At 43.1% G+C, this 72,089-nt stretch overlaps 3 protein-coding genes and 1 pseudogene across 3 annotated transcripts; all 4 read right to left on the bottom strand.

Annotated features, from left to right (window-relative positions):
• Positions 1 to 5,561: 5,561 nt before the first annotated feature.
• Positions 5,562 to 7,882, bottom strand: LOC105899853 (olfactory receptor 6N2-like; the record flags this gene model as incomplete). Its single annotated transcript, XM_012827072.1, has 2 exons — positions 6,994 to 7,882; positions 5,562 to 5,581 (listed from the first exon to the last, which is right to left on the bottom strand). Coding segments are annotated over exons 1-2 (909 nt in total), but the record flags the coding sequence as incomplete, so codon positions are not given.
• Positions 7,883 to 24,622: 16,740 nt separating this feature from the next.
• LOC105899854 (olfactory receptor 6N2-like) lies at positions 24,623 to 25,624 on the bottom strand. Its single transcript, XM_031573285.1, has one exon. It carries the CDS (start codon positions 25,622 to 25,624, stop codon positions 24,683 to 24,685), a length of 942 nt encoding a protein of 313 aa, XP_031429145.1. The 3' UTR covers positions 24,623 to 24,682.
• Positions 25,625 to 45,354: 19,730 nt separating this feature from the next.
• Positions 45,355 to 47,712, bottom strand: LOC116221733 (annotated as a pseudogene).
• A 22,027-nt stretch (positions 47,713 to 69,739) lies between these two features.
• LOC105899834 (olfactory receptor 51I2-like) lies at positions 69,740 to 70,778 on the bottom strand. Its single transcript, XM_012827051.2, has one exon. It carries the CDS (start codon positions 70,673 to 70,675, stop codon positions 69,740 to 69,742), a length of 936 nt encoding a protein of 311 aa, XP_012682505.2. The 5' UTR covers positions 70,676 to 70,778.
• Between the last annotated feature and the right edge of the window lie 1,311 nt (positions 70,779 to 72,089).

The following is a 72,089-nucleotide window of genomic DNA, read 5'->3' as shown; positions in this document are numbered from 1 at the left end:
TGCCCAGTGCTTACTGTCTGCACTTCCTCCTCTTGTTCTCCGTGTCATGATGGCCCATGGCCCGAAGACATCAAGGCCCACGTTGGTGAACGGTCCTCTGGTCCTGCAGCCGTCCGCGCAGCTTGCGAAAGGTCACACACTTGTGGATGACAGACGACACCAGATGCTTACCTCCAATGATCCAGAAGACTGCTGCTCTGGCTGTTCCCTCTGTCATGTGTCGCCCATGTGTCACATGAATGTCCATCTTGTCTCTGATCAGCTCGTACATTTGGACAGCGAGCACGGCTGCGCAGAGTTCGAGGCGGGGGATGGTGTGAGCAGGCCGGGGGGCCAGCTTGGACTTCCTCATGATGAATCCCGTGTGCGCTTTGCCATCAGCGCAAACCTTTTGAGTGGGTGTGGCTTCCTGTGTATAGGACACTCACGATCTGGGACTCTTGTCCTCTCCTCCGCAGAGCTGGTGTCACTGTTGCTGTTTACAAACAGCTGCACAAACAGCTGAACATCAGCTCCCTCACCAAAAGAGCTCAGAGGATATACTTCCTGCGGCAGCTGAAGAAGTTCAACCTGCCAAAGGCAATGATGGTGCACTTCTACACCTGCATCATCCATCAGTCCATCCTCACCTCATCCATCACCGTCTGGTACGCTGCTGCCACTGCCAATGACAAAGGCAGACTGCAGCGTATCATCCGTTCTGCTGAGAAGGTGATTGGCTGCAATCTTCCATCTCTTCAGGACCTGTTCACCTCTAGGACCCTGAGGCGGGCAGGTAAGATTGTGGCCGATCCCTCCCACCCGGGCCACAAACTCTTTGAGGTTCTTCCCTCCGGCAGGAGGATGCGGTCCATCAGGACCAAAACCTCACACCACAAAACCAGCTTCTTCCCGGCTGCATTTGGCCTTATTAACAAGGCCCGGGACCCCAACCGGACCTGGACTCTTATCCCACACACCAAGTCTGTGTTACATTAACACACATTACATTGCTCATTCACATTGCACTCCTGTTTTGCATCTTGCACTCTATTTTCCACTTTACTTTTTTATATTCATTGTTTATATATTTGTATCGTATATATTGTGTTTTTTGGTTCTTATGTGTAGTAATTTTCTTATGTGTAGTACCTATTTGTGTTTTCATGTTTTATGTTATGTGTAGGACTTATTGTGTTTGTATGTTTTTATGTTTACTGTATGCACCTTCACACCAGAAAAAATTCCAAGTAGGTGTAAACCTACTTGGCAATAAATCCAATTCTGATTTTGATTCTGATTTGGGTGTGACCTCTGTCTTGTGCACACTTACTGGGGCTTTGTAGCTGTGTTTCACGGCCCTCTCTGCTTTCAGTGGCGTCTGGCTGTTGGAGGTGGTGAAGGCGAAGCTTGGGTCGTTCTGCACTTTAGCCTGTCGCTGGACAAACTTTGAGAAGATGGAGAATGGAGGGAAGGCAACACCGTGTTCCTCTTTGAACCTGGATCCGATCGATATGCATCTCTCTTGCAGGCTGTAGGATTGCTTCTCTGCGATCGGGTTCACCCCGCGAGCTGTATCCAAAAAGGTAAGGCCTGGTAGGTATCCTTCTTCCTTGGCACACTCCAGTTCCGGGAGGATATCACCGAGTTCTCTGAGTGGCATTGTCTTTGTTGGTTAGCTTTGAGAAATCTTCAATCTTTTTAAGCAGTGCATCTTCTATGGCTTCTGGTGTCCAGTGCAGCTTTTGACTTGGAACGTGCTGAAGGCTCTTCAAGGAGGAATTCAGCTTCATCTAAATCAGGGGTTTTCAACCGGGGGTCCGTGGCCCCCTGGTGGTCCGCGACGGCATTGCAGGGGGTCCGCGACATGAGACTATGTTGATCAGTTCACCACTGAATTTTTTTATTTTTATAAATTTGCTTTGATATTTCAACAAATGTCCAGATTACTCTTGAATATCGTGAAAATATTGTGTTATAGGCAGAATATCTGTGCAGGGGGAGGGGGCGTGGCGGTGGCTAGCGATGTACCCTGATAATTTCACATATTTAAGTGTTATAGGCAGAATATCTGTGCAGGGGGAGGGGGCGTGGTGGCGGCGGTTATAAACACCCACGCGCGTGCAGGCACATCAGTGGGCCGCAAATTACTTTCTAGTCAGAATGGTGGTCCCTGGTAGCCTGACGATGTCATACTCAAAATTCTAGTCAGAATATGAGTCTGATACCACTCCATTGGGCTGTGATTATGGGGCGTGTTTCAATCGAACCAGGAGAAAAAATGCCTCTTCGCTCAATTGGTTACCTACAACCAATCAGAACAACGTAGTATGTGACCAGGGCCAGCTGATAAATTAAACTTTTACCGGATCCCGTAGGAAGGAAGCAAAAACATCTTTTCGATTGACAAATGCCTTGATCGCGTTTCTCTGTTCCTCCATCAAAATGAATGCACTGTCAATGTCTAAATGGACTCGAATCTATACATTTCAGCTCTCCAGCGGCAGCCATGTTTGTTGAAAACGAATTCAACCCGTGTGTTTGTGACGTGGTTGATTACGTTACTGTTGATCATCTGTCCATCATCGTATAAAGCCCGCCTTGACAATTTGATTGGTCAGACCATTTCTGTTCGCAGATAATTTCTCCCTAATGGAGCGACGCCAGACCGAACTTCCCGACTTCAAATGTTGTGGGCGGGGCTAAGTTCGGTCTGGTATCCAGGCTAGGTCCCTGGGACAAAACCAGTTGAAAACCCCTGATCTAATTCAATGTGTTCTCCCGTGGTAGATCAACTCAACAATAAAAAGGAAACCAAACCTGTGCGTCTTCCATCGTGTGTACTGTCTGCTAGGTGGCAGTATTTATCCACCTACAGCTACTAAAGCTACTACATTTAAGTAGAGCATTTCGAAAGAAAGGTAAAACAGCAACTCTATTATCACATTGATTTGATAATGTGGTGTAACGATTGGATTTGAGATTTGAGAAACTGATCACATTTTTCTCTGCATCGTGGTCCCTAGAGGGTTAAATCGCTAATTTGACCCTCTGGACAGACATGTGGACATGTTTTCACAATGGGTTGAAGCAATCATGATGTAGCAGCAGTGGTCGATGTGTTAGTCAGAGAGATAATCCTGAGGTGGGGAATCCCTAAATCAATTAGCAGTGCATTGGGAAATATTTTGTTGATGAAGCAAGTTGAGGCATTCAAGGGGATATATGTCAGACAGTACTGTGCATATCACCCTGGAGGACCTGTGGAGAGAGGAAATGCCACACAATTGGCAAAGCAGAAACAGGACTAAATTGGGTGCAAGTCCTGCTATTTGTGCTAACACACATGAGAGGCAGAATTAGACCAAGTATGGGTTGGCCTTATGTGTGATTATTTTCAGCAGGCCCATGAACCTGGCATGGAACCACCGAGAGCATCCCTGCATGTGGCCCTGCTGTCAGTATTTGGACTCTGTCTCATCTGATTCTGTGTTTGACATGTCCTGTGTTTTTGTTGTGGTAGCCATGTGCCTGTGTTGTGGTAGCCATGTGCTACCATGTGCTCCGCCCCTTGCCCTGTCTTTGTTCTGTTTCCCGCCTGTTCTGCTCCTCACCTGTTCCCAATGATTACCCTGCCTATTTAAGCCGATCTTGCCTCATGTTCCCTGTCAGATTGTCGCAACTGTTGTACTGCCCTGTTCTGTGAGCTGTCCGTGTTTTCGAAAGTGGAACTTTACCTGCTTAAGTTTCTTTCAAAGATACTGGCCACAGCAGTAACATTGGAAGAACAACCCACTGCAAGAGAGACCTGGCCCCAGAGGATTTATTAAGCGCTGTCCACTGAAAACAATGTGTGTTCATTTCACAATTTCATTCATGTCACAAGAGTTAAGTACCCAAAAGTAGAATCTGCTGTATTTCGGTGAAATTCCCTGTTGCAATTGCCGAAGGCCCGTACTTGTTCAAGTTAGCTTTGTTCAGAGTAATAGACTTGTGGAAGACGGCTTAGCAAAATAATGTGTTTATTCAGACACTAGCCATGGTTCTCTCGACACAGCACAAGCATGCCACGAGACACGTCTGCTGTCAGGAAATGTCTCTGGTTACGAGGAGGTCTTTTCTATACAAACATTTATAGTGTAGAATTAACAAGACACAATGTTAGTGGGGTGTGTCTGCAGGTCAAAGGGGAGGTATAGCTTGAACGGGCCTATGGCCAGGTAGGGCCATATAGATGCTAATACCTTTGGCTTCAACCATCTTTTCGTGGCTGTAGACAAAGGCCAACAATTAGAGTCTAATGTCTCTGGCTCCAAGACACACAAAAGCCAGGAACCGTGTCTGATGGCTCTCAACATAGACAAAAGCCCAGGGGCCAAGCCTGATGGCTCTGGCCTTGTTCTATTCAATCTAAGAGTGGGGGTAAAACTGAGATACGGTGTGGTATGTGGAGGTGTCGAGGCATCCTTTGTTCTCACTGAATTCAGGGAGAGGGAAGGTAGTCCTTAAACCCCTTTTTTTCAAATATGGCAAAGGGAAGAAGCAGCTAGACAGTCCTGCTTGACTTATCAGCTGCGTTTGATACATTCAACCACCGCATCCTTCTGTCCATACTGTCAAGTATGGGCATTTCTGGCAAGGCACACTCCTGGTTTGAATCGTACCTCACTGGGCGCTCGTTCAACGTGTCATGGCAAGGTCAGCTGTCTGTACCTCACCGCCTCACCACTGAGGTGCCCCAAGGCTCGGTGATGGGACCACTTCTCTTTGCCATTTACACCACCTCGTTGGGCCCTATCATCCGCTCGCATGGTTTCTCCTATCACTGTTATGCCGATGATACTCAACTGTTTCTGTCTTTCCCTCCTGAGGACACCACTGTCTTGGCACGGATCTCGGACTGTCTTGCTGATATATCCGCATGGATGAAAAATCACTACCTCCAGCTGAACCTGGCCAAAACTAAACTGATGGTCTTCCCAGTCAAACAGGTCATCCACCACAACATCAATATCAATATTGACTCTTTATCTCTTGTTCCATCCAAAACAGCAAGAAACCTCGGGGTCATTATTGATGACCAACTGACCTTCACGGCCCACATCTCTGTCTCCAGGTCGTATAGCGCAAAGCGGCACAACATCCGCAAAATCAGGCCGTACCTAACCCAGTATGCCACCCAGCTGCTGGTGCAAACCTTGGTGAGTTCCCGTCTTGACTACCGCAACGTCCTCCTAACGGGCCTGCTTGCGTGGTGAAACCACTACAGATGATACAGAATGCGGCGGCGCATCTGGTGTGAAGAGGGCACACGTCACCCCACTACTCATTGAGCTCCACTGGCTGCCGGTAGCTGCTCGCATTAAGTTCAAGTCACTTATGCTTGCTGGTTCTGCGCCCACTTACCTAAATGCGCTTGTAAGGGCAAATGTTACACCCAGGATGCTGCGCTCGTCTTGTGAGCGTCGTTTGGCACTGCCGTCTGTGCAAGCACGGCAATCCAGACTATTCTCATTTGTAGTTCCAAGTTGGTGGAACGAACTGCCTAGTACTACCAGAGCAGGGGCGTCCCTCCCTACCTTCAAGAAGCTTTTGAAGACCCAACTCTTCAGAGAGCACACCCCTTCCTAACTGGCACCTTAACTAGTGCTTACCTTGCACTTCAGCAGTTACATTCCTGCACTTCTTTTTCTTTCTATGTCGTTTTTCTATTTCTTATGTAAAGTAGTATTTATTGTTAAACCAGGTTTTTATTGCCCTTAGCTTGACTGTTCTCTCCCTTGTACGTCGCTTTGGAAAAAAGTGTCTGCTAAATGACTAAATGTAAATGTAAATGTAATGGAAGAACTTACAGCTATGAAGTTTCATATGGAATAATGCAGTGGTCATAATAATAATAATAATAATAAAACTTTATTTGTATAGCACCTTTCATACAAAACAATGCAGCTCAAAGTGCTTAACAACAAATAAATTATGTGCACAGAGAAATTACATGCACAGTGATCCACATAAGAATAGACATAAAATACACATAAAAACATTAAATATAATCATACAAACTGGGATAAAGTACATAACAAAAAATTAAATAAAAAACATAAAATTAAATTTACATAAAAACAAAAACAGACAGGGATAGAGTGCAATAATAAAATACATAAATTGTATAACATAGGATAGAAAATAAATAAGCCAGTTGATCTATCCCCTTAATATCACATTATATCATGTCGTAGCTAGTTAAAAGGTAAGGTGAAGAGATACATTTTCAGCTTTCTTTTTCAAATGTTTAGCTTCCCTGATATCTGAAGGCAGTGTGTCCATAGCTTTGGCGCATAAATGGCTGCATCCCCAATTTTCTTACGGCTGTTGCTGGGAACCTTCAGTAAACCAGCATTAGATGATCGCAGTGTTCTTGAAGGCAAGTATTTGACAAGGGATTTTGCAATGTATCTTGGTCCTAGCCCATTGGGGGCTTTGTATATAAGAAGAAGGACCTTAAAATCAATTCTAAATGTTACTGAAAGCCAGTGCAGAGCGGTTAAAACTGGACTAATGTGCTCTCTCCTTGGTTGATTAGGACGTCATGGTCTATCATATCAAACGCTGCTTTTAGGTCTAGAGGACAAGGATTGAGACCTTATTTGTATCCAAATTTTGTCTGAGGACACTAATATAAGTATAACTGATACATTTCTTTATAATTATACAAAATGTATGGTATTCAAAATACAAATACAAGTAGTATTCACAGTGTAGTTTAACAGAATGACATCTATATTTTATGATAAAGATTTATGTAATGCAAGGAAACACAAACAAATTATTGGTGTTGAGTCAAATCTACTCTTAACACTGAAATGTATAATATTATCATCTGCAGTTTTCTTAAGCGTTACCAGTTTCATATTGATAAGATTAGTTTACACCATGGCATGTCTTTTGGTTAGAATTGTCAATGCAATTCCCTTACGGCGCTGATGACATTGTTGTGGTAAAATCGCATGAGTTGATTTCGAATCTTTGTCAGTTTCAGTCCATAAATAAGTGGATTTAGAATTGATGGTATGACAAGGAATTCCAAGGCTAGGAAATTCTGAAGATCTTGAGAGAAATTTTTGGTTCCGTACCTTGTAAACATACCATCAAACAGTAAAGCAACACTCACATTAAGCAGCGAAAGCAGATGTGGCATACATGTTTGCATAAACCTATTTCTTTCTTCTTTCGATTTGATGCTTGCTCCAACTAGTTTTATGTAAGAGCACATGATAAAGAGTGAATGAATGAAATAAACAATAATTACAATATACCCAAACACATTATTAACTGTGGTTGGATAACATGAAAGTTTCACTACAGACCAGTTATCACAATACAGCTTATCAATATTTGTGCCACACAAAGTTAAAGTTGAGCTTAACACAACAAGAACTAACATACATAAAAGTGGCGAAAACCATGAAAACACCATGCACTTGATAACTGTATTATTTGTCATAATACCATGATACTCTAACGGTCTACATATTGCCACATATCTGTCAACAGCCATTACAGTCAAAGTAGAAAATTCACAAAGGGCTGATGAATAAATGAGAAATGCTTGAACCAGGCATCCTAAATATGAAATGACATGATGATCAGACAGCAAATCATATAAAAACTTAGGATAGAATCCAACAGTTCCAAACAATGCATTGATACATAAATTACAAAGAAATATGTACATTGGTTCATGTAGATTTTCGTTCATTATAATAACACAGATCACAGTAATGTTTGTAAGTAAAATGAAAAGGTAACACAGTAAAGTCAGAGAAAACAGGATATATCTGTACTCCAATGTAAAGGTCAATCCGGCCAGTCTGAAAGCTGACACTCTTGACACATTCTTCATGGTAGTACAAGTGTCAGAAAATAAACTTCAGCATAGTGAGTGGCGCTGTATTAAAGATATATGTTTTTAACGTGACTATAATGTTAACTGAAGAGATCACACAATATGCTAAAGAACAGGTATATCAAACATTCTCTATATATTCTATATCTATATCATTCTCCCTCGAAAACATAGGCTTGCATTAATTATACATGTAAATGTACCAATACAATTGTTAAATTAATCTTAACTAAAATTTCTCTTAGGTTGGTACTATCTATTCATGGTTGTCAATACAGCTACCGTTGATAGAATTTGTATCTGTGGTGCTTCCACCCCTATTTATGTATTTTGATATGAGGGTTTGACTTCCCCAAAGTAAATAATCCCCAAAGATTTTTCCAAAGATGTTTGCAACATGAATATTGTGTTTGTGGTTATGCACTCACCAGTGATATTTTATAGTAGGCGACTTATGCATAGTCCTGCATAACTGCATTACACAGTTGTAGGGAGACAATACAGGGAGCCCCCCAATTTAATCATTTAATGTCTGACATGTCTGGGGGTCTTTGAGTGGTTTTCTTCTGTGTGGAAAAACATTTTTGTACACACTTGGCCTACAGGTAGTTTGTCAGCTGGTGCTGGGGTTTCCTTGGAAGAAGTGTTTGTGTTGTCATCCCTTTATTTGTGGTGCTGCACATAAGAGTGGAGTTCCCTGATGCTACAAGGCAGTACATCAGGTTCATAGATCTATCCTGTGAAGTGAGAAAACGTGAAAAAGTATTGTTCAAAATATCTTTTTTTGTGAAACTTACAAAATATTGGTTCTGTCTTTACTGGTTTGACGGTGAGGCCTGCCTTTCGGCTTTTGGAAAGAGAAGTTTGTACACAGGTTTCCCTTTATATGTTGTCATTTGTGGACAGTTGTGGCATTCTCGTTGAAGAGCATTGCTGCAAGGTACAACATAAACCACAAAACAAACAATACAGAAACTGTTCATATTGCCATTGTGAATAAGTCACATTTACACGCATTTACACCACAATAGAAAAGTAAGTAAATGGGCAAAAGGAAATTATAGTGATAATGTAAAGCTGTACCATATGCTGAGTAAACTGCTATAGCTCTCTTCTAAATACTTCATTACCTATGTTGTTATACAAGTGACTTTAAGATAGAACAGCCCATAAGTGATTAACATTTTGATGGTCAGCTATTCACCGTTAGACTTGATATCTTCTGGCCATTTTTCAGGATTTGACCCCTTCACAGGCCAAAACCAGCTTGAGGTTATTCATACTTTCATACTGAAGTTGATTCACGGTCACAAGATACAAAAATATTACCACATTAACATGATTATGACTATGACCTACTGACACAGGCTTACAGTTACACAAACAACACAACCAGTCAGTCCTTATAAAGCAACACATACATACTTGGAAGTAAGTAAGTAACATTATCTTTGCTTCAGTGAGGTGAGGTCTCAATGTGTTTTGAGTCGTTGTGTTCCCTGGGATGACTCACTAGGAGTATCAGTTTGGCAGCCTGCATCATTTGTTTGCGGGAGCTAACATGATGTACTCTGAAATACAAACATGCAAAGAAGTCATACTTCTTGTTCTCAAATTAAACAGATTTTATCGTTTCAACTTCACTGTGAGCTAGAAGGAGCAAGTTAGCAACCAAACTAGTTAGCCTCTGAGTCTTCTGGTAATAATATACCTGGCAAAGGGACTGACAAGCATGCACATTAAATTACATTTATATGACAACATGGGCTTTTTCTTTGAATGGCAGGAAAATAAAACGGATCTCTCTAAATAAGTTAGGTTGTCATACTGTTTAGTTAGCTATGCTAGTTACTTGGAGTTGGCTAATAGCTAGTAGGGTTTTACCACCCTCTTTTGCATATAAGGGATTTGCATTTGAAGTACAATAGAACAGTGTTTTAGATTCACGGTATGTCAGTTCCATGTACTGAACTCTCCTTATTTAAAAATGGTAATGTAAATTCAGTTCCCCTTCGTATGGCACCTTTAAAATGGCAAAGGTGAAGCTGGTCTGCTGACAGTCAGAATTTGGGTTCCCTGTGAGCATTTTATTTTGACTGGTGTTCGTTCTGGGTCTGTGATGGAGTTTGTTGTGTTTATTTACAATTTTGTGTTCGCCTTATATTCTGCCTCTAATTTTTCAGTTGGTCGTGGGGAGAAATAGGGGGATCAGGTTTTGGAGGGTTAGCTACAGCCAGTTAGCATCCAAATTGACCAACGACATCTCTAAACATTTCTGACTGGGCATGTTCACTTCCCATACCATTTCTACGAAAAGCCAATTAGGCACAACACAACATGTTGAAAACTGCCTGTAATGCGCATTCCAAAATGGCTTTGTGACTGTCATGTTGGCTTGAAGTGGAGCAAGTTTATATCCGTAGTTTGCTGGTAGGATTACATTTTTTCAGGGCAAAACACTATAAGTAATTGTAGTACGTGCAGAGAAAAGCCTACCTGTACTAATCCCCTAGAGGGAGCTAACGTTCTGGTGTTAAGCCACGTTGTTAGAGAACAATAGGCTGAGAAGAAGCCACAAGCTCTGACGTGTGTGTGCAGTGTGTGAATAAAGTAACGTTTACACACCTCATTGTGTGGTCGTGAGCAGGGGCGGTTTGTCCATAAGGGCGATTTGGGCAACGCACTGCCAAACGGGAAAAGGATAGTTATTTTTTCTGTCCGATTCTACCACTAGACCAGTGGTCACCAAACTTTTTTGGCCAAAGATCACAACCTCTGCCGTGGTGACAGGCAAGATCTACCTATTGAGGCGTTGAGAGAAAAAGACTGTCCAGACTGTACTTACAACTTTACTTTTTATTTAGCCTAATTGTAATTGAATGAAATTAAACACTTTGGTCCAGCTTTCAAATTGATGTGACCAAGGACACACTAAATCACTAAAACACATTTCAGTGCAACATAAAAAGGAAAATATTTGTTAACCGCACACAATATGAACAAGAAAAAACACATTTGCAATGAGCAGGCTGGATATGAACTGCTTTATTTATCAACTGAAGTTACAACACAACACTGACTAGCTTTGTTTTCAGATCATTTTACAGTTGTTTTGAGGCCACTCTTCAGAGGAGAATCAAGGAGAAGCACATCTTGCAATTGGCTACCTTAGAAAGTTTTTCTAATGATTGAATGCACCTTTCTATGGAATTGAAGGCTTAAAAAGCTAATCAGACTAATTATGTGTTGCAATTATTCAGTATTGAGTAGTTACAGGTATTCAAATCATGAAAATGATTAGGGTGCCTAAATATTTGCACAGCCTATTTTTCACATTTGATTTCATTTCACACAATTAAATACTGCTACACTAAATATCTTTGTCTGGAAAACACCCCAGTACTCAGTGTTAACTAGAAAATGAATAATATACCACTGTGATCTTTTTCTGGTGAAGACAGAGTAAATTATCATGCAGCCTCAGAGGCGTGCCAAAACTTTTAATACGACAGTATGCGTGCATATTAATATTTCGAAAACCAACGCAGTAATTGGAATGAAGTGGGAGTGGCCGATAACTAACATAAGCGCAAAAGTACTCATGTAAAGTGTCACCTTTAACATTTATATTAAGATTTAGAAACACGTTGCAGTGTTAAACGAGTCGTAGAAGTTAAAATAGACATATCTGCCTGGAAAACCGTTCGTTTGGGTAAGCTAATACATAACGTTAATCTATAAATAGACTTAGGATATTGTTTTTTTTTAACAAACTGGCCGATAACCAACATAACAACGACATCCAAGAGAGCTCGAGGATGTTATGCACGCAAGTTGAGCCTAGTTGCGAGCTGTCAGACGAGCTGTCAGAATGTTGGAAATCTCTCTACATTGGGCAGACATTCTGCAACTTTCCCCAATCCGACTGAACATGTTGAACTCTTCCGACAGTACCCGACAATGACCAACAAACACCAACTGCTGGCGCACGCTGACCCAACTGTTGGTGTTTGTTGACGTTTGTTGGAGAATGTTGCCGTTTGTCGGGGCAGTGTGCAAGCTGCTTAAGAAGGGGCATTTAGTGGGAAGGGCTAAATTTGTGAGAAATCGTTGGTGATTACGTTCACATCAACTCTACGGACATCCTCGGGTTGAAATAGCTGGCGTTCATGAATCAGGCGGAGATCTTTTCTGACGTTGGTCTTCCGAAGTCTGTAAGAAAACATTTCAGAAGTATAATATAAATATTTTTTATATATTTTTTTCTGTATTTAAAAAAAAAAAAAAATTGGAGATCGACAAGGAAAGTCTTCGAGATCGACACATCGATCGCGATCGACGGGTTGGCGACCTCTGCACTAGACCATCTGATCTGCCTCAAGTCATTGTCCAATCAGGTTGAAGTCGTGCTTCAAATGGTCCCGCGATTTTGGGGCGAAAAATAAAATCGCCCCACACCTCTCTCATAGACTCTCATGTTAAATCCATTTATTTTTTTTCACAAAACAGGGCGCTCAATGCAATCTCTGGCTTTCGGGAAGCCACATGCAATGTGGACCTGACGGTCGAAAGGGGCCTGAAGTTGTGTCAAGCTATAGAATCAACAGTGAACAGAAGACACAGCCAAAATGAACGTGGGACGAAATCTCAGGCAACTGTTCACAGGATGTTCTCAGACAATGTACAGCGTAAATTCCCCAGTTGTTACCACTGTAAAGTCTCGTCCTGTTCGATAGTTTAGATGTCTACTATGTTGTCATTATTTATGTTCTGTGTTGTGTTTGTTTACTCATCTCTCCTCTCGTTTCAGACACGTCATGCCCTACCCTTGTGTGTGCTCCGCCTTGTTGATTGTCTGCCACGCCTTGATTGTTTTCACCTGTCTCTCATCACCTGGTGTATATATAGTTTGCGTGTCCCTGTCTCTCGTTGCCAGTTCGTCTTAGTCTCTCCGTGCTTGATAGATCTCCTGTTGACGACATCTGCTTGTTTTACGGATTACGTCTCTGCCTTTTCCCTGTCTGTTTACCGTGCCCCATCATTGACTGCCTTCCTGTGTATCGACCCTGGACCGATCTGACTATGAACTCTGCCGCCGTCTTTCTTTACTTGGATTTGTATACTTGTGTATGGACTGCCAATACGTGTACCAAATCCAAAACAGTAAAGAGATTTAATTGCACATACCTCTGTCTCCTTGTCGTGCGTTTCGATCCACAGTCTCTGCTGCTCTGCTGCAGTCTATGCATTACATAAAGGACACAGACAGCGGATAATTGCACATTTGCTACAGAGCTCTACCACAACTGTGGTAAGAGGGGACATATTAGAAAGACCTGCAGATCCAAGGCGGCAGCTCCTAATGCACATAAAGCAACGCACAAGGGTCAGATAGGCAAAAGCAGAGGCTTTGGCAAAGAGCGGCGGACGCATATGCTAAGAGGGGAAGGAGAAAGTGACTGTGACTGTCCCAATGCGACCGCACATGACCGCAAATCTACCTGGATCCACAACCGCTTAAGCACATTGCACTTGCATACAGTCACGCATGAACACACACACACACATGGATCTACATATGCAACTATTCCTCCCATTCTCCAGGACCGCTAACACACGCACTTGCATACTCGCGCACACTCACAAACACACACACACGGATATATACATACGCAACTAGTGCTCCCATTTTCACTCTTTCTCGCACAAACACACATACATGGGGTGATGCATACAGAAAGGAAGGTAGGACACCAATTGTGGGTTCCAACATTTATTTTTTTAACCAAGAAACTTGTGGAATGCATTACCAGTTGTTTAGGGTGTTCGTGTCCTCATTGGTCTGGCGGTGCAACGGCTAAGAAGTGCCACCGGAACCAGTGGGCACTTTGAATAAGGTAGGAACCGTATATGAGTGGTGATTCCCTGTTGTGGCTATGGGGACGAGAAATGGTTTGGCCAACCACACTTGAGTAAAATGTCGTAGTTTATATGCCAGCGATTATGATGTTTTAGATAGCTATTATTCTAATGATATATTTAGCATATGGTTAATACTGTGTTGGTCTTTTAGGGTTTATATTGTGAACTGAACCACTGATTGATTATTGTGTATACCCCTCCCTTTTTATATGGTGCTGACCACCGTTGTATATATGTGGGTTTGTTCTGTCGGGATAGTTAGTCTTGGTAAGGTATGTGCATCTGTTGATGGCTGTCCTCTAGCCCTTTAGAGGCTTAACAAAATTATGTTCTGTGGGAAATTTGTGAATGCCTGATTGATGAGTTAGTGAAATGACTTTTGGATTCCTGAAATTTGAAAAATAATAAAACCAAAAAAAAACTGAAAACTTTACTCTGACTCTGAGCTTTTGGCCATACCCACGATTCGACGGTTACCCGAGGCTCGGTCCGTCACAGTGACACAAAGGAAAGTAGCACTCGCACCATCTACAGTGTGTCACAAGAATTAGCCAATGTTCCATCAGTTCCACAGTGAAAATCAATGGAATAAAGGTAATGTTTGAAATTGACACTGGCTGTGGAGTGACCATAGTAAGCAGCCATATCAGAAATTAAACCTTGCTCGCTAAAATTGAAAACCTATACTGGAGAGAGGCTCGGAGTGCTGGGCAAGGCACAAGTGCAGGTGCAGAACGAAAACAGAAAATAAATTGCCAGTGCGGATAGTTGAGGGTGATGAACCTACTGCAGCTGGAAGAGGTACTCAATAGACATGTTTAAGGAAGAGCTGGGACAACTTAAAGATGTCAAAGCAAAGATGAATGTGTCAGGAAGCTGGACGAGTCAATTCGAATATGTGGGGATTATAAACTCACATATAACACAAATTTATAAACTAAACCGAGCATCGCGGGTGGATCAGTATCCAATCCCGAGGGTTGAGGACCTGTTTGCACATCTGAATGGGGGGCAACACTTCACAAAATTAGACATGAGTCATGCCTATCAGCAGGTTGTTCTGGAGGAAGAATCCAGGAAGTATGTAACTGTTAACACACACAAAGGCCTGTTTACCTACACCTGCTTACCATTTGGGGTAGCGTCAAGTCCTGGAATTTTCCAAAGAACCATGGAGGGCATCCTGGGTGGCATCCCGAACGTTGCCATTTATTTAGATGACATTTTGATCTCAGGACCCAATGACCAAAAGCACCTGGAAAACCTGGAGGAAGTGCTCCATAGATTGGATAAGAGCAGACTTAAAAAGCGGAGTTTTATGGGTAAGTAGCGGAGTTCATGGGTAAAGATCCTAACAGGTAGCCGTCCAACTACATGCCCGCTGGACCCCATCCCATCCAACATCCTTCAAGCCATATCGCCTGCCGTCTTACCGGCAATAACACAGGTGATTAATGCTTCATTTAATTCTGGAACATTTCCTTCTCTTTTCAAAGTGGCTAGGGTAACGCCGCTGCTCAAGAAGCCGTCTCTCGATCCCACTCAGGTGGAAAACTATCGACCGGTCTCACTTCTCACGCTCCTATCTAAAACCATTGAGAGGGCAGCTTCCAAACAGGTCACCGGAGTTCCTGTCAAAGAACAATCTCCTCGATCCGAACCAGTCTGGATTCAAAAGCGGTCACTCCACCGAAACAGCCCTGTTGTCTGTAACGGAGGCCTTAAAAACAGCCAGAGCAGCAGCTCAATCCTCTGCTCTCGTCCTGCTTGACTTATCAGCTGCGTTTGATACAGTCAACCACCGCATCCTTCTGTCCATACTGTCAAGTATGGGCATTTCTGGCAATGCGCACTCCTGGTTTGAATCCTACCTCACTGGGCGCTCATTCAACGTGTCATGGCAAGGTCAGCTGTCTGTACCTCACCGCCTCACCACTGGGGTGCCCCAAGGCTCGGTGATGGGACCACTTCTCTTTGCCATTTACACCACCTCGTTGGGCCCTATCATCCGCTCGCATGGTTTTTCCCACCACTGTTATGCCGATGATACTCAACTGTTTCTGTCTCTCCCTCCTGAGGACACCACGGTCTCGGCGCGGATCTCGGACTGTCTCGCTGATATATCCACATGGATGAAAAATCACCACCTTCAGCTGAACCTGGCCAAAACGGAACTGATGGTCTTCCCGGCCAAACAGGTCATCCACCACAACATCAATATCAAAACTGACTCTTTATCTCTTGTTCCATCCAAAACAGCAAGAAACCTCGGGGTCATTATTGATGACCAACTGACCTTCACGGTCCACATGGCCTCTGTCTCCAGGTCGTGCCGCTTTGCGCTATACAACATCCGCAAAATCAGGCCGTACCTAACCCAGTATGCCACCCAGCTGCTGGTGCAAACCTTGGTGAGTTCCCGCCTTGACTACTGCAACGCCCTCCTAACGGGCCTGCCGGCTTGTGTGGTGAAACCACTACAGATGATCCAGAACGCGGCGGCGCGTCTGGTGTTCAACCAACCGAAAAGGGCACACGTCACCCCGCTAATCATTGAGCTCCACTGGCTGCCAGTAGCTGCTCGCATTAAGTTCAAGTCACTTATGCTTGCCTACAGAGTGCTTGCTGGTTCTGCTCCCACCTACCTAAATGCTCTTGTAAGGGCAAATGTTTCACCCAGGACGCTGCGCTCGTCTAGTGAGCGTCGTTTGGCACTGCCGTCTGTGCAAGCACGGCAATCCAGACTATTCTCATTTGTAGTTCCACGTTGGTGGAACAAACTGCCTAGTACTACCAGAGCAGGGGCGTCCCTCTCTACCTTCAAGAAGCTTTTGAAGACCCAACTCTTCAGAGAGCACCTCCCTTCCTAACTGGCACCTGACTAGCGCTTAACTTGCACTTCAGCAGTTACATTCCTGCACTTCTTTTTCCTTTTTTCTAGGTCGTTGTTTTCTAATTCTCATGTAAAGTAGTATTTATTGTTACACCATGCTTTTTATTGCTCTTAGCTTGACTGTTCTCTCCCTTGTACGTCGCTTTGGACAAAAGCGTCTGCTAAATGACTAAATGTAAATGTAAATGTAATGTAAATGTAAAGAGGTGGCGTTTCTAGGACACAAAAAAAAAGCCAGCGGTTTTCGTCCACAGACAGAAAAGATCGAGGCTATCGCCGGATCCCCTAAGCCACAAAATGTCAGTGAGTTGAAAGAATACCTGGCTCTGTCATGGCAAAAAGTGACCGGGTGCCAAAAAGAGCCCGGGTGATGTAATATTGGCTTTCGAACGACTCTTGAGTGACAGTTGCTATTCCAACGTTAGCATTACGTCACCCGGGCTCTTTTTGGAAGTCAGACTACCTCAATAACGTGATTTACCCCAGAGCATCTCGCATTATACTTCGCTACCTGAGAGGAGCTTGCCTGTATTTTACCTGCAATAAACCAAGCAAAACAACCATGTGCTTGATGTTTGACTGTGTTAGGAAAGTTGTTGACTCACAAGTTTGTTATAGTGTCAAAGTAAGTACATTTCAACCGGTTTCGCCGCTAGCATCTCGTTAGCGATTAGCAATTCCTCCTCTAGCTGGGGCACATTATTTTGCTTAGTGTATAGCTAGCAAGCTAGTATGAAGTCTCCCAAGTCTTTCTAAATAGGCCTATATCAACAAATAATGGTAGATCTTAAATTATTTAAGATGTTAGCAAATGAACTGGCTGGCTTACTAAAAAGGTAGATGAACAAGCACCGTATATTATTTAAGATGTTAGCAAATGAACTGGCTGGCTTGCTAAAAAGGTAGATGAACAAGCACCGTATAGTATTTAAGATGTTAGAAAATGAACTTGCTGGCTTGCTTAAAAGGTAAATGAACAAGCACCATATATTATTTAAGATGTTATTAAATTAACTGACTAGCTTGCTTAAAAGGTATATGAACAAGCACCGTACCGTATAGTATTTAAGATGTTAGCAAATTAACTGGCTGGCTTGCTAAAAAGGTAGATAAACAAGCACCGTATATCAGTATATTTTCTCCTTTTTATAAAAACGAATTTCTACTCTAAACAATTTCAATTGAAATGCAGATGATGATGTCAACGGCTAAAATGGAACACTTAATTTACCGGGTAAAAATTAGTTTAGCCACAATATATAGCGATTCAAAAAGTAGTATTGACTGCAAATGTTGATGTACAGGATACCGGCAGGTGTAGCTAAAACGGAATACTTAGTAGTTTTAGGCACAATATTAAGTGACTAACAAGTAGCTAATGGCTTTCGAACGACTCTTGAGACTGACCAAAAAGTGCCCGGGTTACGTAGTGTTAGTGGTATAGCAACTGTCACTCATGAGTCGTTCGAAAGCCAATATTACATCACCCGGGCTCTTTTTGGCACCCGGTCACTTTTTGCCATGACAGCTCCACTACACTCCCTGTTAAAGAAAGAGGAAAAATGGTAATGGGGTTTAGGGCAGCAGAAGGCATTGGAAGAATCAAAAGAGCTGCTGCAATCCTGTACTGTGTTAGTTCATTATGATGGAAACAAACCTCTCCTCTTGGCATGTGAGGCCTCGCCCTACGGGGTGGGGGCAGTACTTTCCCATCTAATGGCGGATGGCTCGTACAGACCAATAGGGTTCGTGTCAAGGACCCTCAATGCCGCTGAAAAAAAACTACTCCCAGATAGACAAGGAGGGGCTGGCAGTGGTTTTTGCAGTGAAGAAATTCGACAGATATCTGTATGGGAAACAATTTACTATCGTGACAGACTTAAGCCACTAATTTCACTATTCAGTGAAATGAGAGTCATACCTCAGATGTCATCTCCCCGGATACAGAGATGGGCAGTCACACTGGCAGCGTATGAGTACACCATTGTCTACAAGGTAGGCAGAGACCACGCGAACACTGATGCTCTGAGTACACTGCCACTGCAAAGGAAAGAGGAGAAAACGCCTGAGGAGTAGGAGAAAGTAATGCTGTTTGAAGACGTTAAAACACCTCCGGTTAATGCACAGCAGATAAAGAAATGGACTGACAAAGATCTGGTGCTGGCTAGAGTGTGGGAATACATCCTGCAATAGAAACAGTCCTCCAGTGGCCCAATTACATCCGTGGGAAGTTCCAGACAAGCCATGGTGAAGAATCCATATTGATTATGCTGGTCCATGGAAAGGGAAAATGTTCCTGATTCAGGTGGATGCACTCAAAGTGGATTGAAGCGCATGTGGTGAGTAGGTCCACATCTGCTGTCACGATTGAGTGCCTGAGACAGTTTTAGTTAATACGGCATACCTGAGGTTATGGTGTCGGATAATGGTAGTTGTTTTACCAGTGAAAAGCTCCAAGAATTACTAGAAAAGAATGGTATACGTCACATCACTACGGTACCATATCAACCCTCTTCTAATGGCTCAAACCTTTAAGTCACTTGTAGAGAACAGCACAGGAGATTCAATTGAAACCAAAATGGCCAGAGCACTGTTCAGCTACCGTATAACTCCTCAATCCACCACTGGTAAATCACCAGCTGAGTTATTGTGCGGTAGGAAGTTGAGGTCAACTCTAAACTTAATACACCCAGATTTCCAAAGCAGAGTGCGCGGGAAGCAGCAGAAACCAAAGCATTACCATGACATGCATGCGCGAACAAGGAAACTTAAGGAAGGAGACTTAGTCTTCACACGTAACTACGGCTCAGGACCAACATAGATACCTGGTGCAGTAACGGAGAAGACTGGTCATGTCTCATGCAAAGTCACACTTGGAAACGGACAAATTGTGAGACGACAGATTGGCCAAGTGCGTGGCAGAAGTGTCCTAACGCCAAGGACACCTGAGGCGTTACCTGAGACTTCATGAGCGGAGGACCAGGCACCACCAACCGTACCTGAGACACCTTTCTGCACTGTACAGATACCGGTGATGGCACTGCAGCAGAAACATCAGATAAACTGACAGAGGCATTTCCATCAGCGGAACAACCAGCAGTGAGAAGGTCTCAGCGAGCTAGAAAGGCTTCAGATTACTATAGGTGGTGGACCGAAGCCCCGTATCTGTTCAACTTTGCGAAAACCTTGATTTTTTCCAGTTGAGGTCATTATGTTATTTCTAACGATAAACCAGTTGTTGTCAGCTCAGATCGTTGCACATTTAGTCAAAACCATAGTATAAAAGTTTGTTAAACTCACCGGCAAACACAGTTGCCTACTAAATCATTGCAACCAATAACACAATGTAATACTGGCGTGAGAACAGTTTTTATTAACCAATCAGATGCAGCCACATTGACACCCGTTTCACCCATTACTCAGGTGTAGTTCGTTGTAAGTAATAATTTGATCAGTATGAGTTCGTTTTAAAACGTGTTTATTTTCTAAACCGTCTTTTTAATACGTGAGTGATGGTGTAAATAGTTTTAGTTCGCTAACGAGCCGTAGTTTGTACTATATAGGCTTGCCTACTGTTAGCTATGCTATGCTTTGTTGATACCTCATTACCGTTTCTCTGTCAAGTTTAATCAACGTTATTCACCTTGTATGGAGTCGATGGTAGACTCATAAACCACGCAACACAAAACGTTATAGTCTAAGAAATATTTAATCATCAAGGGGGAAAAGGAAAGGGGAATGGAAAATGTGAATAGGGATATCTCCTGAGCACTTGGACCAGAGCCACAAGGCAAAGGTCGGTTAGTACACAAATAGAATAAAGAAATCCTCCCTAGTCCTCTTCTACGGTCCTATTGTCACAGTTTATGCACTTGCAAAGGTTTGTACGTGGCACTTGGCATGTACATTTTCCCCTGACACAATTTGTTTTCTTATAGGAGCAGCAAACAAGCTCAAGGATTGCCTCTGGAGCTGGTGGAAGTGACATCCAGTCTACCTCATAGAGCTCCTCAGCTATCTTCCAGCCATGGTTGATTGGAGGAGGAATGTCTGGGTAACACTCCAGGCTCCTCCTGTGCACTGCAGCCTGGTAACTTGCCTGCGTTATATGTTTCTGCAGAGAGTCCTGGTTTGGAGGCAAGTCCCGCTCAGAACATCTGCCCGACTTAAACATTGTAGCCCTGGCCTTATTAATGTCCTGAGAGGTAATTCCATACAGGTCACAAGTGAATGCCTCCAGTGCCTGTTTGAGGTCTTCAGATGGTGTGAAACTCTCTCCTAATTGCCGAAATAGGTCAATGTATTCTTTTTTTTAATTTAGTTTTCTGTATGCTTTACTGACTCTATCACACCCGGAAAATGGATGGAGACCTACAAGGGCGTCACACTTCTCCTGTCCAAAATGGCTGTGCAGTTTCTATAGATCTGTTATTTGGGACTCTCTCCCCTTTGCAGTGTGGAAATACAGGTTCGCATTGATGTGGCTACAAAAAGACAGTGCCAGAACAAAAACATCTGGTTTTTTTTTAAAGCAGCACAACAGAGGAATTGCTAATCGCTAATGAGATGCTAGCGGCTAAACCTAGCGAAACCTGTTGAAATTTGCTTACTTTGACACTATGACAAACTAGTGAGTCAACAACTTCCTAACACAGTCAAACATCAGGCAAGTGCAACACAAAACAAAGCAAGACGGCAAATAAGCTACTTACTAGTTTGGCAGAGTGACAGTAGTAACCAGGCGGCTTCAGGCAAACTTACATGATGCAGTAATATTCCTACGGACCCTGGTAGCTAATGGCAATGGCACAGAGGCCATTCTCCATATTAAAAGTCATTGTAGCGCCCCAATTTTTTTAAGCTGTTAATGCTAACCCTAACCCTAAATTACAATTGCTACATACTGTTACTTTAAGTAGACTGTGTTGTTAACTATGCAGCAAATTGAATTGCCTTTATCTGGTTATATTTGCATTTTGTCTACTGTGATGACATTGTCTCTTTTGAGGCTTTAAAAAAAACAAAACAGAAAGCTCTGTTTATTTTTGGCTTGGGATAGCCTTCTGTTAATTTTGTACTATAGGCTTGACATAATCGGCAGAGGATAAAATAAAATCTGCCTCCAAATTAATTGCACTTTCATGGAGACCAAATCTAAGTATCGGTATCGGTATTCGATATTGGCAAGTACACAAATAAAAATACTCGTACTCGTATCGGTTTGTAAAAAAGCGGTATCGGTGCATCCATAGTTTTTGAGTTATATATATGTATAAAAAAAATATATACATGTTTACATGTGTTAATACGTCATGATAATTTCAATGAATTTGGAGGTAGTTGAGCTATATTGTGATTTTAAGGGACTTTTTGTGTAGCTTCTACTAGTTTTTCTCTGAGGGGAGGGAATGTAGTAAGTGCAGAGGAAAGCCTACCTGAACTAGTCCCCTACAGGGAGCTAACGTTCTGGTGTTAAGCCACGTTGTTAGAGAACAATAGGCTGAGAAGAAGCCACAAGCTCTGACGTGTGTGTGCAGTGTGTGAATAAAGTAACGTTAAAATGATCACCTACCTATATATTACATATGACACAATTTCATGTTTTTTTTATTGTTTCCTATATAGGAAATATATATTATATAATTATATATAATTTAGCTGTATATACTGTATATCCGCATCAGATACTTTAGTGGCCAGCTGTAATGTGGCACCTAAATAGTTTTTCATATAAATGGTGCCAGAAGTTAACACCCAGAAACTACCCAGTGACGAAAGATGTTGGCAGACAATTTGGTACTTCGTGGGCTGAAGTAACTAGAACAGTATCAGCTATTGTTTCTGTTCTACTGCCCACTCTATATCTAAATATCTGACTTGACTAAATATCTGACTTGATATTTTAGTAATATTGAATAAAATAACTTTTTTTTCCCTGAAACTCCTTTCCTTCCTCTCTAGGTCAGGTCTTGATCCACCCACTTGCATGTTGGGTGCTCCAGGGTAGCGTTGTCAGCTATATCAAACCTAATACCACTAGCATTGGCAAAGTGATGTGCAGAAACAGGACTAAATTAGGTGGAAGTCCTGCTATTTGTGCTAACAGACATGAGAGGCAGAGTTAGCCTAAGTATGGGTTGGCCCTATGTCTGATTACTTTCAGCAGGCCCATGAACACTGGCATGGAACCACTGAGAGCATCCCTGCACGTGGCCCTGCTAGAGGCTGATATGGTAAAAATATTGTGCCAAATTATCTATAAATCTCAGATCATTGCATTCCTACATTGGAAGCAGCCTTACAACTTGTGCAGATAACCGGGTGACTAGGTGGCGTTGCAGATAATGGCCACAGCAGTAAAAGTGGAAGAACAAGCCACTGCAAGAGAGACCTGGCCCCAGAGGATTTATTAGGCGCTGTCCACTGAAAACAGTGTGCGTTAATTTCACAATTTCATTCATGTCACAAGAGTTAAGTACAGCACTCAGGCAAGTACCCAAAAGTAGGTACTTGTTACGCCACTGGGTACGTAGTTACGACGGGCCCAGGTGCAGGCTATTTTGACGGGCCCTAATCAGTGGCGTAAGGCAGTGGTTCCCAAACATTTTACAGTCCCGTACCCCATGTTTGTAACCGTCGCCGCCGTCACTAACCGCCGCCGCCACGCCCCCTCCCCCTGCGCAGATATTCAGCCTACAACACTTAAAACTGTGAGATTGTCGGGGTATGTCACTAACCGCCGCCGCCACGCTCCCTCCCCCCGCGCAGGGTAATTATTTAGCTGAGTATGGGTACACATCAATATTTTTGGCAATGCGACTTGGCTATTCAGACTATTTAGATTGACATAAATTTGTCTACGGGCCCCCAAAACCCACGGGCCCAGGTGCAGCCGCACCTGCTGCACCCCCTATAGTTACGCCCCTGCTTGTACCCCTACTCAGTGTCGAGGCGTCCTTTGTTCTCACTGAATTCAGGGAGAGGGAAGGTAGCCATTAAACACCTTTTTTCAAATATGGCAAATGGAAGAACTTACAGCTATGGAGTTTCATATGAAATAATGCTGTGGTCATACTACTACTAATAATAATACTACTAATAATAATAATAATAAAACTTTACTTGTATAGCACCTTTCATACAAAACAATGCAGCTCAAAGTGCTTAACAGCAAAGAAATTACGTGCACAGAGAAATTACATGCACAGTGATCCACATAAGAATAAACATAAAAACATTAAATATAATCGTACAAACTGGGATAAAGTGCAAAGTAAAAAAAAAAATAGTAGTTCAGTTAGTAGTTTATAGCTGCAGCATCATTTGGTTCAGCAGAGATGTACAGTTGCGTGTCATCTGCATAACTATGGAAACATACATTGTGTCCTCTAACGATGAGCCCAAGTGGCAGCATGTATAGTGAGAATAATAATGGACCAAGGCAGCTCCCTTGTGTAACCCCAAAGCATATGTCATGTTTCTTAGACACAGGATCTCCAAGTCTGACGTAAAACTTTCTCCCTTTGATGTATGTTCTAAACCAGTTTAACACAGAGTCAGAAAGCCCAACTAACTTCTCAAGACGATTGATTAGGATGTCATGGTCAATCGTATCAAACACTACGCTTAGGTTTAAGAGGACAAAGATTGAGACCTTATTTGCATCCAAATTTAGTCTGAGGTCACTAATATAGAAATAACAAATACATTTCTTTATAATTACACAAAATGTATGGTTTTGTCAAAATACAAATACAAGTAGTATTCACAGAATGACATCTATATTTTATGATAAAGATTTATGTAATGCAAGGAAACACAAACAAATGTGGTGTTGAGTCAAATCTACTCTTAACACTGAAATGTATAATAGTATCATCTAAAACATTCAAAATATGAATCACCTGCAGTTTTCTTAAGCGTTACCAGTTTCATATAGATAAGATTAGTTTACACCATGGCATGTCTTTTGGTTAGATTGGTCAGTGCAATTCCCTTACGGCGCTGATGACATTGTTGTGGTAAAATCGCATGAGTTGATTTCGAATTTTTTTCAGTTTCAGTCCATATATAAGTGGGTTTAGAATTGGTGGTATGACAAGGAATTCCAAGGCTAGGAAATTCTGAAGATCTTGAGAGAAATTCCTGGTTCCGTACCTTGTAAACATAACATCAAACAGTAAAGCAACAGTCACATTAAGCAGCGAAAGCAGATGTGGCATACATGTTTGCATGAACCTATTTCTTCCTTCTTTCGATTTGATGCTCGCTCCAACTAGTTGTATGTAAGAGCACATGATAAAGAGTGAATGAATGAAATAAACAATAATTACAATATACCCAAACACATTATTAACTGTGGTTGGATAACATGAAAGTTTCACTACAGACCAGTTATCACAATACAGCTTATCAATATTTGTGCCACACAAAGTTAAAGTTGAGCTTAACACAACAAGAACTAACATACATAAAAGTGGCGAAAACCATGAAAACACCATGCACTTGATAACTGTATTATTTGTCATAATACCATGATACTCTAACGGTCTACATATTGCCAAATATCTGTCAACAGCCATCACAGTCAAAGTAGAAAATTCACAAAGGGCTGATGAATAAATGACAAATGCTTGAACCAGGCATCCTAAATATGAAATTACATGATGATCAGACAGCAAATCATATAAAAATTTTGGATAGAACCCAACAGTTCCATACAGCGCATTGATACACAAATTACAAAGAAATATGTACATTGGTTCATAGAGATGTTTGTTCATCACAATTACATAGATCACAGTCATGTTAAACATTATAATTAAAGGGTAGCACAGTAAAGTCAGAGAAAACAGAATATATCTGTACTCAGGCCTAAAGTTCAATCCGGCCAGTCTGAAAATGCTGGACACATTCTCCATCATAGCTCAATTGTTAGGAAATACAAGCATAGCTCATACCGTTGGAGTTTTAAAAAACAGAATGCTTGCAGTCTTTTTTCAAAGATGTACATTTACATTTTCAGTCTTGTTATGATTAGCTTCAGTATACCCATGCATAATGTATTATGAGATTTATCAAATGCAAAATGTACTATGAAAGAGTTTCATAGTAACAACCATTCATTAGTCAGATCATTATGGAAACATAAACAGGAGTAGGGGCTCGAGCTCAAAATAAATGGCTCAATAATTAAACTTTAATTTAATATTTAAGAATGTCATTACAGTGTATGTTGATAGTTTTCAGTAGAGTTCCTGTTAATCATACCTGTACCTGTGGTGTGTTTCCCCCCTTTACAATGTGAGTGGCTCTTGCTTATTTATATGTTTTGTGGTCTGTGGTTTAAACTCCCAAGACACCATAATCCTTAAGGCCTCTTCTTCACAATGGCAACATTTGATTGTCCACACATTTTGGTGCACGTATTTAAAGTTTTCTTTAGGAATGAAATATAAATAAAAAGTGTTTATTTGTTGCACCAAAGACCTTAACCAACAAAATAAAAGGTATTAGGGACCTCTGACTAACCTCTAACATGTCCAAGTTGGCAATAAATTAAGGGAATTAACACATTCAGAGAACACTGTTCTGGGACCAGGAGAAACCAGTGGATTTTCTTAATGATGACGGTTTTTAGATTGTACAGTTCATTTTGATAGGCAGTCAATTAATTCAATTAAATGACAATACAATTGTCTCAATGCGCTTTACAGAGGCCAGGGCTTGGACCCCCTTAGAACTAGCACAATGTTGACAGGGGCAAAGAAAAACTTAAGAAACCTTAAGCAGAACCGTGGCACATAAGGGGGGGCCCTTTTGCTTGAGGCCGTCCGGTTAGAGAAAGAAAAAGAAAGGGGGGGGGGGGGGGGACACAATCAGGAACATAGCAGAAAAAAAATCACACATGTATCATGATGAGCATACTAGCATACATGTGGTAAATATACACAGCATACATGTGGCAAATGTACAAAATACAGATGTCACAAGATGAACCTTATTATTGAAAGCCTTCCTACTCCCTGTCACAGAGTTCTTTAAGGATTTTACAGAGGTGGGTATATCAAAAATAATGTCTATTTATTATACAAAAGACATGATTAAAATATTGAGGGCCAGCCAGTCATAAATTACACCAGGGGCGCACAAATAAAGCCAATAGCTAGTGCAACAGCACTACAGGTATCTTACTCGTGGCACAGCACACCCATTAATAGGGATGGGAATTGATCAAATTTTAGCGTTTCGGATTCAATTTTTGATTCTGCTTATCGATCTAATTCCCTATCGATTCTCATTGGGTAAGGCAAAAAAAAGTATACAAACGGGTTTATTTGATTTCATATAATATTCTCTGAATAGATGATCCACAGCATATACAGTATGTATGTATACAGTACATTTTCATATTTTAAATAACCAAAAACAAACCAAAGAATATGTCAACAAACTCTCAAAGTGGGGTCTTGAGACCCATAGCCAAGGGATCCTTTTCCTTGATGGGGTGCCAGGGGGTCCCCAGAAAGAAAAAAGTATTTGTTTATTCCAACCATATAGTAGGGTCAGAAACCTCAGTTCCGTGACCATCCTCTGGCTAAGATGTTTTGACGACTGATTTGACTTCTATAAACCTTTCATAAAAAATTTAGCCCTCATGTCCCTCGCAAAAATGTCGGCATTTTTTGCTAGAGGCCGAATCAAAAATGGCAGCAGGGCCTATCTTGTAAAAGTAACTTTTTTACCAGAGCACCTAGAATAATTTATGAATACACTTTTTGTGGTAAATTGACCATAAGGATTGTGATTCTGACATCATTTTGAAATGAAGACATCGTCTTGACCCCAAAATCCAAGATGGCCACCATCTGTTAGAGCGAAAACGTAATTTTTGATACACAAATACACGTTTTAACCTGAGCACCTAGAATAATGTATAAAGACACTTTTTGTGGTAAATTGACCATAAAGATTGTGATTCTGACATCATTTTGACATTAAGACATCATGTTGACCCCAAAATCCAAGATGGCCACCATCCAGGAGACCAAAAATGTAAAGTTTTATACACAAATCAGCCCCCGGGTCTCCAGGAGATGGGTGATGTATGGCATTTATAAATTACTTATTATGGAAGGACAAAAAAAAAAGAATATCAGAAATAAGTTTTATTCAATAACTGTAACTTAAGAAAGGAACGAAAAACACTTGAAACATGCCAATAAGAAATCATTGTACCCCAATCATTTTACCTTTTGGTCATTAAAAAAGACATAACATTGTAAATTACAGGATGCTTTCATGTTGTGATATGCTACACATTATTTTAACAATTTAACTGGTGAATAATAAGGGCATTGATATATAAGATTAGTCCAAATCAGAGCATTCTGCCTCACTAGATTCTTAATTCATACTATCCGATGTATCCCATCGCCTACACATCATTTTTCTTTTCATCACAATCATACTCGCTCTCATCTTCCTCGCTGTCTTCAACTGGCCTTGATGCAGGTAGATGAGTTGGAAGAGCAGGTTGTGTGTAGCGGTCAGGGCAACAATGACCATCCACAAACTGCCATCCATGTCCGATTGGCAAGATATGCCAAGTAGTTGGCACGGAGGCAGTGTTGGCGTAAGCTATCTTCATCTGGGGGTAGCATTTTCATGCTCTTCCACTTCACTGCACGGGCCTCAGCCATGGTGCTACTCTTGTGGTCACCATAGATGACATGTCTTGTGAACTTGAATAGCTCCTGTAACACCTCCTCCTCAAGTTCAAGGCTATCTCCGCACTGTGAGAGCTGTTGTCGTGCCACTGGGCTCTTTGCCACCTGGTCATACACTGACTTCTTACCCTTGCCATAGAATCCAAAGTTAGCATCACATCCTGTCATACAGTGCAGCTGCACAATGCAGTCTGCCATCTCGTCAGTTACCAGATCACTGCAGACTACCATCTCCTGCTTTCTCTTGATGTAGAGCAGGGGTTTTCAACTGGTTTTGTCCCAGGGACCACCATTCTGACCAGAAAGTAATCCGCGGCCCACTGATGTTCCAGTGATTCCCAAAACATTTTACAGTCCCGTACCCTTCTTTTTCATGTTTGTAACCGCCGCCACGCCCCCTCCCCCGCACACATATTCTGCCTATAATACTTGTCAGTGTAATTTCTTCGCTGAATATGGGTCTACATCAGTATTTTGGGCAATGCGACTTGGCTATTCAGACATAAATGTCAACGGGCCCAGGTATATTTATATATAAAAAAAAAGTAAATGGTGAACTGATCAACATAGGCTCATGTCGCGGACCCCCTGCAATGCCGTTGCGGACCACCAGGGGGACGCGGACCCCTGGTTGAAAACCCCTGTGCTAGTGCCACCTTCTGAACCGCCAGAAATAAGAACTGAGGCAAGTGCGCTGGTATTTTTTTTTATTAATTGAAAATTGACATTGATTAGGTGATCTGATAGGATGATATTTTAAAGGAAGAATAATTAGATGATCAATGTCTAAGGCATATGTTAATACAAGATCAATTGTGTGGTTGCAGTAATGAGTGGGCGTGTTTACATTTTAGGAATAATAAAATAGTCTGTCAGGGATTGAAATGTGAGTGTAAGACTATTTCTTTCATTGTCCATGTGGATGTTGAAATCTCCCGCAATAATAACTTCATCAGAGATCTAACTAGGGTGAATAAGAAGTCCGAGAACTCCAGGGGATCTGTATTGTGTCACGAGAATAACTGGTTGTGTAGTTTTCCATTCTGGGTGTCAGACAAAAGATGAAAACTTCAAAAGATCTTGGGGAAATACCTAGGTTAGAGTGGTAAATTGTTACTACCCTACCTCCAAGACCTGTATTGCAAGACACATGGCTTAGAATAGTAGACTTGGGCCCTCATTTATAAAATGTTGCATAGAAGCCATCCTCCATTTGATCTAAGACATTTTCTGAAAAGATCGTAAGTGTGATTCAGAGAAAACGAACGTACACACAAAAAAACATGCGTGCGCCAATCCTTCAGTTATAAATCACAAATGATCGTGGAATTGTGTGCACCTCAATGTTCTCACATATCCGCCCTCAAAACGCCCCCTCCTTAATGTAATTAGCATATAAATTGAGCCAATCTCAAGGCACAAACTCTCTGTGACAATGGCAAGTAAGAAAGATACAAATGAAAAATGATAGCGAGGCTAAACATTGTTTTGGGAGCCTGTCTGGTGGCATACTGCCCAAATCAAAGTATGTGGCCTGGCAAGGTGTTATCCAGGCTGAACAGGAGGTTGGGGGGAATCAAAGGACCCTGCCCGAGGTAAAAAAGAAATGGGCTGATTTTAAATTACACTCGAAAAAGGTGTATGTGTATGTTGAGGGAGACAGGGGGTGGTGGAGCCACATCAACTCTCAGTCCAGAAGATGAACGAATATTGGAGAGGACTTGGTAAAGGGTGTGTACGAGGAGGGCGACACGGACCTTTTGTCTGCAGGAGGTTTAGAAGGTATGTGATATTTGGTTAAAATAAAGTAAGATTTGCTTATTGAATAATGAAACTTGATACATTGTTGTAATTCTACACGTGTATTGGTGTAAACGAACAACCCATTAGAAGAAGAGCTGGACATGGGAGCAGCCACACTTGCGGCGTGAGCAGCACCAGAAGCCGCATCTGCATCTAACCCAGGAACCTGACAGCATCGGGGCCTCGCCGGCCATCACCAGCTTCCTCTTCGGCCTATCATGCAAGGGTATTATCTGAGGCTGTCCTACAGACACAAAGGGACTTAAATCAGTCTGTTGAGGAGGTTGTTGCCGAATTTTGGAAAGTGCGGCAAGCTCTGGATCAAATTAACCAAACTCTGTCCGCTATTGCAGGTTCTTCGAGCAAACTAACAAAATAAAACATTGAAAACATCGTCTCTGCCTGCTCCATCCTCTAGTCCAGGGGTCTCAAACTCAAATTACCCGGGGGCCGATTAGCGTCCAGTCTGGTCTTTGGGGGGGCCAGATTTTTTTGATCTGTTGGCTTGCTTATCACAATACTGTAGATACCAATTTTGAGTTGGCAAATCTACCATGTGTGATCAGTGGTACAATGGTTAGTGTTATATATATATATATATATGAATAACAAGTAGCTGACCTGAGTTTCAATTCCGGGGCAATGCAAGGTGTTTGTTAAAGTTGCTCTTTAGGTTGACTTTGTCCCATTGATAGCCCATGACTTACATATACACCAGTAATAATGGTATAATGTCTTCATCAGCAACTACATCTATATTTTTCCTTCATACATGCACATTTCAAAGCAAATGTATACACACTTTTGTATAGATGTTAACAAGGCTGCAAACAAACAAAACAAAGCAGAAAACTGAATAAAGTTTCAGCAAAAATCTGAATCATTTTATTTTATAAAATGAATGTATTATTCCTCAGAGCGACTTCAATGACAGACCAGCATGCTCCATTGCGTCACACAGTTGCTCAAATACATCCTTGACTGTGGTACGGCCTTGCATTGTTTATACACAAAGTAGTTCCTCTGTCACTTCAAACTGGTTGTTAAAATCGCGAGCTAAGCATTATCATTTATGTCAGTTCTCTCGTCCAGAGCCACAGAATACGCACTGAAACATTTGCCTTTGTTTTTATTTTCTGATAATGACCGCTGGACTATACATAATCCCGTTTATTATTCGGTTACTTGTCAAAACAATACAAGACATTCCTCCAAAATACCTATTTTAAATGACTTTCTTGCCATTTCGTGACTTCCGCTAAGAAAAAAAAGTTACAGGTGTTGCGTAGCAACGCATTACTTGCTGACTTCAATTCAGTTTCCATTACGTTAAATGACTGCGGAATGATATCAAAGACGTGAATAAGAAGCACAAAACCCATTGCCAATGGCAGCGGTAAACGTTGGGGTGGCCCATTCAAATCAATGGAACTTTTTGCAAAATTCTGAGGAGCCGTAGTTTGAGACCCCTGCTCTAGTCGGTTCCCAACACTGCAATGAGCTGCACATTTATTGAGTGGAAGTTTTTCATGTTAATATAAATGTACTCGTTCACATGTGGAGCATGGCAACATGAGTGCAGTCTATCGCACCTATCACATCTGGGAACCCTGTTTGATGAAGGAAACCCTCTTTCACATTTCGCTGTTCCTGGGCTCTGTATGGAAATGTAATATATTGCGGACATAGACGGGTCAGACCGCGAAGAACATCGGGCAAAATTGGCGCGATCTCGAAAAACCTGTTCTCTCCTTATTGCTCGGTTGGCAATATCTTCTAACAACGCCAATGCAGCCATATCTCGTACTGAAAACAAAGACACTATCAGGCTTTTTATAGGCTATAGATTGAGCGAAATGTTTTACAAGTGTGGAAGTCAAATGAATACCTATCATACGTGAATTTCATTCATGTGTGAATTATTCAAATTGTTTAATTTTTTTATTGAGCGAAACATTAATTTGGCCTTTCACCATTAGCCCTAATGGTGACGGTGGTGGTGGTGACGAAACAGCGTGTCGGCGCTCTGAGAATTCCGAATTCTTGCAGTACTCCAGTATTGCCACAAGGAAATATGCTTACGCCAAGTTGAACCTGACGTAGAGATACGTACTTTTCCACGTCAAAGATGTTTTTTTATAAATCTGTACTTTGACATGGATTTGATCGCACAAACACTCTAAGATCAAATCTGTGCGTAAGTACTTTTTATAAATGAGGGCCACTCGGCTAGATATTCGTCTAGTTTTAGCAATGTGTCAGTTGGAATTTGATTATCTGTTGTCAGCTCATTAACCAGTGCAGCTTTTGATGTTAAAGACTTTGTATTAATAACACCACGTGTTGCAAAGGACTGATGGTTTGCCCCTTAGACTGCACGTGAACAGCCCTTTCACTGCTGCTGGGTCATCCCGTTAGTGCATGCACCCCTTATGGCTCCACTTGTACAGCCAATAAGAGTGCAGTCTGGGGATGCTTGCGCTGACGGTACCCAGTGGCGGGAATAGCAGAGCAGTGGACTGGCGATACAGATGCATATGGTGTTGAGACATAAACATTTCAGTTTAAAGATTAGAGTGAGAGAATGTTGGAATTGTGTGCGTTCAGATACCTGTAAGTATTTATAATGCTCCTTTGTTATGTTTAGTTGATGCTGTTATCAGTCTGTGTTTGTTAGACTCGGCATTGAAGTTGTCAATGCGTTTTATGATGGCGGGTGTATATTTAATTGATGCCGGTTTCGTTACATTATAAACATGGTCATAATATTTGTTAGTTAACTAGTGACATGTTTAACCATAACTTGTGCTGTTTAGCAGCTAGAATGTGATAGACTATGTGAGTTCCTTATCGCAGTTCACTGCGATATAACAGTATGGTACATGACGTCAGTCATGGGTACAAATCGAAGCATTTATCTATTCACGCCTGAAAGGCCGCGAGATCTGTCAGCGCGCGCTCCTGGCCCCGCCTGCCAGGAGTACTATAATATCATTACGCGCCCTCAGATCTGCCTCTTTTGAAACTTCGCAAGACGGAGTGAACATCTCCAAGCATATCTCAAACGCTCTACCACAGTCAAAAGAGTTTTGTGTGCTTTTCGCTCTCTACGGGTTGGTGAGTTATCCGGGTTCCTTAACCCTCACTAGCTCAGGGCGCTAAGAAATTCATTGGCTTAACTTCATTTTGAAAGTAGTGGCTGCTATCCTGGCTGCCTGGCTGGCTAAGTCTCTGACTAGCCTGCTAGCTTGCTAACAACGTGTTCGTTGCAGATAGTGTGCTTGTGTTTTAACATTCTTCTCTACTTTCAGATTGAAAAAAAGATGGCCACACACTACCCCGACTGCGGTCACGTCCGTCCCAAGGGCGACTGCCACCGTCGGTGCGTGACCTGCCTAGGCAGGGACCACGCAGAGGGCGCACTTTCGGGCAAAGCCCCTGTCTGTTCCATCTGTGCTAGCCTCCCGCTAGCTAAGGCTACCAGGCGCCTTGCGTTCTGGAAGCGCAAGGACGCCGAGGAAACTGCACTGGTAGGAATGAGTGCGTCTTCAGCCTTGGACTTGGTGAGCGTGAGCGTGAGCAGTCGCCTTGCAGCGGCAGCTCCGCCCCCGGGTCTCTCCCCGTCTCCGCCGCCTGTCAGCCCTGGGGCTGCGGGCAGCGAGGCTGAGGAGCTTCAACCAAGCGGTGTCCAGCCTGAACTCGAGCTGGACATCAGCCTGGATGATGATAGTCTGCTAGACTTCTTCGATGAGCACAGCTCAATCGCTGAAGCAATGCAGACGAGCCATGACGTTAGGATGCGGGTGGAGACACCTCCTACCTCGTCTCGGCTCCTGGGCCAGCAACTCCACGAGGTTGCGCTGAGAGCAGCCAGCTGCCTCGGGCTCCCTCTCCCTCCCCATCCCTGTGTGCGGTCCTCGCTGCTGGACGGGGAGTTTTATGCTGGCTCCGCCGCGTCAGTTCCCAGCTGCATCCCCTTTTTCGAGGAGGTGCACGAGGAACTGCAGGCAACATGGGCGATACCCTACTCGGGCCGAGCCCCGGTGCCGGGGTTCGCGCCCTACATGCAGCTCCACATGGCTAAGGAGAGGGGCTACCTCTCCTTTCCTCAGGTGGAGGATGCAGTAGCGGGCTACCTCTCACCCGCATCCCCCACGATGCGTCTCGGCCAGAAGCCTCTCCTGCCCACGCGGGTGGGCAGACACCAGGCTCAGCTGGCAGAGAAGTCCTACTTGGCTGCAGGGCAGGCTGCCTGCACGACCAATACGGCTGCATTGCTACAGCGCTACCAGGCAAAGCTCCTAACTGAGCTTGCCTTGTCGCTGGGGGAAGATCACCCGTCTGTGGCAGGGATCTGTCGCTCAGACTAACTCGGTGCACGTCACAGGCACTGGGGAGGGTGATGGGTGCCGCGGTGGCTACCACTGGCTAGGCTGTCAGACAGAGAAAAAGCACCACTCCTCGACGCCCCGGTCTCTGTCCAGGGCGCCTTCGGGGAAGCAGTGGTCACAGTGGCTGCCAAGTTCAAAGAACAGCAGAAGAGCAGAGAGGTATTCCAGGCTTGGATGCCTCGCTCTAGTGGCACGGGTGAGACGTCCTCCTCAGGACACACCACACCCGCACCGGGCCAGAAGAGAAGCGGGTTCCGCTCGCCAGCGCCTCCAGCAAAGGTGTCCACCGGGCGAGGCTGGCAGAGACACCCCTTCCGCCCTCCAGCGCAGCCTGCAGCACAGCGACCAGCTGCGCGCCCTGCCCAGGACGCAGCCCAGGCTCCGCAGCAGCACTCCGCTCGCCGCGGGCGAGGCAGAGGGAGACCTCAGGCTTCCTGACCGTGACAGTCAGCCACTCGTCACGCAGGGGGGAGCGGTGGAGTCCACACCGCCTCCACAGAAATCAGCCCGTCGCTCACATGTGGAAATCATGTCCAGCACGGTAAGCAGGTTCTCACAAGCACCACAATCATATGTCCTAACTCCTGTCCCAGATGGCGCAGTGCCCAGGCATGCTTGTGCAACTCCCCCCGCGATGCACACAGTGCAATCGCACCCCCACATTTTTTTTCAAAAACATGAGGGGGCAGCCCCAGATCTCGTCTCCCTCCCTAGGCGGAGTGGGTGTAGATCTAGGCTTAGACTCATTGACCATGAGCGGGTTAGTCCCCGACAAATTCAACTCAAAGCACAACCTCCCTGGTTGTGCGGAGAGTTGGCGCGCATGCGCAGTGTCACCATGGGTGCTAAAGACGATCACAAGGGGTTACGTGCTGCAATTCGCCCGTTCCCCTCCGCCATTCAGCAGAGTGATACAGTCTATGGTGCAGCGAGAACAGTCTCACTTCCTACGGGAAGAGATAATCTCCCTGCTCAGAAAGAAGGCTATAAGCAGAGTCCCTCCCAAGGAGGGAAATGCAGGCTTCTACAGCCGTTACTTCCTCGTACCCAAAAGAGACGGGAATTATCGGCCAATATTAGATCTACGTGTGTTAAACAAAGCACTCATGCCGCTACGGTTCAGAATGTTGACCCCACGCAGGCTTGTGCAGTTTATAAGGCCAAACGATTGGTTTATCACGATAGACTTAAAAGACGCTTATTTCCACATTCCGATCCACCACAGACATCGGAGATATCTGAGGTTTGCGTTCGGAGGAATAGCGTACCAATTCAACGCACTCCCATTCGGCCTGTCCCTAGCGCCTAGGGTATTTACAAAGTGCGTAGAGGCAGCTATCGCCCCATTACGTCTACGCGGCTTACGCGTTTACAATTATTTGGACGACTGGTTAATTGCTTCTCATTCAAAGGCTGCAGCAGTGCGCACCTGTATCGACTGGGCTTTGTTATAAACAGAGAAAAAAGCGTTCTCTGCCCCAGGCAAGTTACGCATTTTCTGGGTATGATTTTAGACTCCACCTCCATGGAGGTCAGGCTGTCTCAAGAACGGATAAATGCCATCAAAACATGCGTGCGCCAGTTCCGACGGGGACAGTCAGTCTCGTCGCTGCGCTGCCAACGCCTGTTAGGGATGATGGCGTCGGCTGCTATAGCGCTCCCGTTGGGGATGTTGCGGCCATTCCAAATATGGTACCTGTCTATGAAGCTCAACGCAGTCACAGACAGGCATCGCAGAGTAGTGGTGTCCTCCAGATGCAGGAAAGCCCTGGCGATCTGGAGAACCCCCTGGTTTCTCGCCGCGTCGGGCACTATGGGCATAGTGTCGCGTCGCGTGGTGGTGACCACAGACGCTTCCACCAAAGGCTGGGGAGCTGTCTGCGAAGGGAGAGGCGTGAACGGTCTCTGGTCTGTGACAGAGGCCACGTCTCACATAAATGTGTTAGAGCTGCGAACAGTAGTCCTAGCTCTACAACACTTTCTGCCCAGGCTGAGTGGTCAGCATGTACTAGTGAGGACGGACAACACTGCGACCTTGGCGTATATAAATCGCCAGGGCGGAGTGCGCTCCCCGTCATTACACCATTGGGCGACTCGCCTGCTCCTGGCAGGGAATTGATATTGATAGCCCCCCACTGGCCCAACCAGCCGTGGGCGGCAGATCTGGTCAATATGTCAGTGCAGCAGCCTTGGGAGCTGCCTCTACGGAGAGACCTCCTAACGCAGGCGCACAGGACAGTGTGGCACCCCCATCCGGAGTGGTGGCGTCTCGGCTCATAGCGTCAGGCTTGTCGGACGCGGTGGTGGCTACAATACAGAGTGCCCGAGCTGTATCAACACAGGCTCTGTATACACTGAAGTGGCGCAGTTTTGAGCGGTGGTGTGCTGCGCGTCAGCACGACCCCGTTAACTGCGCGCTGGGCGTTATTCTAGAATTCCTACAGCAGTTGTTTGATGAGGGGAAGGCGGCTTCTACTCTCAAAGTGTACATGGCTGCCATTTCAGCCTGCCACGCAGGCATTAATGGCAGTTCTCCTGGCAGTCACCCGCTACCGTCACGCTTTATGGCGGGGGTGAGACGGCTCAGGGTGCCAGAGAGACACCTCATACCCTCTTGGGATCTGCTAGTGGTGTTACGTGCTCTCACAGGGCCTCCGTTCGAGCCCCTGGAGACAGTGGACATAAAGTTTGTCTCTTTAAAGACCGCGCTGCTGCTGGCGTTAACGTCAGCAAAACGCGTTGGTGACATGCAAGCCCTGTCAGTCAGTCCATCGTGCCTTCAGTTCTCGATCGCTGGTGACAGAGTGGTTATGCGACCTAATGCTGCTTACACACCTAAAGTGGTGGTAACCCCATTCCGCAATCAGGTGATTGAATTAGCAGTTTTCTCGCCTCCTCCTTTTGCGTCAGCAGAGGAGGAACGTTTGAATAAACTCTGTCCAGTGCGCGCTCTCCGCTGTTACGTAGAGCGCACTAGAGCTTTCAGACAGTCAGATCAGCTATTCGTGTGCTTCGGTGCATGCGCAAAAGGCAGACCTCTATCAAAACCGAGCCTCTCCCGTTGGATAGTAGAGGCTATCGTGTTGTCTTATAAGAGCTTGTCTTTAGATCCCCCGGAGAAGTTGCATGCGCACTCTACGCGGGGGGTCTCGTCTTCCTGGGCCTTACTAAAGGGCGTCTCAGTGGAAGATATTTGCAAAGCTGCAAGCTGGAGTTCTCGCCACACTTTCATTAGATTCTATATGTTAGATGTGGCTGAACCTAGTTTTCTTCATAGCGTTCTGCGGGCAAGCGATCTAGTGTGTTCATTAGTGTCTACATGTTATGTTGCACATGAAACATCCCAGGGTTTTCTTACGGGCGCAGGATCACGGATCCCTGTCGCCTATGATAAAGGTGGCCCTGTTCATTCATGGTGTTCTGCAGGCAAGCGATCTCTGAATCCTCTGACCTGAGAACGATGTATATGATAAGTGTGTTCATCGGTGTCTAGGAAAAGATCCAGCGCATGCAAAGAGCTTCCGCCCAATTTCCCTGCTATGCCACCTCTACAAGCTGTTTGAACGCTTGATTCTCAACAGGCTTGCCCCTGTTGCTGAACCAGCCATCATCCCTCAACAAGCCGGATTCCGACCTGGCAAATCTACAACAAGCCAACTTCTGAAGCTAACTCAACACATTGAGGATGGATTCCAGAAAGGACTGGTAACAGGAGCCGTCTTTGTTGATCTGTCTGCCGCATATGACACTGTGAACCATCGCCTCCTCCAAAAAAAGATCTTGGAGCTGACAAAAGACCTGGCACTCACAGACCTCATTGGAGCCCTCCTGAAAGACAGGCGCTTCTTTGTTGTCCTGAATAACAAGCAGAGTCGCTGGCGACAACAACGAAACGGCCTACCTCAAGGTAGCGTGCTGGCCCCACTACTATATAACATCTACACCAACGACCAGCCAATGGACCAGAACACTGAGCGCTTCATCTATGCCGACGATCTCTGTGTAACATCCCAAGAGAACTCGTTTGAAGCAGTAGAAGCAAACCTCACCACAGCCCTAGATGAGCTACTCCTCTATTACGAGCGCAACCACCTACATGCCAACCCTGCAAAGACCCAAGTCTGCTCCTTCCACCTCAGGAACTGTGAAGCCAACCGACCACTTAACATCAAATGGTCTGGAACACCACTTGAGCACTGTACCCACCCTGTCTACCTTGGAGTAACCCTGGATCGTACTCTCACCTTTAAGGAACACATCAAAAACACAAAAGCCAAAGTCGGTTCCCGAAACAACATCCTACGGAAACTGACCAACTCCAAATGGGGAGCCACAGCACACACATTAAAATCTACTGCTCTGGCCCTGTGCTATTCCTCTGCAGAATATGCATGCCCTGTTTGGGAGAGGTCAACCCATGCCCAGAAACTTGACCCAGCCTTGAACAACACCTGCCGTCTGATCACTGGCTGCTTGAAACCCACCAATACAAGCAACCTGCACCTCCTCGCTGGCATTGCACCTGCTGATATTAGACGGAAAGTTGCCAGCCGAGTCGAGAAAACAAAAGCTACTAGCGATGAACGCCACCTCCTCCATGGATGTCACCCCCCGGCCCAACGGCTAAAGTCGAGAAGAAGTTTTCTCAGCCAGGTCCAGCCCCTGACAAAGTCTCGGGAAGAAACCAGAATACAACTCTGGATGGAAAAACTTGAGAATGACCCACCTCCAACTGACATGGGAATACCCCCCACTGAAAACCTACCCCCTGGCCAAGAAGCATCATGGGCTCAATGGAAAACACTCAACCGCCTTAGAACAAGAACGGGACGATCCAAACATGCTCTGGTCAGATGGGGCTACAAGACTGGCCCAACCACCTGTGAATGTGGACAAGCAGACCATACAATGGAGCACTGCCTTGTCTGCCCTCTACTACCTAACCCTTGCAGCCCAAAAGACCTTGCAGTATTCAACAAAAATGCAAAGGACTGTGTAAAGAAATGGGAAACTGCCATATAACCATCATGCTTCAGTGAAACGAAAAGAAGAAGAAGATCGGTGTCTACATGTTTGTTGCACATGAAACACTCCAGGGTGGTTTCCTACAGGCGCAGGATCGCGATCCTTGCCGCCTATGACAAAGGTTGCCCTGTTAATATGTTCACCGCCAGCGGCCGTATGAACCTCTATGAGGGCAAAGGCTTCAGTAGAGCTGGTGTGTGTAATTGGCTGCCACTGTATTATCACGCGGGAATGTATAGGGTCCCATACTGTTATATCGCAGTGAACTGCGATAAGGAACGTCTCGGTTACTTACGTAACCTCGGTTCCTTAAGCAGGAACCAGATATAACAAGTTGGCGTGTACAGTGTGACCTTGGATTGATTGTCTTGCTCAGTTTCTTTCCAAGGCAGATCTGAGGGCGCGTAATGATATTATAGTACTCCTGGCAAGCAGGGGGCCAGGACCGCGCGCTGACAGATCTCGCGGCCTTTCAGGCGTGAATAGATAAATGCTTCGATTTGTACCCATGACTGACGTCATGTACCATACTGTTATATCTGGTTCCTGCTTAAGGAACCGAGGTTACGTAAGTAACCGAGACGTTATGTAGGAAGTAGTGTCACTTTAGTAATGTGAGAATATTGCTATTATTAATGTGAGGTTGTCACTAGCCTTAGATTGTGAGATGCCTATTAGCATGATGTTAGATTCCAGTGATATTTCTCATGTACATATATCTTGTGTATGTCCCTCCACCACTACCAGGCCCGTAGGCCCAAATTCCAGTAAGGTTAGAGTCCTCCTGGCGCCTGGGTTCTTAGGCTGAAGGACATTGATCGACTGTCATGGTCATGTATGTGTATGTGTTAGAGATTGTTATGCATTTCATTCGGTTTACGTAGTGTATGTGTGTGTGTTAGAGATTGTTATGCATTCCATTCGGTTTACGTAATGCCACCAGTTAAATTAGCCTGTGCCCGAGGCTCAGGAGATCAGAGCGGGATGAAGACCATCTCCTGGAAGACGACCCCCCCCGACACGCATCCGCGTGTGCCCGGCGACTCTTAGAACTCTGCTCAACTCAAAATACTTAGACTCAGAAAAGTACTTAGTGATTTCTTGTCTGCCACAATAAATATCTCTGGCTCTGATCCGATCCGCTCCAGCTTCCTTGATTGAGACAACCAACTAGACCACCCTTTAGAATTAAGTGTAATAGCCTAAATATAGAAAAGAATCTTACAATGATTATTAAGTATCTCTATTGTATTCTGTTTCTTTTGCAGATCCACACACGTTAATATAACACACGCAAATAATTGAATTCCATTCCATTCATCTCAACTTTGTAATAAACCTCAAGTTTGGATTGTACATCATCTCAGGCATTTTAATCAGATGCACCACAGTGGCTTCTAAGCATTTCTTACCAGACAACATAGTCTCCACAACACGTTTTAATCTTGTATTTATAGGGTTTTGTGGGTACATCCAGTGTGTTTGGCTTTGTGTTTTCATCAATCTTAAAAAGTGTTTGTTTACCTGGACGATATCCTTATCTTCTCCCCAGATGAAGAGAGTCACGTCTGTCACAGCCTCTGCTACACGCTCCTCTGTTCCTGCTCCAGTCCCTGCAGCAACTCCAGTCCGGGTTCCTGCTCCGGCACCATATGCTACTCCAGTCCGTTCATCCTCCCCAGTGTTTAGTATTTCCCTCCCACCTTAGTTTTCCCTCCATGTTTAGTACTCACCTGTAGCCAATGTATTAATTGGGTTTCTATTTAGGCCCTGGACGTTTCCTTTGTCTTTGTGTGATATTGATTGTGAATAGCAAGACGCTACGTTACTGTGTACTCTAAGTCCTGAGATCCTTGCCTTGATTGCCCATCGTGGCCTTTTGATTTATCGAAGTAAAACAAGCTTTGAGCGTCTGCATCCTATTCCTTGTTTCAAGTCTCCGTCTGTGACAGCGTCCAGCATATTCACCATTTTCTCCAGCGCCTCCTTGTCAACCAGCTCTTTGTGAGAAATGCAAATTCCATGTCTCCTCCATCGCATTCTCTGAGGACAACATTCAGATGGATCCGGCAAAAGTCACTGCTGTTGCAGGGTGGCCTAAACCATCTACCCGTAAACACCTACAGGGCTTCCTTGGATTTGCAAACTTTTACAGACGTTTTATCAGAAACTACAGAACTGTTGCCACCCCGCTGCAAACTGTAACCTCCTCCAACATAAAATTTCAGTGGTCCCTCCCCGCTGAACGAGCCTTCTGAGAGTTAAAATAAATTTTTACTTCAGCGCCTGTCCTCACTCTACCAGACCTCCGTCCAGAGTTTGTGGTGGAGGTCGATGCCTCAGACGTAGGAGTCGGGGTAGTCCTTTCACAGCGATCCCAAGAGGACATTGCTGGGAGTTGCTGGCCATTAAGGTGGCCCTCCAACATCTTGGTTTCTTGGGGAATTGAGGAGAGTGTCAAACAGGCAAATGCCTGGCAATATCCAGGTGCCGGACGGCTGCCCCCTGAACTGGTTGTTTGTCTCTGTTTATCGGCATTCCCAGGTCATCCATTGGGCTCACGCCTCCCTGGTTTCCTGTTACCCCAGGGTACGGCGGACTCTCTTTGTTGTCAAACAACGCTTTACCTGGTGAGTACGTGGCTGCCTGCTCTGTGTGTGCCCGGAACAAGGTCTCCCAACGCCTGCCCCCAGGTCTCCAACGGCGGCTCCTTGTGTCCCATCGCCCCTGGTCTGACATCACACTGGACTTTGTCACTGTGTTACCCACCTCTGAGGGTAGCACCACCATTTTAACAGTGGTGGACAGTGTTGAATGAGCCACAGATAGATGGACCCGCCAGTCAAGACATCGATCCTTATGCATTTTAGGCTTGAGTCTATGTTTGCTAATCATATAACAAATGTATGCTTTTTGAAATAGTTTGAGTCATGTTTTATAATCATATGACAAATGTATGAAATTGCTTGAGTCATGTTTGACAAACCTATATCCATATACACTTGCTGAAAACTGCTTGAAGAGTGAAATATGCTTACAATGTATGTGTTTTAGGTATGCTGATATATTCTTGAGTGTCTATTGAAATATGTAAGTCAGAGAAAAACAGGAAGTATATCATATAGAGGCCATGTGTAAAGGACACAAACGTGTGAGGCGCAGGACGGAGGTGGACACATGGTTGTTAGATGATGACATGCTTGACACAGGAAATAGGCATTGAGCAATAAATGAAAGATTTATGACCAAATATGGAAAAGGTCTGTAGCTTGCAAGGATGCAGGGGGATATAAAAAAGCGAACCCACTGTGTTTCGCATTCTTGCGTTGGTGATTTGATTAGAGTTAGAGGCCCCACTTTGAAGAGGGGAGATTATCGTTTCAGTTAGAAACTTTGTTTAAACGGGAGTACCCTTTTTGAACTTTTGTAGTTTGCTTTTGTTTGTATCTTTTTTGTCCTCTTGGAAATAAATCTTTGGGGAGCTTGTTAATACTAAAAACTCATTTCTGAGTCCTTTAATGGAGTGTTCTCTCCCCGCGTCAGCGACACACCTCCCTTTATACACCAGTCTGATTCAGCAGCCTGTATTCGGAACATCTTGCGCTTAAGAAAGCCGGTTATCTCTGGTACAGAAAAACCTGATGACTGTGTGGAAAAGGTGAGTTGTCCTTCTTTCTCATTTAGAAAGAGAGTACGTTTAGGTGATCTTAGGGTGTATCCCGAGGTCCCTTCTTGTATCTCGGCTAGGACATACAATAGGGCTTGATATAACTTGACATGTTTTCCGAACTAGTCTTTTAGAGTCGCGTGGCTAATAACTGCGAGGGTTGACTGTGAGGGCTTGGTATGCCCGGGCATCGAAAAGCACTCAGCAATCTTTGTAGGTGGACACAACTAAGCGGAATATCTACAACAGAATTTCTAAAATGGTGCACTTCATCCCTATGCCCAAGTTACCTTCCACCAAGGGGACAGCGGAGGCAATACTATCCCATGTTTTCTGTATTCATGGTTTCCCTATGGATGTGGTGTCAGGCTGGGGGCCACAGTTTGTCTCCCAGTTCTGGCGGGCTTTCTGCTTCTCAGCGCCACTGTCAGCTTCTCTGGTTACCATCCCCAGTCTAAGGGTCAAACGGAGTGACTTATCAGGAACTGGAGACCGGTCTATGTCTGTTCCCTGACCTAGAGAGGACCCGCAAGTTGACTCTCCGGTTTGTGGGACCCTTTCCGGTTTCCAAGATAATGAACCCTGTGCGACTCACGCTCCCCAGGTCTATGAATTACGGCCCCCAGGTCTATGAGGATTCACCCAACTGTATATGTGTCCCAACTTGTGCAGGAGAGCCCATTGGTTCCCCCACCAAGCCTCCCCCTCCTCCCAGGATAATCGATGGAGATCCTGTCTACGCCCTGAAGCTTCTCTTGGCAAGTTGCCATCGTGGTTGCGGACATCAGTACTTGATGGACTGGGAGGGGTACGGTCCTGAGGAAAGGTCATGGGTGTCCACCAGTAAAATTGTCTCAAGGCGCTTGCAGAGCCCAGGGCCTGAACCCCCTTAGAGTAAGCTCTCTTATAGGGCATGACCCCTGCCTGCACATGCTGATTGCTGTGAAAACATTGTTCCTCATCACCATAACCATTGAGTACATATATGCATATAAGGCAGCCGAGCTCTGCCCACTCACTGTATCTTTCTTCCCTTTCTAGTCTACACTGACTCCATCATGGGATGCTGCTCATGATATATCTACATAGTCTGTGTTATTTACCCATAATGTACTTGTAAATAATTGCCACCATCAACATAGAACAATGAAACAGAAAACTACTTACCCTTGTAATAGTACCCTTACGAGCCCGCTACCCATTACGCTGTTCTACAAAACGTGAATGCTCTCTCCCCATTTTATCCACTTTTAATTTGTGTATGTATCATGTATATACCATCTTATGTTTATATGTACATTTGCCACAAGCAAGCTTATTCTTATACGTGTATGAATTCATCTGTCATGTTTCTGATTCTCTCCCCTCCCTTCCCTTCTGCCAGCCCCCCTCCTTTTTCAATCTCTAACCCCCAGCCTTGAATTTCAAACTGCCATAGAGATATATTACAAATACATATAAGTTGATTTCAATGACCAATAATACACCAAGTAGGCCTAATGTCCGACAAGCGCACTCGACTTTCCCCCTTTTGGCAAACGTATGAAACTAACACCTGGCCTGATATTGAATGCAATTTTGATTTTCATGTAGTGCTTGAGGTTAAGCCCCTTGGCGCTTTAAAGAAAGTGTACAGAGCTGACTCTCAGTAAAATCAAATGACAATGGATCGAAATAAAATGATGCAGGATCTAGTCTTGACTCTTTTCCTAGCTATTGATGAAGACAAAACAGAATCTGTATAGGAAGACAAGGAGAGGACTGGCTAACAGTATGTGCCATAAGTGAAATACCATGGCAGAAGAAGAAAGGTGGGTATACATAGTATAGCAAATTAGATAGGTATGACAAATCCTGCATTTTGTCACCCTCATCTTTCCCTTAAGAATGCCATTACATTTAATGAATCTTATTATTTTAGTTTATCTTCTTAATATTTTTCTATGAACATGAAAAGAGTTTGTAGCTGTGGTAGTAAAGTACAGTATCTTAATCATATCAATCTAACACAAACATATACAAGCAGAGCAGTTTTATCATTAAGAAGTCATTGATATTTTGGTGGATGTTAAGAGAAGCAAGATTCTTCTGTGTATTTCTGGAAAATTTAAACCATAAACAAGGGGATTTAAAACCGGCGGTATAATAAGGAATTCCAGAGATAGGATCACAGCCACCACATCTGGAAGTTCATAACGACTAAAAATGATTTCACAAAATGCAGCTATTGAGTAATTGACAAAAGTCACAATGTGTGGAAGACATGTGTGCAAGGCTTTTCTTTTGAACTCTGAGGAGCTCCTTTGACAAATAACAAGAATTTTAATATAGGAATACAAAATAAAAAACAATGGAAGAAAAACTGTTCCTACCGTGTTGATAATTCCAACTATCTTGTGTTCAAACTACACTGAACAACAAAGTTGAACAACAGACCAGTTACTACAATACAGTTTTCTTAACTCGTTACTAGGGTTGGGTACCGAGAACCGGTACCAATATGGAACCGGTTCCAATACAACCGGTACCTACCCGGACCGAAATGCAACGCAGATTTCGGTGCCTGAGCCAATTGAACACGGTTGCTAGGCAGATTCTGCGGGGCACATGTAAAACTGCCCCAGCTCCCAATGTAAACTTTGTCCTGTGTCGCTCACGCTCATTGGTGTTTTCATAGCAACAGTCTTATGACAGTGAAGAGCATGCAGCATTTCACAGAGCAAGCACAAACAGAACTAGCCATCAACCTTTTAACAGAGAAAATACCGAAAGGCAAACGGTCAAAAGTGTGGCTGTATTTCGCACAAAAATATTCAAACATCGCGACGTGCAGCAAATGCAACAAAACAATTGCGTGAAAAGAGGGGAGAGAAGGCAAGAGTCAACGGCAGATCAGCAACCGAAGACTGAAAAATATGATGACAGCTACACTTAGCCTACGGTAGTCTCTTAAAGGGGCAGTACACATTTTCTCGTACTCAGTGTGTTCAAGTAACAAGATTAACTATAAACAAGATAGAAAAGATAGGTATAAACCAATCATAAAATGGTGAAATTTCATGAAATAAATGCAAACAAAAGAATACATTTTTGACTCCAAAGGCAAATATGCTCATATTTTTGCAAAATAAGTTTGAAGCTGTTTTTTTTATTTATTTATATTTATTTAAGTATACTATAAACTGTTGTTTACAGTTAATATAATGTTCATAGTTTGAAGTTAAAAAGTGTGAAGCTGTAGTTTGAAGCCAAGTGTTTTGTATGTATTTATATTTATAATATACTTTAAACAGTTAATATATTGTTCAATTTGAAGAAAAAATTGCCTTGGCAATAAAAAAAGCCTTTCTTTAATGTCGTCAATCGGTTCAGGCACCGGTATCGTTTTAAAAGTATCGGTTTAGCACCGGTATTGGAAAAAACCCAAACGATACCCATCCCTACATATCTGTGTGTACAGGCCTCATCGACACCATCGGAGAGGGTTTTCTTCTCCTGTGCAGGTCATGCGATTAGTCAGGAAAGGTGTCGCATTTTGCTGGAGAAGGCAAATATGCTGATATTTCTACAAAAGAATTGCTGAAGTATTGACGCTGTAGTGTGTGTGTTTTGTATTTATTTAAGTATAGTCTAAACTTTTGTTAACAGTTCATATATTATTTAAGTTTTAAGTTAAAAAGTGTTTTGTATTCATTTATATATATAATCTACTTTTAAACAGTTCATATATTTGGCAATAAAAAAAGCCTTTCTTAAATGTCGTCAATCGTCATTTTTTTATTTTTTATTCAATAAAAGTATCGGTTCCGGCACCGTTTAGGCACCGGTATCGTTTTAAAAGTATCGGTTATGTACCGGTATCGGATAAAAACCAAACGATACCCATCCCTACTCGTTACCACATAAAGGTAACTGAAAGGCTAGGCTAACATTGGAACCAACTACACACAATGGATATAGAAAAGCAACAGCAACCATGATGGCAAGTGTCCTTGTCGTCATGATACTGTGATATTTCAGGGGTTCACAAATTGCTACATGCCGATCATAAGCCATTAGTGTAAGAATAGTAAATTCATATGACGCATATGTGTAGATGACTAAAATCTGGACGAGATAGGACGAGATACTGCATGAGTGTCTAAGAGAAGATCAGCTAACATCTTTGGAAGCAAACCAGTGGAACCATGAAGAGAGTTGACTGACAGACAAGCAATTAATATATACATAGGCTGATGTAACGCTCTTTCAAGAAATATGACCAGTAAAATCAGTGTATTCATAGAAAGAATAACAAGGTATAATATCAATACCAAGGTGAAATAAATGTATCTGAAATTCTTCTGATCTTTGTACATAGTGAGATAAAAGTAGAATGGGTGAGATCCATTTTCCATGATCCTCTTGCCCTAGCTGATCACTGGTGTTGACGATACTTGATAGAAAGGCTGAGATAAAATGCAGTATCAACAACTGATCAGAACACTCTGTAAATATGTGTTGTTGTTTTCTTTTCCAAAAAGTATACATCCTAATTCTTCATATGTTTCAAATCCAAATTAACACTTCATTCCTCTCTAGGTAGAGTATGCCAAGAGGCCAAGAGAGAGCCATGTGTAATTGTTAATATTTTCTACTTTCAGAATGATTTCAACTATCACTATTTGTGTAAGAGAGGAGCATTCCAGTTCTTCTGGCAGAATCTGTATCTAATCACTGTTACTTACATGGGATGTAGTAGTAGAATGTCCTCACCTGTCTGTGCTCACATGAAATGTGTGGCTGTGCCCTCTTGCACAGACTTAAATAGTTTGTCTCTCCTGCTGTTTCCTAACAGCAGCACAAATTGGGTCTCATGCATCATACTGTAGTCATTTTCTTTAGTGCCACTAGATGGTGCTAATAGTAAGCTACGTTACAGCGAAATAAACAGCCACCACTTTTAATTCATTCCTGGTCTGGTCCAGTCAAAGCAATCTAAACAATCAGGCGATCTGAAGCAATAACAATTATCTTTATTCTTTGACAGTTCATAAAAGGAGCTCACGTCGGTCCACCCACAACACACAACTTTCTGTACACACTAGAAGTCTGAATAAATAGCACATCACACATGAAATAAGTTAGAGGAAGACACACCAATTAATAGATCTAACACTCCAAGTCAATAAATCTGACGTAAAAGACTACCACACTTCTCAAGCAATAAATACCATGAAGAAAAATATGCTACACTTCTTTTACAGAAATGTGACAAAGATCAGGCTACAAGTGCATACAACAGCTGCGCCGCGGGCGTAGCAAAACGGTCGCGTAACGACACAGACAAACAATGTATAGAGTTATTAAAAGCGGACTCCCCCGTCTCGCTGAAAAGCAGTCCACAAATCTGGTTTGCACGCTCATAAGGGTAATCCTGCTGGCGTCCACCTACGCTTTCCTGGCTACCTTTGCAGAGTCTCATTAGTTTCAGGTGTGTGAACGCAGCCATTGCTGCCAATTAACGACCGCAGCAATCAGTGTTGTGTGTCCTGTCAGGCAGCATTCACACCTACGCGTTGGAATGCGTTCTGCCAACGGATGGCGGAGGAGGAGTCTGGCGCGTGGGGTTCTGTTGACACCAGAGACGTTATAGTGAGATTGACAGGTCAACAAACCAATCACGCCTCTAGCAAGCTGCTTACCTTGAAAGCAGTAGCATGCTAACATTAGGTAGGGTGCTCACACCTCGCAAATCCTATCAGACGTATTTTTCAGTTACAATAAAGGGGTTTTTACATTGTAGTGTCTATTTCTCGGTAACTTTTAAAAAATCTAAGCAAAAAAAAGTCAAACAGTTTGGTCGGCATCTTTTTTTTTAGCTTGCCGCTTTTTAGACGTGAGCATATACGGGATCTGATTGGCTAGCGCCTGTGCTGTCAGTTATGCATGAAAGGCAATTTGATTGGCTGACGCATGCATTGCCTCACGAAAAGTTGAACATTCTTCAACTCTTGCCGCAAGCAAAGCATGAAACGCAACGCACGGGAACCCAACGGAGCCACAATTCAGTTCGGCAAAGGATGACGTCACCCCATTCAAAGTGAATGGGGATCCGTCAACCCTGACGGATCAACGCATTCCAACGCGTAGGTGTGAATTCTGTGTCGCAGTCAATCGCTCCATTTTCACTACACTACTCCCCCTTCAGAGAAACTCGTCCCTGAGTCCCGGCGAAGACATGACATAGTTCCATGACCAAACAGGGGGTCTTCGAATTTGCTCCGGCTGACCCAGGCTTATCCAGCAAGTCAAGCCCACTACCAGCTGGCAGGAGGATTACTTGTTTTAGTGTAGCTGTACTGATTTCAAGATAAATTGCCTAGTATGTAGACTAATTTCAAGATGATGGTGCTAGCATCTGCTGAATATAAGCACCTTTTTCTACATTTTGAAAAAATAATTCTTAAATATTTTGGGTATATAGGCAAATGTACTTGTTTTAGTGTAGCTGTACTGATTTCAAGATAAATTGCCTAGCATGTAGACTCATTTCAAGATGATGGTGCTAGCATCTGCTGAATATAAGCACCTTTTTCTACATATTGAGAAAATTATTTTTAAATATTTTGGGTACATAGGCAAATGTACTTGTTTTTGTGTAGCTGTATTGATTTCAAGATACATTCCCTAGCATGTAGCCTCATTTTAAGATGATGGTGCTAGCATTTGCTGAATATAAGCACGTTTTCCAACATATTGAGAAAATTTAATATTTTGACAAATGTACTTGTTTTTAGTCTGGCCACACTAGTTTTAAGATATATTTGGGTTCTTTGAGGCTAGATATTTTTACTTGTTTTACAAACTCTTGGTAAGTCAAATCTTCCTGTTCTGTTGGCAGATATTTTAGCTTATTTTAAGTGATATATGCCCCATTTTTGTACTTTTTTTTCTTGTTTTTGAAGGCCGATTTTTTGCAGTGTACTGCCTTATAATTATGGCAATTCTAGTTTCAAGCATTAACGTGCTCAGAACCAGTAATAAAATCTCAGTAACAAGTAATAAAACCTCATTAAGATAATTAATGACTGAAATGCTTGAAGCAAGTGAAATGCATAACATAACATAAAAAAATGCCTGGTTAGAAGAAATATCTTGTCAGACAAAAAACAAGCATATATTGCCTTGATTTAGGATATTTCACTTTTTGCAGTGCAGAGTTGCTGGAACAATTTAGACTCAAAACTCTGACCCTGGTCGGAGTGCAAAATTCTGGGAGTGCCATAACGACAACGACTGGTCTACCAGTACCTTGGCTAATGTCTCTGCTTCTTGGTTAGGGATTGCATAAGCCTCTGTCCACTTTGAGAAATAATCTCCCAACACCATGTACTTATTCTCACGTTTTGTTTCAGGCAGAGGGCCCAAGATGTTAACTGCAATTCTTTCGTAAGGGTGAGAGGTAACAGAGGGGGCAAGGGGTGCCCGAGGTGTTGGTCCCGCCTCTTTGTGAGCTCCGCACTCAGCACATTCCTGGCACCATTTTTTAACCTCTGTAAACCATCCTGGCCAATAGAAACACTCTTTACCCTTCCCTTGGAGCTTTTGCACACCTAAATGAGCCGCCACTGCGGCATTATGCAGCTGCAGAGCACCATAGACACCAAGGACTGGGGCAAGACTATTTGGGTCTTTGCAGACAACACCGGTTTTGGAGGTAACACCCGGACAAGTCTCCGTCCCTGTACCTGTAACTAGTCCCAGACACGGCCATACTTTTTCAAGGAAGGATAAGTGTCCCACACACCCCATTTGTCCCCCCGGTTGACTTTTCAATGTGATCAGGACTTTCAAATTAGGGTCATTATGCTGAGCTCTTGTTACCATGTCATGCTTTACCAGGGAAGGCCCTACCAATTCAACTGCCTCTGCTGAGCCTCCCCTTATCCCTCCTCTGTATTGCTTGGTTCTAGTACACAGACCTGCGATGAGTTGGTTACACCCAAGGAGTCATCCAGGCGCTCTACTTGGTCTCCTATATATGCTGGAAGCCTTGACAGCGCATCAGCGTTAGCATGGTCTTTGCCAGGCCGGTGGATGATCTTGTATTGAAATGCAGCTAGCCACCGTGCAAGCTGTCCCACAAGGCCTTGAAAGTTATGCAGCCATTGTAGAGAGTTGTGATCTGTTCTCAGGAGAAACTCTTTACCAAGCAAGTAGTGCTTGAGAAATGTTTTTAAAACAACTACACTCAGGAGTTATTTCTTAGTTGTTGCATATTTACGCTCTTGTTTAGTCAGGGCCCTACTTGCATAAGCCACCACCCTCTTTCGACAGGACCGCCCCAATGCCCGCATCACTCGCATCTGTGTCCAAAATAAAACTTCTCTGTGTATCAGGGTATGCAAGAATAGGTGCAGAAGTAGAGAGGCTTTTAACTTGTCAAATGCCTTCTGGCAGCTTTCATCTCAATATAATCGTCTGCCCTTCTCTGTCAACCTATGTAATGGCCTAGCCCACTCGTCAAATCCCTTCACAAACAGTCTATAATATGATGCTAACCCCAAAAAGCACTTCCGTTCCGTGCTTCATGGAGACGTGGCTGTGTGGTTCGATACCGGACTCTGCGTTGCAGTTGGCAGGCTTCCAACTTTTCAGAGCGGCCTGCCACACAGAACTTTCCGGCAAGACGAAAAGTGGAGGAATCTGTTTCTATACTAACAGTGATTCAACAGCACTGTTCTCCTGATCTGGAATATTTTTTCATCAAATGCAAACCCTTCTACTCCCCCCGTGAGTTTGTTTCATTCATTCATTCTGGTAGGTGTTTACATTCCACCGCGGGCCAACGTCCAAGAGGAACAGCGCATGCTCGCCGATTAGATACTGTGTGAGGAACAGACTAACCCGGACTCCTTAGTTATTGTCCTCTGTGACTTTAACAAAGGAAATGTCACCCGCGAACTCCCCAAATACTGACAATTTATTAAATGCCCGACCAGAGAGGAGAACATTCTGGATCACTGTTACACCACAGTAAGTAGTGCCTATCGCGCTGTTCCCTGGGCTGCACTGGGACACTCGGACCACATCATGGTCCATCTGATTCCAGAAACTAAAGCTCTGTAAACCTGTTGTGAGGACATCAAAGCAGTGGACCAGTGAAGCTGTGGCGGACCTTCAGGCGTGCTTGGACTGTACCGATTGGGAGGGACTGCTACCAACAGTCTGGATGAGTACACAGAGGCTGTGACAACTTATATCAGCTTCTGTGAGGACAGCTGTGTTCCATCACGCACCAGGGTGAGTTATAACAATGACAAACCCTGGTTCACAGCCAAACTCAGAAAGTTAAGGTTGGAGAAGGAAGAAGCGTTCAGGACTGGGGACAGAGAGGTTTATAGAGTCGAAATACAGGTTTAGCAAGAAGGTGAGAGAAGCTAAATGACTGTACTCTGTACTCCAACACCAGTTCTCAGCCAATGACTCTGCCTCTGTCTGGAAAGGGCTTAGGCAGATTACAAATTGTGAGTCTAGAGCCACCCATTCCACTACGACTCACGCCTAGCCAACAACTTTAATGAGTTTTGTTTTTTTTAAGATTTGATTTTTGGCTTTTTGCCTTTATTCAGATAGGACAGTGAAGGTTTGGACAGGAAATGAGATTGAGAGAAGAGGTGGGGAGTGGGATCAGGAAATGACAGCGGGTCGGATTCGAACTTGTGTCCCCGTGGGCGTTCAAGCCCGTATATGGTTGGGGCTACTGCTTGCGCCACAGTGCCTTGGATTGAGTTTTACTGTCGCTTTGAAAGACAATAGGACAGTCCTGACACCATCCCCTGTGACACCACCCACCAGCTCCAGCCCATCAACTGCACCTCGCCCACCATAGCGAAGGTCTGTGCCTTTTCCACAACTGCCCACCTCAGAGCCCCCATCCTGGAGAGGGACGTCAATAGACTCTTCAGGAGACAGGACCCCCGCAAAGCAGCAGGGCCACTCTGTCTCTCCATCCATCCTGAAGCACTGTGCTGATCATCTGTCTCCGGTGTTCATAGCCATTTTTAACAACTCACTGGAGACATGCCACGTACCAGCCTGCTTCAAGATCCACCATCATCCCCATCCCCCAAAAACCAAGATCACTGGACTCAATAACTACAGACCCGTTGCCCTGACCTCTGTGGTGATGAAGTCATTTGAGCGCCTTGTGCTGTTCCACCTCAAAGCCATCATTGACCCTGTCCTGGACCCCTTGCAGTTTGCCTAAAGAGCCAACAGGTCTGTAGACAATGCAGTAAACATGGCCCTTCTCTTCATCCTCCAACACCTGTACTCCTCAGGAACCTACGTCAGGATCCTGTTTGTGGACTTAAGCTCTGCCTTCAACACCATCATTCCGGCTCTGCTACAGGACAAGCTCTCCCAGCTGAGTGTGCCTGACTCCACCTGCAGGTGGATCACAGACTTCCTGTCTGACAGGAGGCAACACGTGAGGCTGGGGAAGCATGTCTCTGACTCCTGGACCATAAGCACCGGTTCCCCTCAAGGCTGCGTTCTTTCGCCTATACTCTTCTCCCTGTACAGCAACAGCTGCACCTCCAGTCACCAGTCCATCAAACTCCTTAAGTTTGCGGACGACACCACCCTCAATGGGCTCTTCTCTGGTGGGGATGAGTCCGCCTACAGGTGGGAGATTGAACATCTGGTGACCTGGTGTGGACAGAACAACCTGGAGCTTAACGCTCTGAGAACAGTTGAGATGGTTGTAGATTTCAGAAAGAACCCAGCCCCATCCACCCCCATCACCATGAGAGACTCCCCAGTCGACACTGTGGAGTCCTTCCGCTTCCTGGCACCATCATCTCCCAGGACCTCAAGTGGGAGCTGAACATCAGCTCACTCACCAAAAAAGCTCAACAGAGGATGTACGTCCTGCGGCAGCTAAAGAAGTTCAACCTGCCAAAGACAATGATGGTGCACTTCTACACCTGCATCATTGAATCCATCCTCACCTCCTCCATCACCATCTGGTACGCTGCTGCCACTGCCAATGTCAAAGGCAGACTGCAGCGTATCATTCGTTCTGCTGAGAAGGTGATTGGCTGCAATCTGCCATCTCTACAGGACCTGTACGCCTCCCGGGGCCTCATTTATAGAATGTTGCGTAGAAGCCATCCTCCATTTGATTTGGAGACATTTTCTGAAAAGATCGTAAGTGTTATTCAGAGAAAACGAACGTACGCACAAAAAAACATGTGTACGCCAATCCTTCTGTTATAAATCACAAATGATCGTGGAATGGTGCTCAACTGAATCTCCGCCCCCTAAAACCGCCCCTACTTAATCAAATTAACATATTCTCAATGCACAAATTGAGCGCATTCTCAATGCACAAACTCTCTGTGACTGTGACAATGGCAAGCAAGAAAGAAACATGTAAAAAGAAGAATTATAGTGAGGCTGAAATCGACGTTCTGCTGATGGAAGAGCAGATGCGGGCCAAAACATTGTTCGAAAGCCTGTCTGGTGGCGTAATGGCAAAAGCAAAGTATGTGACATGGTAGTAGACACGTCTCCGAAGCACCAGCGGCCGCACCTGCGGCACGAACAGCACCAGAAGCCGCATCTGCACCAGCATCTGGGCCTCGCTGGCCATCACCAGAGGTATAAAAAGTACTGAAATGTTGTACTCAAGTAAAAGTACAATTACTTTGGTGAAATTTTACTTAAGTACAAGTAAAATTACCCATCTAAAAATCTACTCAAGTAAAAGTAAAAAGTAGTTCATTTCAAATGTACTTTAAGTAAAAGTTACTTAGTTACTTTCAACAACTTGATCGGGGCCGCTCCTATATAGTGCAAAAAAGGACAAGGGGTCATAAATCCAATACAAAAACTAGTTATTTTTAATTAAAGGAAATCTTTAGAAATATAAGTGCAATGACATTAAACATATCAAACATTAAACTGTCAACACAACATTTAAGAACTTTTGGGAGGACATGTCAAGACATGAACCACATGACAGCTAAAATAAAAAAGTTAAAATGCCGCTGCCCCACTATATTAAAACTTTTGTTACTTTACTTGTGTCCACCTTTAAAGCATTAGTCTACCAACTTCTTGTTGAGTTTGGGCAGCAGCTGATTTTCAAGGTGTGTAGAGTTCATCCAGGCTCGCTTTGCAGTGAACAGCAATCCAGCACAGCCGAAGAGTCACTCGCAGGCGGCCGAGGTAGGTAGGCCAGTATTGAGTTTCAGGGACAGTTTTTTGATATTCTGAAAGGAGTTCAGCAGAACCATATCGACTGAGACACAGGCTAGGTTCCCTTCTAACTCCCCTGTACCTTCTGGACTTCATTGAGGAAAATAAATCATCTTCATCTGATGAATGTTGTCCAACTTGCTTCAGCCTCTACCATCCGGTCAAGATGTTGTCTGACATAGACTAGACCTGTAGAATGACAAACCTGTAGAATGACAAACAACATTTCTGACAATTAAGTATTGAGCTGCCATCAAGAGTGCATCTTAACACAGAAAAAGCTATAAATAGCTACTTGAGATGACAGACCTACAGTATATATACAGAATGATAACATTATTTTCTATTTCTACATGCATCACAATTCATAATCCTAAATTCTTGCTAACAGAGACCCCTGAGCATGAACATGAAAGACGTGCACGTTGCAAAGCCACCACTTATTGTTATCAATATCTGACTAAACATCGTGATAAATTCGAGATAACGACACACATTGACATTGACTTGTCCAACTGTCTGACAACGATGGTGTGCGCATTCACATCGTTCCTGTTTCAGGGCATGGGAGGCAGCCAAATGATTAGCCTAATATCAGTTTATGCGGTGTATCTTATTGCTGATGACTGATCTGCAGTTTTTAACACAATATGAGAGACTGAACATAATAATGCTATGACCTGAAACGAATGGAAGACAGGAATGGAATTATTATTAGTCTATTGGATGACGGCTGTTAACAGAAGGATGGACACAAGGGGTGTACACGAGTGTATAGCTAGCCTAGCTAGCTAGTCGACGTTAGCATACTCAGGGCGGTTGCAAGTGCTAGCCAAAATCAGGCTACAAGTGCCATGACACGCATATTTTGCTTATTGTAGCAAAGCTAACTAAACAACAAAAACGCTGTCTGAACTACTAATGGAAAGGGACAAATACTGTACTTACCAACACATGCTTGCGCAGATTTGAAGATCAATTTTTATAAGCAGAAAGTTCTGTCTGGCGGGGCAGGCACAGCTTACACAGCATTATATAGCTGTTGCCTCTTTTAGGTTGGAAGGCAAACTGCTTGCTGAGATGTGGCCACGGGTTTTCTTCATCTTCTTTAATTTGAACTTGCGGAAAGTTCGGTGTCTCCGCTTGTTGGTCGTCCGCACTATCATCTTCCTCCATCTCTATCTCTCGTGACTTGACACCGGCGGCTCTATAACCTCTATGCACTGCAGCATCCAACACTGCAGTGAGAATTGTCATGCGCGATTCCCGGCTTTCGGTTTCCTTTCTTGAACTATGTTTTTTTTTACTCAGTAACGGATGTAATTTCCAATGTAGCGAAGTACAATACTTCAGTCAAAATCTACTTAAGTAAAAGTAAAATTACCGATTTCAAAAACTACTAAAAAAAAACTACTTACAAAGTACACAAAAAAACTACTCAATTACAGTAACGTGAGTAAATGTAATTCGTTACTTTACACCTCTGGCCATCACCAGCTCCCACTTCCACCCATCATGGATCCTTCAGACACAAAGGGACTTGAAGGAGTCTGTTAGTGAGGTTGTTGCCAAACTCTGTCCGCTATTGAGGGTTCTTTGAACAAACGTGCCTAAATAAAACATTCTGAAGAAAATGTGAACATGTGTGCATTTATTCTTATCAACATTATTTACCTGTTGGTATAGTTGGTGAATCAGCTCCCGTCTTCTCAGCACAGTGATGTGCGTGTTCCAGCCAGCTGGGATAGGAGGGTGGTCATCTTGGTCCATGCGCATTTCCTCTTCTCCTAGCTCTATGCCATGGCTTAGACATATGTTGTGTAGCACACAACAGGCAAGGATGATCTGGCAAACCTTTTCGGGGTCATATAGCAGTCTCCCTCCCGATACATCCAAACATCGCCACCTTGGCTTGGGAACCCTGTTTTACGCAGGAAATCCTCTTTCACATTTCGCTGTTCCTGGTCACTGTATGGAAATCTAATAAATTGCGGACATAGAGGGATAATACCGCGAAGAACATCGGGCAAAATTCTGCTTAATGATGACTGGGATATACCCGACTGGTCTCCATATTCTTGTTGGAACGTTCCTGTAGCCAGAAACCCAGGAACAGACAAAACCTGAACCTGAACGAGTATGGCCTGTTTGCATCTGGTTCGTCTCTGTAGATGAGGGCCCATTTGGGCACAAAGCTCTAACAGAGCTGTTATTGGCAAGCGGTGCTGTCATGGCAAAAAGTGACCGGGTGCAAAAAAGAGCCCGGGTGACGTAATATTGTCTTCTAAATGACTCTTGAGTGACAGTTGCTATACCAACGCTAGCATTACGTCACCCGGACACTACCTAACCCGGGCACTTTTTGGCTATCAGTCAGTCTCAGTCTCAATAGTCGTTCGAAAGCCATCAGCTACTTTTTAGTTGCTTAATATTGTGCCTTAGCTATGAAGTATTCCGTTTTAGCTACACATGCCGGTATCCTGTAAGTAAGCAGATTTTTGCAACAGGTTTAGCCTTCCGTTGTGCTCTATAGTTAAAGGTAGTAGTAGTAGTAGTCCTTTTATTGTTACAGCACAAGTACACAAGTACCAGCAACATAGCCTGTCGCATTGTAAACTAGCGAAAATGCCAATCCACCCGTCCATACATATACACTAGGGGTGTAAATCTCTCATGACAAAGACGATCCGATTCGTATCTCGATACATGGGCACGATACGATACAAGAAAAGATGCATGTTGATAAAAACGATTCAGTACGATTCGATACGATACGATTCGATGCGATGCGATGCAGTTCAATAATTGAAAACACTGAGTTGTGAGGAAACAATGGACCTCATTCTCGAACATTTTCTTAAGTGTCTTAGTAAATATCTTCTTACCAACCTCAGAAAAGATCTCCGCTGGATTTATGAACGCCTGGAAATGTGTTCTTAATTGAAAGCGCTTTCTCATGCACCTGAACTTGCATACAGAAACGCCCTGCCAGCTCCTTATATGAGCATGCTATTGCAACATGTGCACACTCCACAGGCAACGCGAAAGCAACTTCAGAGACTGATCAAAATCATTTCAAAGCAAGCACCAGTAAACCCAGACCTAATTTCACCAGGGAAGAGGTGGAGGTAGCCTACTGTTGCAGAATGTAGATGTGTCCATTCTATTCCACTATGTCTATATCCACGCGATTGAGTTTAGTGCTTAATTATTTATTCACTGCCATTTGCAGTGTTCATATTGTGCTTATTTATTTATTCACTGCCGTTAGCAGTGTTCATATTGTAACAAATCACGGAACTGCGGAATATTTATTATGGCTTTTTATTATACACTAAAAACAACACAATTTCGAAATGGCACGGGCTTTATGCCCTGGTACAAGTTATCACGAACAGACTGTGCTACCGTCACACACCTGTATAAACTCCGTCCCAACACAGAACAACGACATGCAATTAGAACAGTAAGGAACATTGTTAGGGAACATCGTTGAGCACTAGTGCATCACATAGAGAAAATTATGCGCCCGCCGCACGGCATTATGGGGCGACTATGCCGGCACGTTAATAAAGTGCTTTTTTTTATGTTAGGACATCATGATGGCTCGGTCTCGGAATCATGACTATAAATGATTAATTGTTGATAATTGTTAATGATACAAATATTCTCCTATTTATTATTATTATAATTATTTAAATCCGGGGATGTCTGTAGAAACACGCAATCAACAACGATTTATCTTCCCTGGCTAAAGTAGCTAGCATAGCATAGGCCATTGAAATGGATAGGGTAGCTAGCATAGCATTGGCCATTGAAATCATAATATACATGTCTATGATTGAAATGACTAGCGTAGCTAGTTGTAATCTGTCATTCTCTGGTCTTGGCGTTATTTGTGAGAATACAGCCTGATTGGCCAAAGCCCGCATAGCATAAACCAATGACAGGCTGTCATTGTTCTGACTGAGATCAAATGCAACAGGTCAGTGAGTGTTTTGTGTTTTGCGTAGCAAAAAAACGGAGAGACAAACGCTTGTGAACCGATTCATAACTTTTAAATCGGGCAAAGACCGGTTCATGTCATTTTAATAACGATATGGGACTTCACGCATCGATGTAGTCGTATCTTACACGCTAAAAATCTTTACACCCCTAATATACACATATGATCACAGACCCGCCTGTCACACTGGGGGTATGAAGCAGGCGAAGGCGTGGGATGGGGGTCATAGGGTGGTGAATGCATATCTGTAATATGTTCGTGTGTATGTATGCATGTAGAAAGTTTGTGTATGAGTAGGCCTGGATTGTCACCTTCCCCTAGGCCCAATCAAACAGATTCTCAGTTCACAAGATTGCCGTTGCCATGTAGACAGCCTTGAAAAGGTCCTGGACAGAGACAACAATCCACAGGTGTCTGTGGAAAGGGGGAAGGGAATGCAAGAGAGTCTCACTGCAGCGATCTTCAGGGGAGTTGTTGTTCCAGCAACGACCTTGGCCAAGGCCCATGGATATGTTATCCATATCGCGGTTAATAGCCGCCAGGATGTTATCCATATCGCGGTGTATAGCCACAGTCTGAGTGCCAACAGCTCTGCCCAGCGCTTCAATCATGTCGGGCAGCCTTAGGGGGCTTTTGACAGGTGGTTTTGTGTTTTCCCTGTTTTGTGAAAATGTAATTGTGGGTGCCGTCGGATATGTCTATTAATCGCAACACATTAAGGACCTTCTTAAAGCAGCCAACAGAGGAATTGCTAATCGCTAACGAGATGCTAGCGGAGAAACCTGTGAAATGCTAGCGTTGATATAGCAACTGTCACTCAAGAGTCGTTCAGAAGCCAATGTTACGTCACCCGGGCTCTTTTTTGCGCCCGGTCACTTTTTGCCATGACAGTACCAGCTTATCAGCTATACATCATCCTGTGTCAAAAAGTCTGCGCGATCACGAAAAAGCCTTTCTCTCCTTATTACGCGGTTGGCAATATCCTCTAACAGCGCCAATGCAGCCATATCTCCTTCTGAAAACTAAGCCACTATCAGACTTTGTATAGGCTATAGATTGAACGAAATGTTTTACACACGTTTTTGTCCTAAGGACAGTGCTGTGGATTGATGCTATTTCAATTATTCTAATTGTTTAATTGATTTTATTGAGCGAAACATTAATTTGGCCTTTCACCATTAGCCCTAATGGTGACGTGGTGGTGACGATGATGATGATGAAATTGCGTGTCGGCGCTCTGAGAGTTCCGAATTCCTGCAGTACTCCAGGATTGCCACAAGGAAATATACTTACGCGATATAGAACCTGACGTAGAGATACGTCTTTTTCCACGTCTAAGATGGTTTTTATAAATCTGTACTTTGACGTGGATTGATCGCAAGAACACACTAAGATCAAATCTGTGCGTAAGTACGTTTTATAAATGAGGGCCCAGGACCCTGAGGCGGGCAGGTAAGATTGTGGCTGACCCCTTCCTCCCTGGACACAAACTCTTTGAGGTACTTCCCTCCGGCAGGGGGCTGCAGTCCATCAGGACCAGAACCTCACGCCACAAGACCAGCTTCTTCCCGGCTGCAGTTGGCCTCATCAACAAGGCCCGGGACCCCCCCCCCCCCCCCCCTGACATGGACTCTTATCCCGCCCCTACGCCTCAAGTCTCAAGATCTGACTCATGTGTTACGTTAACACACATTACCTTGCACATTGCATTCTTGTTTTGCACATTCCTGCATAGACTGCACAGCTCCTCCACTTCATATTCTGTAAACATAAACTTACTTGGCAATAAAAACAATTCTGGCAGCATTTCTCACCAAGATTTATTACAGCCCCAAACTAAATAAGAAGTCAGTACCAAGTAATATCTCATGCAAAGGAATATCAGCTGTAGCAGCAACCAGTGTAAGTGAGTTGAATTGACACACAGTCGACCACTTCCCAAGGATTTTCATTTGACCCCCATTAGCAACAGACATAGCCCCTGAATAGGGCAACAGGTCCGACCCACCATTAGTGGCCTGAAACTAAAACTCTCTACGGAGAGTAGGGCACCAGTATCTACCAGCAGTTTACAGTCTACACCCCCGACTTTAGCCGTAAGAACACCCCAATACCCTGGAACCCAAAAGAAGCACTAATTTGCAGGCCAGATGAAAAACCAGGGAGGGGAGTAAGCATTTGGCCCTCTTTACTCACTTTCTCTAGTTTCCCTGTAAGTAGGGGCAATCTTTCCTCACATGCCAATTACACCCATATTCCCAACATGCATCAGTACAATTTGTAGGAGCCCAGCTAGGCGTCTGTGTTCCCGTTCTAGGTGCTCTAGCTATAGCGATATTGTTGGTTCAAGAAGCAGAAAGTTTATCAACACTAACTTTTAATGTTCTTACTTTTTGGTGCCGTCTCTGTAACAAAATAGTAATTTGGGAGTCTTGAGTAGTGTCAGACACACCACGAATTTTGGCATCTGCTGCTCCCATTTGGCTGTGTTCTAAATCTCGGATGAGCTCCAATTCTGACACCAAAGTGATGGCAGCCTCTAACATGACTGGTTTGGCACTACGGAGCTGAATACGCAATTCACCTGCCCCGTAAAGCATTGCCAAAGTCTCTCGCCGATTCTGATGATAGCCTCCTATCTGGCACTGGCACGATTCCAATCCTCAGTCTCACAAGGGTCAAAACATTTATTTAGTGCTGCCTTCAACTTTGTGTAACTACTTATGTCATCTACAGTCAAGCCACAATACACTTCCCTGGCCTTCCCAGATAATAAAAGGGACATAAATCTTAATTTCAAATCATTATTCCAATTTTTAATGTAACCCTCTGTCTCGCTATCCAACAGGCCGCTGCATCTCTGCGTTGTGAGTCTGTTGGTTTATGTTGGCGGGTGGTTGGGCGGACAAAGGAATCGGTGATGAAGTGGTTTGAAATGGTGGTGAGATTTATTCTCCTGCACAGCATCTATAGCATTGATCGCGGACATCCATTCATTCATTTCATACATTTCAATGCTAGTGCTAACACATTCCAGTACCCAGTAACTATTTACATGTTCTCTTTATTAGTCATAATAACAAAGAACATTTTGCACATTTTAAAGTTCAATGCATCAATCTGGTGAACTTTGACAACAAAATTATGAGGCTAGATCTAGGAAGAACTTTGTGCTGTTGTAAACAATTTTGTTCTCAGGTAACAGTTTAATCATAAACATTCCTGTGTTGAATGTTGCACGGGCGCAGGCCAACCCAACCAAAAAATGATCTCATTCTGAAAACAAACTGAAGTAGGAGAGTGGTAAGTTTGTTCAGTTGCAGTGAAGCGCCCGGCAGTAGAAAACGGGTCAGTGCTTCAGATTACATACACATAGGGACGTGTGGTCAGGGGAGGCAGAGCCTCATGAAAAGTAAAAGTCATCATGAAAAGTAAAAAACAAATAATGATCAAATAAAATAAATATTAATATGTATCTACTGATCTGTGCTTTAAATTAAATTTTTGTATGATTCCGATCATTTTTATAATCAAAATCGCTGAATTTGACCATGTCCTGTTCAAACAGAGAGGCGACTCGCGAGGTGAGGCAGCGACGAGCTGCGCCTCATCTCAGATTGTGCAATCCCTCACACACTGGGTTGAGCGCATGCCTTTTGCTTTTTCATTGTTTGTCATCACTGAAATATTTGTAGACACTTTTATTATGTCGTTTGTATCCATAGAATAGGTAATGTAATGTATTTCACGTATGTGAAGAAGCTATTTAGTCTTGCTGATCTGTGATAAAACAACAGTGAAAAAGCACACAGGGGAGGCAAACCTAACCTCTGCCTCAATGAAGGACGTGCGAGAGCCTGGAAAATGGACTTCCAATCCAGTGAAGTGATAAATACATAATGGGAGGCCTATGCCAGAGCTAAAAGGTTTGCTTCAAACGACAGGACAGAAGATAACTTTAGCAGCTAAACTCCGGACCAAACTCGGCTGACGGCCATGTCTTTTATTTAAATGTACATATTTCGGCGTTTTCACGCTTAGATTTTTCAAAAGTTACAGAGAAAAAGACAATGTACTATCCAATAACACCGTTATTGTAAACAGCAAAAATGGTTGATGTGATTTGCGAGGCATCTGTCAGCCAACTGTCTGACTTTAGCATGTTAGCCTACGTTAGATAGCACAACGTTCTTGCAGCGTACCAACGTCACACGTTACCGTAAATGCCATCTTAACTAGGCAGCTCGAAACCAACGCTTTCACCGAAAGACATGTAATACACCTGTCTATCACGGCATCGAGGCAGCTACCTTCCATTTCGAACAGACCCGAAGACTCAAAAAAAAAAGCGTGCCTGTCATGGTGACATGGCTTGGCCAAACGAACAAGCTTGAAAAAAATATTCATGACATCTTGCGTTCGCAGATTACTTGAAAGGTGACGAGTTTGCACCCCTGTACATTAACATCTGCCGCCCACTCAAATTGTTGAGACCAATCAGACCATTCACGATTCTGGCCAGTAAATGTTTGGGGCATGAAAACTGGGTGAACAACCCTATCCGTTAAGCCACCATCAGCCCCCTGTACTGCGGCATGACTAGATCCCTGATTAGAGTTTTCAGAGCGCTCCATTCTTTTACAAGTGAGTTAATTTGTCAGTTCTAGAATCCCACCGCTGCTGCCAATGTAGTAATTTTCTTTAGTGCCACTACTACATTACAGTTACCAGCAAAATAAACTGCCACCACCTTTAATTCAATCCCGGTCTGGTCCGGTCAAAGCACTCCAAACAATCAGGCGATCAGAAGCAATAACAATTATCTTTATTCTTTGACAATTTTTAAAAGGATGTATAGGATAATCCCTATACATACCCATATTAACTTGGGAGAATGGGATGATTAATGTTGAGGCTAGATAATAGATAATAGGCTAGATAATACCCTTATAAAAACCCTTCCAAATTTTTGTTTTATGTATAATTAGTAAACCTATACCAAGAATACTGCAGTTGTTGAAGATTACATATCGATGTGATATATGCTATATGCTGTATATATTAATGTTATTGTTATCCTATGGGCTACACTATAATCAAGAATGAATTAATTTATTGGGGAAAGAAAAAACTTTTCCGAGGAACATGTTGATTAAAAGTGTGTAAAAGTTATAGGAAAGTTCAAGATGCCCACACAACAACAAATGTGAAGCTCACTTTACCTAGAAAGCAGTACTGTGCAACTGTGTGAAAATAACTAGTGGCCAAGCTAGTAACTTTCAAAGTGTTCAGCCACTAGAACTAAAGTTGGCCTACAGTCGGACATTGGGGCATCAGATGCGCCATGAAATATATTTTTGCTGCTTCAGAGTCGTATGTATATGGTGGCATTCAGATCGAACGTGGTCCGCGATGTGTAGCTGTGTACTTTGGATTAGCATCCAGTCTTGCCTGCAGTGTCGGTGAGTAGTGTAGCAGAAGTATTGTGTGTTGAGAGTTGTGTGTAAAAATATTAGTGCGTAGTGAGATTTGAAAATATGTAAAGAAACCTGCAAATATATCAGATTTGTAAAAGTGTAAAACAATCTCTAAATGTGTACTGAGATTTGTAAACGCGTAGACGAATGTGTAAACAAATCTTTACGTGTGTACATAGATATTTATGGCTGAAAAGTTTTTATTGGACATTATTATTTGTAACCCACAGAAGACAATCCACAAATGTGGACCATGATCCACATCACATGTATGTTTTTATTTGTGTTGGAGTTCCCCAAGGCTCCGTGCTTGGACTCTTGCTCTTCTCTTTGTATATGCTACCCTTAGGTGCTACTATAAGGAAGAATGACATTAACTTCCATTGCAGTACTGATGGCACCCAACTCTACCTACCCTCGAAACTTTGTGATGTTCACATAGAATTACTAACTACATTCTTTGGTCCGATCGAAAACGAGTTTGAGGATTACTGAAATACGGATGATTCCATTCAACTTGTGGAGCGGTGAAAAGTGCGGTATTTTTTTTTTTCTATTTTTTGTGTACATTGCAATGGATTGCTATTTTGTTTTTGAGGAAGATTGTTTTTTGGATTACGTTTACACAGGGGATTTTTCTTGATTACTAAAAGAAATCGAGGAAGCAGGCTGACACTGCAGCCTGTCGGAACTCTGGGTTCACGTTGGGACTTTAAATACTTTTTTCAGTATATATCCAGTATGTTTTTATTGGCCTAAAGGCGCTAATACAGATCTCCTGATTTAAATTCTAAATAGCGAATGGTAACAAGTTCTTTTTTGATCAAGATAGGTTATAACAAATTCTGACGAAATTAAACAACTACCTAAGATAGAAGCCAACTACCCACACTCAATGGCATCTCATTGACATCCAGCACTAGCCTTTAAAAATCTCTGTGTAATCATCAACCAAGACCTCTTACTTGACTCACACATAAAACAGATCTCAAAGACATTATTTTTTCATCTACGCAATATTGCAAAAAAATCAAAAGGTTGTATCCCTACAAGATACAGAAAAAGTAATCCATGCTTTTATTACGCTGCGACTAGACAGCAATCCTCTTCTGTCCGGATGTAGCAACAACTTTATAAAGAGCCTTCAACTAAAACAGAATGCTGCTGCTCTGACACTTACTAGAACTTAAACAATATGAACATATCCAGGGGCGGACTGGGGGGAAAAAGTGGCCCGGGAGTTACTGTCAGACCGGCCCACTCAATACACGCTGCACGGCCCACTCAGTACACGGCGCGTTGCCCACTCAATACACTGCGCGTTGCCCATTCAATGCATTGCACGTATAGACCAGTCAGTGGCCTACTTATGATTACAAAGAAATTACATCATATATGTTTTTTTTTAATAACATTTGGATTCCACCAATTTGCCTGGGTGGACACATGGAATAAAATGATACTGGCTATTGTAACACTCCAAGGTAGGTATAGGTTGCTAGATGAATAGGCTTAACTCTGGGCTAGTATCAGATGGTTATACGTATAACTACAGAACATTAAGGAATGAATATCCACACAATAAAGAAACTGGAATCAGAGGGTAGAATTAGTATGAACTATATTGTAGAAATGAACAGAATAGAACATACGATGGGGTGTGAACATCAGTGGTATCAGTAGTATTGCATGCTGTGTGTGTGATTGTGTGTGTGTGTAGGGGTGTTGAAGGTGCATAACAAAACAATAAGTTAAGTAACAGAACCTAAACCAACTCTGCTGGCCCGGGCGCATTATAGTCACATGATAATAAAAAACAATATCATTATACTCATGTGTTAGTATGACCTCACTATCTAATCTAGATAACATATTAACATGGTTTATGTTAGTGTTGTGTGTAACACAGTGATTTTAGCATAACAAGCTAGCTGGTTAGAAATTATAAGATTGCCCTCTTTACAACTACCACCATGGATAGCTTGCTCATCGATTGTAAACAAGTGACAACGGCTAACGTGTTAAAGTAGATCATCTCGATGATGACAATAGCGCCAGCTTGCTTATTTTACCAGATCATAACGGTCTCAATTTTGGACATTTATCTACCTAACGTTAGCTAGGCTAGTTGGTAGTGAACGTTACCTCATCTGTGAAAAGCAAGCTAACATTGGCCAAGTCAACGTCACAATTTACCTTGTATCACTGTCACTGTCACGCGAAATAACAGTCATAAATGGCCCAGAGTTTTCCTAAATGCAATTCCTCAAAACTACCAGATGCCCCACGGGCCGCTCCGTGTTAAGAAGGGCTGACGGCACACGTCACTACGGTTGCGTGCCCTGGCGGGTCGTATATGCAAATCCAGGTGCGTTTAATTTAAGAATCCTCATCCTCAATCCGCACAGCTGAGAACACTTCGGCTGTGTAAGAACCCATTTTCAGGTGTTCATTAATAAGGTGGAGATCGTTTCTTACGTTGAATTTCTGAAGTCCGTAGGAACACATTTCAGAAGACACTTCAGAACATTTTCGAAAAATAGGCACCATGAGTGTGAATACAGATCGCGAGGAGGAGTATAAAAATCAGTCAGTGATTTTCAGGCTATAGTTAATAGAGGAACTTATACGTGTTCTGAGAAGTATGGAAAATAGTTGTAAGTGCCGGCGGTGAAAGTGGGAGGGCCGGTTGATTATAGACGTGGGCCGGTATTTTGGACCATCCCAACCTCGTCGGCCCACCGGGGATTCCCCCGGTATCCCCGATGGCCAGTCCGCCCCTGAACATATCTCACTTGTACTTGCCTTTCTGCACTGGCTCCCTGTCAAAAGTAGAATTAATTAAGTGCTCCTTCTAACATACAAATCTCTAAACGGCTTAGCTCCAAATTACCTCAAGGAATTAGTTGTCCCCTACTGCCCACGAACACCACTTCGTTTTCAGAGTGAAGGTCTCCTTGTAATTCCAGGCATATCATAAAAAACCAAAATAGGAGGCAGAGCCTCCTGCTATCAAGTCCCCTGATAGATATAATTGTGAAAATCCAGTATGTACGTATGTGTGTTAATCATATGCCTTTGTGTGACATGGCTTTTCTGTCTCTGTGTGTCTTTGAATCTTAAGAACTGACGTTCCTATCTCTGTATTTGTGCTTAAGAATGTATCTTCTGTGTGTGCGTAAGTGAGGGCTAATGAGAATAACTAGTAATACTTCTTTTCTACCATGCTGATAAATACGTTTCAGAAAGCATAGCAAGATGACCTCGGACATGGGAAACAGCAGTGGCAACAGTGGGCTACAGACAGCACATGTTGTACTGTGTAGAAGGCCCTTTATGGATCCTGGGTACAGCATGTGGCGTGTATTGCAACTGTCGCCAGCCAGTTGTGCACTGTTGTTGTATCCTGACACTCTTGCTATCATTGTATAACTAAAATTTCAATGCACCATGTCAGCCAACATAACTAAACATAATTCATCAAAACTACAGTATGTTGCACATGTTTGTCACATTGATGTTTACTAACCAAACCTTTTCTCTCTTCAATTCAATTGTATTTATATAGCTCCAAAACAATACAATTGTCTCAAGGTGCTTTACAGAGCCCAGGGCCTGAACCCCCTTAGATCAATCTCTCTTATAGGGCATGACACCTGCCTGCAAATGCTGATTGCTGTGAAAACATTGTTCCTCATCACCATAACCATTGAGTACATATATGCATATTGATGGAGATAATTTCCAAACACTGTTAATGACTTAAGAATATAATAATCAAGTGCCTTGTATTATTAATTACCTTATATGAATCATGTACTTATGTAAGCAGGAACATGGCTTTTCTGTGTTTCTGCGTGTGTGTAACTTAGAATATTAGGTGCCACTTAGTCTGCATTTGTACAAGAGCATGTTTAGACCAGAAGTGATAAGAGGGTTCGAACTGTGCTTCTTCCGACCTTGCAAAACTTCCATCCTTGTCTCGGACTTCGGAAATCCACCACGTGGTTATCCCTGCTGAACACTCAACTTCTGTCTATATAAACCTTGTGCGATGTGTTTATCATTGCTTCGCTTTCAGCCTTGTGCTGGGAGTGAGCCCGATTGCAATTGTTGTTTGTCTAATAAATATACTTATATGCAGCTCCGGATTCCTGAGGTAACTAGGGTGAATTTTCACCTATCACCTATTAGGCAGCCTTTATCGCTTTCTTCCCCTCCTAGTTTCATTTGAGACTCTCATATTTAGAATCACTTTAAGTGGCAAATGTATGAAACTAACACTAGGCCTGATATTGAATGCAATTTTGATTTTCATGTCGTGCGTGTCGAGGTTAAGCTACTTGAAGCTTGAAAGAAAGTGTACAGAGCTGGATCGACATAAAATGATGCAGCCTCTAGCCTTGACTGTTTTCCTAGCTATTGATGAGGACAAAACAGAATCTGTATAGGAAGACAAGGAGAGAACTGGCTAACAGTACGTGCCATTAGTAAAATACCATGGCATAAGAAGAAAGGTGGGTATACATAGTATAACAAATTAGATAGGTATGACAAATCCTGCATTATTTTAGTTTATCTTAATATTTTTCTATGAACATGAAAAGATGCCAGCAGTTTCTAGCTGTGGTAGTAAAGTACAGAATCTTAACCATATGAATCTAACACAAGCATACAAACAGAGCAGTTTTATCATTTAGAAGTCATTGATATTTTGGTGGATGTTAAGAGAAGCAAGATTCTTCTGTGTATTTCTGGAAAATTAAACCCATAAACAAGGGGATTTAAAACCGGCGGTATAATAAGGAATTCCAGAGATAGGATCACAGCCACCACATCTGGAAGTTCATAACGACTAAAAATGATTTCACAGAAAACAGCTATTGAGTAATTTACAAAAGTCACAATGTGTGGAAGACATGTGTGCAAGGCTTTTCTTTTGAACTCTGAGGAGCTCCTTTGACAAATAACAAGAATTTTAATATAGGAATACAAAATAAAAAACAATGGAAGAAAAACTGTTACTACGGTGATGGTAATTCCAACTATATTGTTCATTGTAGTTTGAATACAAGAAAGCTGAACAACAGACCAGTTACTACAATACAGTTTTCTTAACTCGTTACCACATAAAGGTAACTGAAAGGCTAGGCTAACATTGGAACCAATTGCACACAATGGATATAGAAAAGCAACAGCAACCATGATGGCAAGTGTCCTTGTCGTCATGATACTGTGATATTTCAGGGGTTCACAAATTGCTACATGCCGATCATAAGCCATTAGTGTTAAAATAGTAAATTCATACGCCCCGTATGTGAGGATTACTAAAGTCTGTATGAAACATGCAGGACGAGATACTGCATGAGTGTCTAAGAGAAGATCAGCTAACATCTTTGGAAGCAAACCAGTGGAACCATAAAGAGAGTTGACTGACAGACAAGCAATTAATATATACATAGGCTGATGTAACGCTCTTTCAAGAAATATGACCAGTATAATCAGTGTATTCATAGAAAGAATAACAAGGTATAATATCAATACCAAGGTGAAATAAATGTATCTGAAATTCTTCTGATCTTTGTACATAGTGAGATAAAAGTAGAATGGGTGAGATCCATTTTCCATGATCCTCTTGCCCTAGCTGATCACTGGTGTTGATGATACTTGATAGAAAAGCTAAGATAAAAATGCAGCATCAACAACTGATACAATCTGTAAATATAGTTGTTGTTGTTTTCTTTTTCCAAAAAGTATACATCTTAACTCTTCACATGTTTAAAATCCAAATAAATACTTCATTCATCTCTAGGTAGAGTATTTCAAGAGATAGCCATGTGTAATTGTTAATATTTTCTACCTTTAGAATGATTTCAACTATCACTATTTGTGTAAGAAACATTCCATTTCTTTTGGCAGAATCCGTAACTAATCACTGTTACTTACATGGGATGTAGTAGTAGAATGTCCTCACCTGTCTGTGCTCACATGAAATGTGTGGCTGAGCCCTCTTGCACAGACTGAAATGGTTTATGTAGTCTGAGTATAACATCAGAAGTCTCTCGTGCTGTTTCCTAACAAGCAGCACAAATTGGGTCTCATGCATGATACTGTACTGTAATATTCTTTAGTGCCACTAGATGGCGTTTATAGTAAGGTACGTTACAGTGACCAGTGAAATAAACTGCCACCCCCTTTAATTCAATCCCGGTCTGGTCTGGTCAAAGCACTCCAAACAATCAGGCGATCTGTAGCAATAACAATTATCTTTATTCTTTGACAATTCATAAAAGGAGCTCACTTCGGTCAACCCGCAACACACAACTTTCTGTACACACTAGAAGTCTGAATAAATAGCACATCACACGTGAAATGAGTTAGAGGAAGACACATCAATTCATAGATCTAACACTCCAAGTCAATAAATCTGACGTAGAAGACTACCACACCTCTCAAGTAATAAATACGATGAAGAAAAATATGCAACACTTCTTTTACACAAACGTGACGAAGATCAGGCTACAAGTGCATACAACAGCTGCGCCGCGGCTGTAGCCAAACGATCGCGTAACGACAAACATAAACAATGAATAGAGTTATTAAAAGCTGACTCCCCCGTCTCTGGCCACAAGTCTCTGGTTTGCACGCTCTTAAAGTGGCATTATGCAGTAATTGTACATCAGGATTAGGGTTAGGATAAGCAGTTTTACCTTAAAATAACAGCTTTAAAAAAATTGGGGCGCTACAATGACTTTTAATATGGAGAATCGCCTCCGTGCCATTGCCATACCAGGGTCCCTAGGCATATTACTGCTAAATATAGGTTTGCCTGAAGCCGCCCGGTTTCTACTGTCCTGCCAAACTAGTAAGTAGCTTATTTGCCGTTCTTGCTTTGTCTTGGGTTGCACTTGCTTGATGTTTGACTGTGTTAGGACAGTTGTTGACTAACTAGTTTGTCATAATGTCAAAGTCAGTACATTTCAAGAGATTTCATTTGTTTTAGCCGCTAGCATATCGTTAGCGATTAGCAATTGTTCCGTTA

This window comes from Clupea harengus, chromosome 9, assembly GCF_900700415.2.
Source record: "Clupea harengus chromosome 9, Ch_v2.0.2, whole genome shotgun sequence".
NCBI classification, from domain to species: domain Eukaryota; kingdom Metazoa; phylum Chordata; class Actinopteri; order Clupeiformes; family Clupeidae; genus Clupea; species Clupea harengus.
This window is presented reverse-complemented; position numbering and strand designations above follow the sequence as displayed.

Excerpts from the sequence above, each read along its gene's own strand:
- LOC105899854 (XM_031573285.1), bottom strand. The coding sequence starts at position 25,624 with ATGATGGAGAATGTGTCCAGCATTTTCAGACTGGCCGGATTGAACTTT.
- LOC105899834 (XM_012827051.2), bottom strand. The coding sequence starts at position 70,675 with ATGGAAAATGGATCTCACCCATTCTACTTTTATCTCACTATGTACAAA.